Here is a 72,089-nt window from a genome sequence, read left to right as displayed (position 1 = left end):
GTTTTTAATGCACAAAAAGAAACGGTAGTGCGCTCACAAAGGCAGTGAAGAAGAATACTCCCACCCACGATGAAAACAATGCACAATTTGAAATATAACAAATTGTTTTTGCAAATGTTTTATGAGGAATGGTCTTCTTCTAACGTGTGAATGTGAACACCCTTAATTTGTACTTATTTATGAAACAATTACAAAATAAATATTTCTTAGTTAGTATATTGAATAGTTAGGAATACTTATAGAATCAGTTCTCCGGCAATTATTTTTGGAATGTAAGTCAATTTGCAGATAAAGTAGCTTGCGATTGTGTCGCTGCGCAGTGCAGTGGAGCAAGAGACCCGATCAACGTGGCCACCTAGTCTTTAAAGACTGATTAGCAGAAGCCATTCGAGCAACTCTAAACTTTTAATCAAGGCATCATTTGATGATCGATATTCTATCCACCAGATCCTAACATGAGCCTTGAAAATATTGAATAGGGAGCTATGTCTCGCATTAATTCAATCCATCTCAGATTATTGATACGGGCCCGGAGAAAAAAGAAACTTAGAGGAAATTCAAGGAGTGATGGAACGATGGAGGCAAAGCTCTTGGGGAGGGAGAGAGAGAATGAATAAGACAGAAACATAGAGACAAAGAGCCTCTCGAGGTCATCAATAACCCCAGCAGTGCCCGCGGCAGCACTGTCCGAACACTTCAACCCGCCTAAAATATTATCTCCAGGCTGCAACATCTACTCGAAGACATGCCGCCCCCCCCCCCTCCCATCCCCCCAAAGTCGATTAATATTGATTCTGCATTTGAGCAAGCATGTGTGTCACCTCAGGTGGAACCAAATTACTTTGAAACACCCCAGGAGGGCTCTGCTTCTGGTAGAATACTGAAAACCATTAGCTGACTGGACTGGGAAAATAAAACCGCATTAAGGCAAATAAACAATAATAAAAAGCCTGCCGTTACAAGCAGAGAAGGATCAGTCAAGAGTAGCCGGGGCAAAAAAGCCTGCAATAATGTAAAACCTCGTATCAGTGTTAGTGCTGGATTAGAGCCTGCTACTTTCAGCTCTGAAACTCATGCACCACCTATGGAAATGATGAAAGTGTCAGCACCTCATGCACACCCAGATGTTTGTGAATATATTAGTCTGCTTTATCCTGTGCTCCTAAGCTTCTTATCTCCTTGCTGAACCTGTGCATGAAACATCACTTTGGATCTCTCTCTTCCCTGTCCATGTAGCTGTTTGTCACCTTTCTATTCTGATAGCTACAACTGATTATTATCAACTCAATAAATTAGCAAGTAAACATCAACAACGGAGATGACGGTGCGTTGAAGATCTTGCTGTGTTCGGCAAGAGTTGCAACTGTACGGCAGCTGAGGAGGCCGTTCTTTGCGATTTTCGGAGCCTGATGAAATGAGTTTGAATGCGTTTGATACTACAGAATACGCTCAATGTTACAGTTACTGTCCTTTCCTTCCAGAATAACAGAGAACATCCCAAGTGGGTGAAGGTGTATGTGTGGAAACTGTAGTTCCTAATTATAGTGATCAAACATTTACCTCGCATTTCAGGATGTCAAGGCAAACACGTCGCTGCTGATTGGGTAACACCTTTGACTCACCCACCGAAGGACAGAAAACGTACTTCAAAGCCCGTCGCACACCTTCTCACAGAGTTCAAGCAGGAAACTGTAGCGAAAAAGGACGCACACTGTTTTCAGATTGAACGTGCCCGGGCTGTTTCTACTTCATTTCTCACCAGCTATTGTCATCATGATAGTGTCAAGATTGACTAGCCGAGTTAACATTACTGTTAACCGCTTTGAATGCCTAGGAGCCCTACACCTACTCGACACTGGAGGCGTTCAGCAGCATTTTCATTGCGCTCTACAGCTCAACTGTAACTGCAACACCAGACTTTTAGTGTGTTTTAGCCAATTAGTCAATAAAGTCAATTTGTCAATAAATGGATTAGTTGGTCAACAGAACGTTAATTGCCAACACTTTTGATAATTGAGTAATTGCTGTAGTTATTTCTCATGGATTAAATGACAAAAATGTACATGTTAATGCTTCTCAAATGGAAAAGTATCGGCTCTTTTTCATGATAATAAACTAAATATATTTAGTTTTTGGACTGTTGGACCAAACAAGGAATTGAAATGTCAACTCGCATGTTGGCATATTGTGATGGCTGTTTTCCCTATTTTTATGATATTTTAATGACGAATAAATGAATCAAGAAATCAATGATTGATTGCTGATTGATCAATAATTAAAAGAATCACTAATTGCAATGGGTTGACTGCAGGGAAATGTATCAATGCATTTAGTATAGACACTGATGAGGGACTGAAGCTGCTGACTATGGTGTACAGTTGTCAAATGGATTGGGTTTGACTCCACTGACCGCCATGGCTCTCTCTGCATGGCAAACACATGCAAGACTCTAAATTCCCGCTAACTGTGCATGTGAGCATGAATGGTTGTATGTCCAGTTACTATAAATCGGCCCTGTGATAAAGTGGTGGCCTGTTCAGGGTGTACTCCGCTTCTCTCCCTGGGTGAGAAGGGACAGGCTCCAGCTCCTCTCCACCCAGCAGTGGATCTAGGCTGTGGATAAATGGATGAAGTGAAAAAAAAATGTTTCATTTGCTTATTTACCCATATAGAGTACTTCATTGGGCTTATTGGCGCTATGTATGCGGACAAAAATACTTTTTTTACAATTACATAAACAACATAGCACTCTAAAAAGGGTTTATTATCCAAGATGTGCTTCCTGCTTTTTGCTGCTAATAAATACATATATTTACTTGAAGTGATAATTTACCTGGTGGAAGATTTGTTTTCTCTTTATATTTATGCATCAAAGTGTCAAAGTGCCATTACTTTTCTTTACAAAAGAAAATAAACATCTCTTCTAACCATTGAAATACCCCCTCTACAATCTGTCACAAAATCTTTCAAAAGGAACATAATATGACACAAAACATGATGATCATTTTTTTTTTTTTTTGGTTTGGGTCATTTCGGTTTGGGTCTTTTAACTATGAAACCACTGAATATGGAAACAAAACACCACTTAATGTATGTCTTCATGTCACTTAAATGACTCAAACTGCATCACAGTTTTGCACAGACTCCTTCCTGTGGGTGTCGTCATTAGCAGGTCAATTGACAAATCTGATCTAATTCAGGCAGCTCCAAAAGTGGATAATCCGGGTCAAATCTCATTGTCACTTCTCAGAAATTGACTGTCATCACATATGCATTAATGCCAGCCCACGCATATCAAATTGGACATCTTGAGGAACGATTCGACCACTCGGTTCAAGAGGCTGATTATCAGACAGGCATCTTCACCGCGGCAGAATCCAACAGCACTACAGATACATCAGACACACTTTCTCACTTATCGTTAATGCAATCAAAGGGCTCTCTCTCTCTCTCCGAACAGACTCTCAAATCAACATTTGGTGGAAAGGAATCAAATGTGCCTTGGTTAATGTGTTGCCAGCCAAAGGAGACGGTGTGCTGAGACAGGCAGAAAGAGAACCCAAGTCTGAAAGCTTCAACTGATTGGTTATTTCAGCAGAACTCTGCAGCACGACAGGGAGATAATGAGCTCTCTTTGATCAGAGGAGCATTGTTGTATATGATGATCGTCTGTGTGTGTGTGTGTGTGTGTGTGTGTGTGTGTGTGTGTGTGTGCCGGCAACAGTGCCTGATGAATATTCAAGTAAGATTGTCTGTGGTAATATCCCTGAGGAGCAACTGGCTTGTTGTTACACGCACATGGGAGGCGTGCCACGCATCTTGTCACAATCACATGATTGTTTGAAATACCAGTGGTGCTGTGGATCATGAAAAGGCCTTTTTAAAGGTAAGTCTGGGTCACGCAGTGTGAGGAAACCGAAGCAGGATAGGAGAAAAGACATATAGGCGGAGCAAAGAATCTCACGGATATTATAAAGATAACTGCTTATTATCAGTTCGTTTTGGATGGCTGGAACAGAAAATGATGATTGCATGCTAATTACTTTTTAAAGTGTATCAATTAATCATTTAAACATAAACAACAGCCAAAACATCCATCACACTCCAGTTGAAAAATTTGCAGGAGTAATTGTTTCTATTTGCTTTTGCTAATTAAAGTGAAAATATGTGTTACATTGTGTTTTGTTTTATTTACTTACTTACTAAACAATTCTACGCTTTTTTTAAAAGTCATTTTATTTTTCCATGAGACCCTCAGGGAGGGCAACCGTTACAGTAGATTTATCTTCTGAATGCAGCTTCCTCCTCTTTTTTTGGAGGCAGTAATTAATCCCTCATTTATAAAAAATAAAAAAATAAAGCTACATAGAGATAAGGGACTGTGGTCTGGGAGTCATTTGGTATAACCTCTGCATCAGACAGCCCAAAGCCTATTTGTTGTGTCACATGCAGTTGTTCTCACTCAAGCTGGCAGAGCAACACAGGACGGTCACAGCTTTGCACAATCCCCCTCTACAGAGGGTCTGCACACACTCTGGACCACCTTTTATCTGTTAAATCCATTCAAATCACATCCCACAGCTGTAAATATTCCATATTTCCACCCCTGGCAACATTGTAGGTTGTATTTTTCTGTTTATAAATATGGTCGACATTTTGAAAACTGTTGTCGTACAGCTGAGTCCCGTGAGTGTGTGTCCTATCAAAAGTCTCTCCAAAGCACTAACTCCACTCGACCAAGACCATCCATCTCCACTTATAATGTGCATTTAATAAGAATTAAATTGGCGGGTGGATAGATGCGGTTGGAGCCGCGTGATAATGACAGTTTGACTCTTCATGGCTTTGATATGTGGATGACAGCCCCCTGTAAGGCCTAATGGAGCCGTTCCACCAGCATCTGTTAAGAATGCCTCATTGAGTTTACAATTAGTAAAGGCCACGGTTCACTGCCAGGCTGTGTGACCACGGAGAGTGGGCAAATCCAAGAGCTTTTAACACTTTGATCTCAGAGTGGGAGGGAGAGTTGTTTGGATTTTATTCTATGTGCGGTGGAAAACTGTCAGGCGTACTTTTCCAACAGGTCTCATAAAAGTCCTGTTGGACCTGTTGGAAAGTCAAAAATTTGAAGTGTATTATGTTTTCAATTATTTTAAAGACGAAAGTCGACAATGTCTTTTAAAATGTATGTGGCTCAGCCCCGAGCCCATTGGTAATTTCCCAAAACAGTAATTTCCTAAAACAGCTGGGCACTGAATTTTTTTTTTAACAAAGTAAACACAAGTAAACAGTTCATTTTTCGAGGACTTTTTTCAGCTGGGGATTTAAGTCTCAGGGGCTGCGACCACTGTTGGCTAAACTTCCCTTGTTTAGCTACATATTGCCATGTTTTTGAATTGCAGTTAGCTGATTTATTGACTTTCATCTACCTGTGCTACTGTTATACTTCGCATGGCACGAATAGAGTATGTATGGTTTCCTCATAAGAGTTAAATAAGAAGTAAACACTCCAAATAAATGTATGGCTTTGTTTTTTTGTGTTTTGTTGAACTCACTCTCAGTAAGGTTTCTAATGATTATGCATTCAAGGTAACAGCCTTTGGAGATGTTAAATAAAGATAAAGGTAGGGACATTCAGTGTACCATTATTCTATAATTACCAGCGCCGGCAGTGTGTGGCTGGTGTCGACTTCACCTTTTGAGTATGTGAGTCATCAAGGCAAAATATGGTCCTGAAAACACCTAATGTAGCAGGAACTACCACGTGCGCAGTTTTGAGAACTTTGCCCAGTTTTTTTTATATTTACGTCTGTATGCCTGTTGACGAATTTTGTCAACGTGATAGCGTCACAACAATGCAGTCACGAAACTTTACAGGTGTGGTAGTTGAGATCAAAATGAAGGTCAAGTTTTGAAGACTGGTGCGGTTCAAGGGCTGGTTAATATGGCCATAATCTTCTATCACGATACAGGTCATTTCATATCTCAATAACGATATGCATCATGATTTAGCATGTTTACTAGGGATGGCGAGATGAAGCTTCATGAAGCATTGAAGCTTTCCATCCAATTGGTTCACTCATTGGCCGACGCTTCATGGCGCTTCATTTGCTCTACTGTGTCATCAAGTGGACAATAAATGTAAAGCAGGCAGAGTGATTATAATGACACCATGGCTTTAGTGTGTGAAGCTTTGGATTGAATAAATGAATGAATGATGTTTGTGATGCTCGTATGGATTGCAAACAAATGTGCAAAATAATTGTATATAGTTGGTATTATTGTTATCAATTTAGACAATGTATCACAATATCTCTAAGTGTTCACTATATGATTCTATTGAACAACAGAAAATTATTGAATTATCGCCCAGCCCTATAGGTTCAGGCAAGGGTGATAGATAGAATTACCTACTAAATGGCAGCCGGTAACAAACATAATTTCACAGCTAAATGGTACACTGACGCACGTTTCTGAAAACATTTGAGGCGTGAAATAAAGAAAGTAACAGAATATTGATTAATATTTGTTAAACTGCCTATAGTTTTACAGTTAAATTGGAATTCACAAGTAGTGATTGACAGCTGCGTTCGAAATTCATCGACTTAGTTGTTTTTCTACGGGCATGGAATCTTGCAACTGGCAGGAGCACTAAAAGGAAGCAGAGGAATCTGGTTTTTCAGTCTGTCTCTTCCCGTAATGTCAGGATATAGTGACAGTTTGAGCAAATATGCTAAAAAGATGTTTTATAAAAGTTAACTGCTGCTTTAAACTGTTACACAAGACTAACAAAACTGTGTTAATCATAGTGAACTATAGTCTGTGTTCCAAAAAATATGCATTTTTGTTTACATTTTTTACATTATAAGGGCAACATAAGATCTGTTCTATTTCATAACTTAATCTGGCAACATGTCCAGCATTTTGTTTGAGGTTAACAAACTGTTTGAGGATAAAAACTCAAAAAAACATTTGTTTTTGCATAAAAATAAACTCTGTCTTCCATTTATATACTGTTCTCTATCTTTTGTTTCAGCAACTTAGTTTGTAGTTCAGCTTACTTGAGAATTTTAAGGCAATCGGTTTCCTGATAATTTCCTAGTAATGTGAATGCTTGGACTTATAAGGATAACTTGTTCTTATTAATACTGCGGACTTAAATGTAACTCAGATCTTTAAGTTATATTTATAGTCAACCTAATTAATGATTTTGAGTTAACTTTACACAGATATTTAAGTTGTCTGAATTCATTATTTATAGTTAACATAATTAATCATTTTGATTTAACTATACTACACTTCACTGCTATGACGTGAGTTGCCTAAACTCAGTTATTTTAAGCTTTAACAACTTAAAATGAATGAGCTACTTTACTTAGAAATTTTAAGGCAATCGGTTTCCTGACTTATTTTAAGTAAAGTCAACTTCTTACATTTTACAGTGTAGAGGTGTAATGGCCACTGTGTTGGCTCAGTGGTTACCACAAGACAGTTTCAGCTTCAGTCTAATCTGTATGGAGTTTCAGTAGTTGGACTGACATCTGTCCATAGCTGCATCATCTAAATTGCCTGGAGGTGGGAGCTTGGTTTTGCTTGTTTGTCTCATGTTTTAGCACTGGTGGACCATCAACCTGTCCAGGGTGTTTCCATGCCTGATGCCCAATGCATGCTGGGATAGGTTTCAGATCCCTGTGACCCCGAGAGGAAATAATAGATTTTGAAAGTAAATGGATGGATGGGCACTATTACAATCAGTTTGATATCGCACTGTATGAAGTCAAAGTGTGCATGTCTGAGGTGTGGTTGTTATTTGCAGGTTCTCTTATCCAATTACTTTTAATTGCCTAAATTAAACTATTACATTGACCAGTGCTCATTGCCATTATGTCATCATGCCTTTGTCTGATTAACATGAGTCAGAGTATAGTTCTAATAAGTAAGCAAGCATAATTTCCGCAGCACAGTTGGGCTGCTCAATTTATTATTATTATCAATATTAATATTTCTTGTGCGAATAGATCAGCAGACAGAAACCAAAGTGTTTCATTTACAGATAAATCAACATGCAATTTGTTATGAAAGCTAGGAGCTGCTGTGCTCATTTGTTTTGATTTACCATATGTTAACTAGTAGATGAGATTTAAAAATCCTTATATTTTACAACAATCATTGTAACATTTTGAGGTAGAGAACAAGATTTATTAACATACTTAAAATTCATGATAGAGGCATACATCACAAAGAAAGAGTACTTATGATCACTTATGAGATATTTGATTAGTGATTGCAAAAAAACAATCAATCATGAGTTCGGAATTTGTGTGTATGCATTTTTTTTAAGATGTGCAATTTGGATTTTGAAGGATTACATCAATAATGTAAATGAGAAAAGAAAGATGCAGCTTGTTTCCAAACAAAGCTCCCCATTCCTACTCCACCCAAACCCTAAAATAATACAAAATGACACAATAATAAAGCAGGAATTCACCTCTCAAACATATGCCTGCATACATGGTATTTTTGAACGCCTCTGACACAGAATACCATCTACAATCCAACATAGGGCATATTCCCAAACCCAAAACTAACTAAATGAACCTACACAGATACATAGACCTAAAATATAAATGGGCCCTACTCAACAAAATAAAACAAAAAAGTGCTAACTGTTCAGTTGTCCCGTCGTAGTCCTGCTGCTTTCAGCACATAGAGTGAAGCATCAGCGAAGATTGTTTTCAAAGTTTAGTTGGAGAAGAGAATGAGACCAAATACTCACACACATCATCCAAATTCCATCTCCAAATGAATCACTCTGTCCCAGTCATCAAATCTGATAAAGACCTGCCTCAGATCGCCTTGTGATATGGTTCACAAACACATATCACAGCCTCTTGCTCAGGCAGCCATCTCCATCAAACATGTCATGTGACTCCCGTGTGTACATTTTGTTAAACTGAATGCTCTGATAAGTAATCCAATTTCGCAAAATTGATTAAAATGTGTTTATTTTCAAGTTCAATTTATATCAGCTCTCAGTTTTTGTCGTGCAGAAACCATCCATGTACAATGAGTTATAGGGAAATATTGGAAATCATACGGTTGTTTACAGTACATGTAAATATATTTTTGTTTGATGTTTAAAAACCTTATCCCCAAACTCCCAAAATGTCTGTGTATTACTTTGTGCTCTGCTCCCAGCACAGTGAACTTTTTGGTTTGTTCTTTATGATCTTGGTACGTAGTCAAACAGCCTGGCAGGAGTGAGGACCTAATACATAAATCCCTACTCCCCTCCAATCCCAACTAGTGACCCTGTGAGTTGGGAGAAGTGCAGCATATGGAGGCGCCGCCCCCCCCCCCGCTGACACCAAAACCAGTCAAGTGAAACAACACATCTCCATGGCGAAAGCAGAGAGCAACCACTTCATCTCTCACCTCAAAATCATTATTACCTGATTAAGTGTGATTAAGAGAAGATCATTAGCAGCTGCATGTCCTGTCAGTAATGATTACCGTGATGGGTGCGTTATACCCGATAAGCTCATCTGCAGGCTTAGCCACTTTAATGATTAGGGAAGCATTGTTTAGCAGAGCTCTTGGATGAAAGGTTGACTTGCTCTCGTCTGAGCAAAAAGTCAGAGTGAGGTGAACATCCCACAACTGCATTATAATGAACTAAATTGTTCTACAAGGGGGATGACATTGAACAAATTTTAACTCCAATTCTTCTACATTGTATACTTGTGTTACTCGTGTTCAATCTACTTCTGATAATGTTGATTATTCGTGTATTCAGAGGTTTAATACTAAAAAATATCCCATTCACATTCAGATTAGTGTGAAAACTAAATGTAGAAGTTGAAGGGAAATTGGAATTATGTAGTGATTGGGAGTGAGGAAAAGCGCGAGCACATTAACATCTGAACGTGTGTTCAAAGAGACAGAAAACGAAGACATTTCTCATCATATTACTTTTTCAGAAAAAGATGTTGAAATGGTTTCCCACACTTTTTTTTCCTCTAAAACTCTACCTTTCTCAAACTGGCTTATTCAGTGAATTCTGTTGCTGAGGATTGTGCAAAAGTTCATTTGCAAAGCCCAATCAATGATACCGTGTAATCACAGAAAAAAAAAACCACACCTGACTTTCATCGTTAACTTCATCTTGAATGGTTTTTTTTTTGTAATTTGATTTCATATGTCAGCTGAATTATGGAAGGAGAGTAAATAAACCCCCCAAAGTGTAAATGCCTGCAAGTGACTGCATATGAAACGGATTCAGTTGCCTGCACTATAAATATCTGGAATTAATTATCATTAGTGAGGAACTTTGCAATGCAGTGATAAATGCAAATTACTTTTTTTTCTATCCTTCAAAAGCTATCTACGTCAACTTCTCACTAAAAGACACTGGTGATGTCTGACTCATATTAATATTTGTATGTTGGATATTAACATGTGAGTGGCCTAACAAAGAAGTGATGAACTCCCCCTCACTGTCAGCGCTAAAGCATTACTGCAGCATTTTTGTCATATAGGAATTCATTAAACATCGAACAAGTAAGAAAATGTACTTCAACAGTAATGTGCAGAATGTGACATCAGACGCACCACTGAACAGATGAATCAAATGGCCTACAAAAAAGAAAGGTTAAAGGTGAAAGGTGCATCTATTATACTGAAAACTGTGTACTCCATTACTAAAGCCATTTATAAAGGGGGATCCTGGGTCAAATTAAACAATCCATAATCACACTAATGAACGTAAACATGAATAATATGTCTAAAAGTTTATTAGCTAAATGAAAACCTGTGGATAACGAAAAAAGGTAAAGAGCGATCATGAAATTCAAGTAAGTAGCTCAGTAGCTTTTTACAGGTATTTTTTATTTTTTTAAGTTTTAGCTGCCTGTACGCCCAAAGTGAGAGCTGTGTCCGGGTTCTCGGCAGTAAGTCGGACTCGTTTCCGGTGAGGGTTGGCCTCCGCCAGGGCTGCGCTTTGTCACCAATCCTGTTTGTGGTATTCATGGACAGGATATCGAGGCGTAGTCGTGGGGAGGAGTGTTTACAGTTCGGTGGGCTGAGGATTGCATCGCTGCTGTTTGCAGATGATGTGGTCCTGATGTCTTCATCGGGCTGTGACCTCCAGCACTCACTGGATCGGTTCGCAGCCGAGTGTGAAGCGGTTGGGATGAGGATCAGCACCTCTAAATCTGAGGCCATGGTTCTCAGCAGGAAACCGGTGGATTGCCCACTCCGGGTAGGGAATGAGTCCTTACCCCAAGTGAAGGAGTTCAAGTACCTCCGGGTCTTGTTCGCGAGTGACGGAACAATGGAACGTGAGATTGGCCGGAGAATCGGAGCAGCTGGGGCGGTACTGCAGTCGCTCTACCACACCGTTGTGACGAAAAGAGAGCTGAGCCGCAAGGCAAAGCTCTCTATCTACCGGGCAACTTTCGTTCCTACCCTCACCTATGGTCATGTGAACTGGGTCATGACCGAAAGAATTAGATCGTGGGTACAAGCGGCCGAAATGGGTTTCCTCAGGAGGGTGGCTGGCATCTCCCTTAGAGATAGGGTGAGAAGTTCGGTCATCTGTGAGGGACTCGGAGTAGAGCCGCTGTTCCTTTGCGTGGAAAGGAGCCAGTTGAGGTGGTTCGGGCATCTGGTGAGGATGCCACCTGGGCGTCTCCCTAGGGAGGTGTTCCAGGCACGACCAGCTGGGAGGAGACCCCGAGGGAGGCTCAGGACCAGGTGGAGGGACTATATCTCCAAACTGGCCTGGGAGCGCCTCGGGATCCCCCAGTCAGAGCTGGCTGATGTGGCTCGGGAAAGGGAAGTTTGGGGTCCCCTGCCGGAGCTGTTGCCCCCGCGACCCGATCCCGGATAAGTGGTTGAAGATGAGATGAGATGAGATGAGACAAAGAACTATTGAAAATAGTAACTTTTGTTACGAGAGTAAAACTCGTGATTTGGAGACTGCACACTTTCTTGTCTAAACGTCTCCATAAAATTCAACCAATTTGGTTGTACAAACAACTGTGAAAATTGTATGTACCTTGTAAAACTTTTTACACTGAATCATAGGATTTTTTTTTTTTCCCTCTCAAGACTTTTCTTGACTCTTGTCAAACAAGTCCAGCAGGTTGTTTCAATCAAAACTGCCTTTGCATGTGATGATGAGATACCACAGGGAAGACACTACAGTAACTTGGGTCCCTTAGTATTTCTTCTTAATCATAGCTACTTACTATTACGGAAAGATTTAAATTTTGTTGGTAAAATAGTAGTACATTCTTAGCAAAGCCAAGTTAATAAAGGCATGTTCCCGTAATATTAGTTTATGAAATAAAAAACTGTGATTGCATTGAGCTCTTATTATGCAGATGGTAATAGAAAAAAACACAATGTCATATTTTCTATTAGTTATAAAAAAAAATAGACAGAATTCTAATCTCAACCAAAATGTTCATGACAAAAGTTATTTGCATTTTAACTGAGGAAATGCAGCCTAGCACATGTCCTCACATTAGGCAGTCTGAGCAGAGTTAGAGTACAAAAACGAAACCAGAACGCCATTAAATTTGCATCATCGGCTTTGAGTTGAAAATCATTGGAAAGTTCATTTACATGAAAAATCTATTTCACATGCTGATTCTGTTGATCCCCTCTTTGTGGATACAAATAGCCATCAACAGAAAGGCAGGCAAATCATGCCCTGGAGACAAGGCTGTGCTTAGCAAGCAGCTAGGAGTGAAAGGGTCTGCAGTAAAAAACCCACACAATTTCTTTGAAAGACCAGTTTATCGAGCACACCCTTTCGTAGGCCAGAGTGTTCCTGCATCTCTCCAATCTAAAATGCATTATCAGTGAAGTTGATAGTAATATAACCCAAGAAATATAACCCATACTAGCAAAAATAATTATTTAGAAAATAGTTTTTTACATTCGGTTTTAATTATTCAGAGCTTTAACCCATAGAGACTCACATCGACTCATTTTTGTCTTTTTTAGGGGGTGAGGAGGGGGGCAGGTAGTGAGCAGTATATGCCACATAGAAGGGGTATACATCATCTGAAAGCTGGGAAACTGAAGATTATGAGGCAAGTTGTTCTAGTCATGAATCAGAAATATCAACTAATTAATTCAAATAAATTGTGAAAGTGTGAAAGGGCTTAGAACATTATTATGGAAGTATATGGCGGGCATTCCAAAGCTCTATTATGACCATACGTTGATCCATCAATTTTTGGGTTGATACTATTTGTGACACAGATTTGATGCTAATAACACATTTTCACCACTCAGGAATTGATAGAAATGGTCACAAATCCCTTCAAAATACCATATTAAATCACCAAAACATTAAGAAAGTCCTGCTGTGATTACGATCATAAAACTTTTGACATTTGTAGATTTCTGCAACAATTGCATTGTTTCGGCGATTGGATGGATATACCTAGGACAGCCAAACATAGAATTATTCGAAAAGTCACTACAGGTACTTTTATATAGGGATATCAAGTTACAAAAAATGGTCTCAGTATGTGAAATGGCTAATATGGGGACTAACATTATCACACATTCATACAGTTGGAATGATTAGATTCGCAAGAGGCACATTCAATTCATCCAAGGCTGTTTAGGGTCCCCAATATGCAGTAATATTGAAATACACACATTCATGATTATGACAAGCTATCATGGATTGGTTGGTACCAATGGTTTCACTGCATCATGTAGTTTTATATGATACCAGTATCTTCAGTCTAAGTATGCCTGCTGCATGAATTATGGACCTTAATGCAATTCAAGCACATTGTCTGCATCGATCCATTTTCTTTTCACATCCTGGTCATGTTGCGGAAAGCATAAAACTATAGTCTTTTAATTTCCCTTAAAGCTGTGTGCACATATGGACAAATGGAAACATTTAAATGAATTGATTCCCAAAACTGCTGCTGTTAGAATTTCCCAGTTGTTCACAGATCTGCGCCAGCACAACCGTTTGTGGCAAGTGTGATGAGAGAGGGGGATACAGCTCAAGCAAAGAGCATCAGATAAAGATGCCTCCATTGAGGTATCACATGGAATTCTTCCAAAGAGACAGTAAGATTGGTTTCCAATTCCTCCCATCAGACAAATTGAGCCCAGTGGCCAATTATTCCCATTGCCAATTAACCTTGCAACCATCCCACTCTCAGCTCCTGCGTGAGTCAGACTGCCAAATTTGCTTTTGCCTGTCACGTCGACACCACTGATGAAAACGGACAGGAAAATTCTGTGCCGCCGCATAGATGAGCCAGATATATTGTGTAATCCATACCAGCTCCAATAGGGTTTACATACTCAGGGGCACATTGAATGTGTGGCAAAGATGCAACACAGACTTGACTTGGAGAAACCCGAGAGGAAACTGTTTAAATTCAGTTTTTAATATTAAACTTGTCATTTGTTGTTAAAAATTACATGTTTTTATTCATTCCACGCTAAAGGAATTCAGAGAAGTTGTTCCTTATTTTTTTGTTAGGACATTTCCTTTGGAACTCTATTGTCGAATATGAGGATTTGTCTTTGGCTTTATTACTTCTTGCATTAATTAACCAAACAGCTGTGGACAGACATAAAGAACTGGACATGAACAAACACTGTGACTTGAGACAGACAAAGGCTCATAACAGCATGTATGGACAAGCAGCTGTGATGTGAACACCATTATTTACATACTTGTTTACAGTCCCTGGAGAATTTAAAAACTATCCTCTCAGTGGCAGATGAGGGCCAAAGGTTACTATTGTAAATAAAGTCAAAGCATAAAAACAACACGCTTCACTAGTTTCTCTTCATAGAGTTGCGGCATTGGTGTGGGGGTGTCTGCTGCTATTGCACTTTGCATCCTATACAGTACCTTCTCATGTGCTCAATTACATCTTGAAAATGAACGACCACAGGATTGTGGCAACATTGTCTGTTGCCATGATGTGATTCATAGTTAAAGTGGTATTACATAACAGTAAAAAGTAAAGCTGCAGGCTGTACAATTAAAGCAATTATGTATTTGTTTATTTTGCAGGGATAATGCACACCAATCAACAGTCAAACTGTAAGTGAGCCAGAGTTAGCCAGAGAGGCTAGTTTTCGTCTGCTGTCCCCAGCCAGATGTTTGAAGACAGCACAAAATTACAAAATGTGTTGAGTTAATTTTAATGAGTTAAAAGACTCTAAAACACTTCATAGAGCTGATGGGAACTGTAGGGTTGGAAGATAATTTCCCCTCATTGCTACATGTGACACCTTTCACAGTGCACATATTGTCATATTGGTAATGTAAAAATACTGATTCGTGCAGCTTTAAGTATATTAGTGCTCATAAAAGCGATTCTTCATTATTAATTTAGAAAAATTAAAAAGGGCATTAGGAAGATAAACATTATGTATTATATTATATTAAGTATTATAATTTGGTTATAAGACTACTTTACATATAACGCATATCTTTTCCAATTTATGAACACGTCTTGAACACAATTTGAGCACAACATTCATTTACATTTCTCAGTGCAGCATGACATGTATCTCCATCATCATTAAATCTTTTCTCTCTCTCTCTGTAGGAAATCTTTGCACCTTTTGCGTCATGTCTTCCACCTACACACCAGGGACTTTCTATTATTATGCCTCGGCATGGACTAAGTACTCCTGTCCTGATATTCATTGAGTTTATGCTAACTTATAATAACTGAGTAGGTAGGCCTTTGGTGTCTCGCTGAAGGGCATTCCAGCAGCATCCATGGCTGTAAATGGACACATTGTCTGTTGTTATAAAAGGCAACATAAGTGGAAAAACTTGTCAGCCATAAATGCTGATGCATATAAGAGGTGATTATGTTTATTTTACATTACATAACTATAATTCCATGTTCTTATTCCATCATACAGACCCTGTGCACTACTTAAAACTGTAGTATAAGTAACCCTCTGCCACTTGATCGAGCACAGATTCAAATTGTATTTTAACTGGCCGACAGCACGACCAGTACAACAGTATGACCAAGCAGATTTCAGGTTATGCAGCTGGTAAAAGAGAAATAGGCTGTTTTAACATCCCACTATTACCACTATTCATCAGTGCAGTGCATTCATCAGGCAACCTTTTTCTCAACTCCTAACTTTACACACACGTTCAGAAAAATTTAGTAAAATGCAGTAGAAAGCCAGCAAACAAACATTCAATAATGTTCTAAAGATTTACCCACAAAGGCATTATTAGATTTTTCTTCTCAGGAGCCCGGCAGAAGCAGAAACTTAACTTGATGTATGGATTTCATTTAACATTATCTAATATTGCTCTGTGAATCTCATTCGTTCCGGCACTGAACACTGAGGCTTATTACAGTGAAAGACAGTGTATGTGGCGTTACAATTGCACATGGAATGTTTCTTCAGTGAGCTTTTTACAGCATATATTTTTGTTTCCATTTCCCAACTTGTGAAGGCACAACTTGTTGTAAAGTTGGTTTGAAGAAAAAACTAAAGTCATAAATGAAGGGCATGCAACGCTGTAAAGCTTCTCAAGTTGTTAATGATGGATTACTGAACAGGCCTACGAGGGGCCTACGGGCTTCTGTGCAGGAGCCTCTGTTGGACGTTGGTTAACATCTCTGGTTGGAAAGCCAGTCAAACAACAACAACAAAAAGACGCAAAATGATCACAAAGAGACACACAACCACAAAGGGACAAAAAATGACCTAACATATAGTTACAAACAGATGCAAAATGACAACAAAGGGAAACAAAACAAAGATGATCGAAAAGAGACACAGAAGCAAGGACAAAAATACACAAAAGAACTACAAAGAGATGTAAAATGGTCACAAAGACGCACAAAACAACTACAAAGTTGTTTGCGTCATTGGTAGTCCTGTCTCTTTCAATCTGTGGATTTTATGCCGGAGAGATGGAGGACCTTTTACATGTCTGTGCCGCACTCTCATAATCCATCCATGAGTGTCAATACCCATTAACTTGCTATCAATCCCTTTGGGTTGGTGTTGCCTACATGTTTGCAACCATTTTTATCCGAGCAAAAGTAATCCAAAGATACAACTTGTTATTTATGAATAACACAATGTTTATAATTGAATGCTATGAATTAAAAATCTCCCAGCGTGGGATTCAATGAACATTGTACTTAAGTATTTTGTCAGAGTTTTAACCTAAAAATGTGTATTTTCTAATTTGAGAGAATCACCTGCTTATTTTTTTCTCAGTAGAAGACTTCACATTGTACGTTGTTATAGCTATTTCATACTGAAAACTAATAATTCTACTGGACATAGTTGAGGAGAGGCATTAAAGCTTGAGTCATCTAAGTAGAGTATATTCAGACACACATATATATAAAAAAAAAAAAAAAAATATATATATATATATATATATATATATATATATATATATATTTATATATATATATATATATATATATATATATATATATATATATATATATATATATATATATATATATATATATATATATATAGTCTGGTTCCTGAAGGCTCCCCTGAAGACAGCAATTATCTAAGGGTCATGACATCTACTCAGGTCTGTATTGTGACTGACATAATTGTTCATAACCATGAAATGATGATGTTGTGGTGCGTACAAAGCCACTGAATGCCCAGAGCAATGCTGATTTTTATTCATCTCTTTTGGATCAGCTTTGTAGGTGCTTGGGCTTTTGAAAATTGTGCCAAATCTTGCCATACACTTTCTCCTTCCTGTTGGCAAGAACAATGTGGAATCCTCGCCATGAAAGGAAAGCATATTTCACACCCATACACACCTACACATCAAGTGGGATAGATTAGACACAAGAGGCTTAGACCATGAAAGGCACACGTGAGATTTCTTGGAGCGTTCCCATATCGTAGCAGGCGCACAGTTCTCAGGTTCCTTTTTTTTTTACCAGCCTCATACGTTTGCCTGCTGCGCTTTGTGCTTGTAGAGAGTACAATCCAGAAACACTGCAGGGCATTCACAAAGGAAAAAGCATAGCATAGACAACGCTTGTATACTTGAGGGAGGCATTACAGTTTTAACATGTTGATGCAAGCTCTTGTGTTTACTGAGGGGTGATGCAAGAAAAGAGGCCATATTCTTCAAGTGGAGAAGCTTACAGTCTTTTCTAAAACGTCAAAGTTAGTTTTATCGTCACATACATACATACATACATACATGAAATTTCACCTGCAGTAGGAGCAGGGGCTGCTGTAAAGCTCCTGGGGAGCCACCTGGGGAGCCACTTGGGGTTCAGTGACTCATGACCAAATGCCAACCTTGTGATAAAGGATAAGCCACTCTACTCCACTGAGTCACAGCCACCCCTACGTGAGCAGTGGGTTTTGTTCAAGACTCTTGAAAGTCTGCAATCCATCATTAACTTGATGATTTCAATAAATCCAATCTAATCAAGTTAAAGGACTTAAGTGTTAGAAAGGTATTTTCCCTGCAGAGCCCTCATATATTCTGATGGTGCTTTAAGAGTGATTCAATTCATTTGATCACTATTCATTTATAATTTAATTAGCTATTGTGATGCCCACTGTTCAAGATGTAAAAAGTAATTATCAAGTCCAGGAACACTAAAGTCTATACTTGCGTCATTGTGGAGAATGTGCCTCCTACATTGTGGGAGAGAGAACAAACTTCTGAGGAAAGTGAGAACAGAGGAACTCCAGGTGTTGATTTTCAGAAGTTTCATTGGTTTTATAGTGTGGATGCATTGACCCCAGGCTTCAGTCTTACAATGGAAGTTCTTCATCAAGAACTAATATATCCACTCCTTGGATCTATATTTGTATAAGGAACATGCCTTGGCCAATAGATATGGTAGACACAATACACAAAGACACAGGCTTCTAAGGAAGCTGCTTTTCATCAATGTCTCATCTCCCAGAACATCCACCAAGCAGCTTGAGAGACTGCAAGTGGCACAATACACTTTTTTTTTAACCTTTTAAAAACGAGGCCTATTTGCAGGCCTCAGCTCGAATAAAGATAATAAATACCTAATTAAGTGTATAATTAAATAAAAAAAAATAAAAATATATATATATATATATATATATATATATATATATATATATATATATATATATATTTTTTTTTTTTTTTTTATATATATTTTTGAGATGTGAAAAGTCATGGAAATATCAGTATACATGTTACAGGTTAACATAAGATAAGGATGGAACACAGCACAACTTGGAAAATTCTAAAACTCGCCCTGGAAAAACAGCAATTTCAGGATATTGGTTTTTGGAAATTATGGAAATCCAAGATTTAAAATATTCCCAGCTCTTATAACAACTGATAAAGGCTCTCTATACACAGTTATACATAGATACAGTGAAACATTTATAAAATATAGAGCATATAAAATTAAAAAACTGATTAAATATTCCAATATTTGAATAAAAAAGTATTTTTTAAATTCAAAAACACTCTATATAACTTCTATGTATCACTCCTGATGTTCAATGAATCAAAAGACAGAAGATTGGACCTTTTTTGAGTGTTTTAAGCTCTTTCTAAGCCCTTTTTAGTTGTTTAGTTTATGGTCACATACTGCTTCAGATTCAGCCCACTCTCTGTTTAAGGCTGTATCTCAGCCCCCCTTTCTCCGATTTTCACCATTGAGACCTCCTTCGAACCGTAGGAGCCAATAGAATTGCCTGGAATTGAAAGCTAGATGTTTGACAGCACTATTAGCCAATAAAGCTCAAAAACGTCCCATCTCTGAAATCTAATTTGCTGAGCTTCCAACCCTCCCAAGAAGCCGAGGAGTGTCGGAGAGACACGAATCGAACAGATTCACACGGAGCACATGCAGCTGGACATATCAAGCAGTGGAAGTACGGAGATATTTCATTTTTTCGCTGAGATTCGACCAAAAGTGGGTACAATATTCGATGAAAGCTGTGTGACTTTTTGTGTTCGAAGCTGAATATCTCTGCGATGGTTTACCGGAGAGAGAAATGGAAGATATGTCCGTAATCTCCGTCAAGCGGACATGCTTTTTCATGCCGCATGTGTGTAGGTAGCACGTTGCTAACGGAGTGTAGCAGCTGTTTTCTCCGGTCTTTTCCAGTCATATCGAGTATGATTTATGATATTTTGTTATTTGTTTGCTTGGCTGATGGGAGATGTGTTTGTCTCATGTAGAAGTGACCGAGTTCATGTTCCCAGGACGCTGAGGTTTCTGCAGAACTATAACATCACTATATTCGTTCTTCGTGGGTTCTCTGCCAGTTACTTTTAACACAAAACTCTCTAAGTTTTTATGTACTCTGCGTCCAAATGGGTGACCCTCGGGCTTAAAAGGTTTTAAGTCTTCTTCAATACAGCATGATGTTCATTTAGTAAATTATGGTCCATTTAGTGTAAAATTTTGTGTGTGGCCACATTGTGATTGACTGATGGGCTGTTACCAAGGAGTTGGCTGGTCTAGGAGTTGTCTCCGCTTTGTCTCCGCTTGGGTGCGTTTAAGGTCATGAAAGTTCATTTTAACCTTTTTGGTCGTCGAAAAATGTCTTATCCAGTATTTGGTTGTAATTAGCTTCACTTTCTCGTGTCACTTCTGGTTGCAAAAAAGTTGAGATGGTGATGGACAAAATGCCAAACTTATCAATAATTAAAACAATAGTTCTAGCACTAACAATATATAAAAACAGCTGTCCCTGATGCTTATGAATCTCCCAAAATATCTAATGAATCATGAGTATCTTCCTGTGTGGGTCCGGAGAGATGAATAGATAAATAAGTGAAGCTCAGAGGATTGACCGGGCCCATTGCTCCAGCAGGGGGGCGTTCAAAGGGTTGGTGAGTGCAGTAAATCAGTACACTCAGCATCGCAGATGATCAAAGGCTTAAGCAGGTCTCTCTCTCTCTCGCTCTCTCTCTCTTCCCCCCCCTCCCTCAGATCTAAAAACTCCACTGGACCATGAAAATTACAGTTCTCACAGTGAACTATTTAAACCATCTTAATGATCACCCCAGTGATTTACGCAACTCGACACAAAACAATGTGTGTGTGTGTGTGTGTGTGTGTGTGTATATATATATATATATATATATGTAGTGAGCACTGGTGTCTAAACATGAGAATAATATGAACCATGCAGTAAGTGTGAGGAAAATAAACCTCTAACCATCTTAAAAGGTTCAGACAGTACACCTGACTTGTGGGTATCACAACAAAACAAGATGAAAGCAATGCAGTCTTACAAAACCTTGATGTGTCTTTTTACTATAATCTATTAACCTAACTCGAAATAGGATGCATGATTTTCTTGCCGAAATGGCAAATACAAATATTTTAAAAATAAGTTTATACTGCAGCTAAAAAAAATAGTAGAACTACAACACTTCAGTAAATCTTTTTTTAATTTGGGATTTCAGGAGCATTATGTTTCACTCAAATATAACAAACGTACAAAAAATTTAAAATGTAAAAATAAAAAATGCAATTAATCGTTTGTGTGTCGAAATGTGAGGGGTGATCCGTACAGATCACGGATCAATCCGCGATCCGTTACACAACTACAAAACAGAATACATGGACGGTCAACAAATTCCAAAATCACCAATGTATAATCTGTCTCACAATTCTCTCTGACTTCCCTACCCCGTCTCTAGAACTCAGCCCCACTCCATTGGTTCTAATACTGCATTTATAAATCGTTAAAATTTGGTCATAATTTAGTAGAAAAACAATGTCCATTGGTCTCCATAAACAGCTGGACACTATAGATTTCAGCAAATGTTACTCAAACAGGAATAATTAGTGCTTTTGTTCTGGGCTTCAAATTAATACACATTTGGTTTTCTTGTGAGTATTTCTGGAGGCAGGAATATCCTAACGACCCCCTCCCTCCCCTCACCTCTGATGACCACTCAACATTCTTATTTTACTTGACCTCAGTCTCGTCTTTGAAACCATCCCTCCATCCTCCTCGCATGCCCTGAGTCCTCCCTCTGTATCACAGGCACTGCCCTCTGGTTCAAATCATACCTCTCTAACCACTAATGCATCAGTATCAATCAAACCAACTCTTAACACAGCCGCAGTCTCTCAAGGTGTTCCCCAAGGTTCTGTGCTTAGTCCCCACCTTTTCATCTTCTACATGCTTCCCCTTAGTCACATCATATGTCACCATGGCCGCCTTTTCCACTGTTATGCCAAAAACAGCCAGCTCTACATCTTCACTAAATCCATTACTCCAGTTCCACAAATTTGAAAGCTACAAATATGAAATCCTTATCATCAGCCCCAAATCACTTAACAAATCCTGCCACGATTACTCCCTCTTTATCAATGGCTGCTCAGTTCTCACTTTAACCTTGGTGACATCTTTGATCAGACCCTCTCCTTCGAAAATTACATCAGGGACATAACAAGACTTTGGCAACAGCATCCTGCTTGGCACATACACCAAAATCTTCAAGAAATTACAATACATCCAAAACTCTGCTGCCCGTCTGATCACCCATCCAGAGATCACATCACCCATGTCCTTCAAAACCTCCGCTGGCTCCCATTCAACAAGGAATCCAGTTAAAAATGTTCCTCATAGCCTACAGAGCCCCCCACAACCTCGCCCCCTCTTTCTGATCTCCTGCATCGACGTCCTCCCTCAGATCCGCTGACATCAACGATACTCACCCATTCCAAGCACCGAACCTGGGGGTACAGGGCTTTCTTCATTGCTGCCCGTTCCCTCTGGAGCTCTTTCCCCCAAAACATCAAAACATTCTCCCTCACTGCCTTCTTTCAAAACTGCACAAAAATAACAACCTATTTAAATCTGATTTAAATCTGCAATTAATTTTTCTAGTTATTAATGCAATGTAATTGTCTATACTGTCCTAATGTATTTGTTTTGTTTTCATATTTATTTATTTTGTTTATGTTGCTGTTAAGTGCCTTTGAGTCCCTTTTTAAAATCCAACACAAACTGCCAACTTCCTGCATTACTGTAGCACAATTGTCAGGACTGAGGACAGAAACAAGGACTGAGCGACGCGCTGCTCACAATGTGTGTGTGTGTGTGTGTGTGTGTGTGTGTGTGTGTGTGTTGAGAGAGAGAGAAAGAGAGAGAAAGAGAGAGTGGCAGTAAGTGCAGGAAGGTGGACTATTGCACGCAAAGTTTCTGTAAGTTATTAATAACTTACTTGGATATATCTCCTTTTGATCTGCCTGCCCAAGATTTGCGATATGTTTCTAGTAAGCTCACCTGAACCCTGTGGGTCGATTTGGACATCTCTACCGCCCATGGAGTTGTATGTCGATTAAAAACGCAGTTACGTTTCCACTTGTGTTCAAAGTTGTCACAATGCACGTTGGGTGCATTTACACCTGTACTTTCATGTGGTCAAGCACTATCCTATTGCAATCCATCACCCAAAACCGATATGTAAATTCAACCATCAGCAGTCAAGGTTCTACGGCCCACAGTAATATTTAGTATAGTACCTGCATGCCAAAATAATCATGTTATCCATATAATGATGTATGGGGTGTTTGTTCACACCCAGTTTTAGATCACTGAGGGTGGGCAATAGAATCATGCAAATGCTCATTTCTTCATCATGCCTGAGATGTATATTATAGAACTCAGGGGCTTTGAAAAAAAATGACATTTGCATATTTTCTTTAGTCTTGAATATTTACAGTTTTATGCTCCTGGCCCTCCTCTGTTTACCCATCATTTCCTTCCTTTCCTTCTTGTGGCCACTGAAGGCTTAAATTAGCATTAGCCTAAGGTTAATTGTGTAGGAAATAAGGGGATACTTTAATATAAATCAGGTCCTCTTGCATTGTGCAGTAATTGTCATGGCTCTGCACTACAGTTTATCAAAATTACCTGGAATCTACATAAAGTGGTGCATGCTTCAGAGGTTTTGCCAAGTTTTAAAGTATTCTTCAAGAGAATAGTAAATATTTGGTATGCAGTACATAGGACAGCTTCAAGAAAGGGATGAGCCTTTCCAGCTCACTCCGACATTGTCAGACATTTGTGACAACAGTCGTGAATAACTGCTGAGCACGTGACGTTTTCTGTGAGAGTCGTTTGAATTTCAGGTTGAAAAGTTTTCCAACTATGTTCTTGCAGTTTTAAATCAAATGCTTCTTTTAAGTCATTGAATCAACAACTATGATAGGTGGCTGAGAAAGTAGAAAATGGAAATGTTGATTTAATTTCTATCATGTTATTCTCTTTGGGATCCAATTTAAGTTCTGTCAGGCAATAGATGAGATGGAATTGACGTTCGTTTTGAGGACCGGAGATATACAGATAGCCAATCAAAAATGAACAGAGGTTTATTTCTGTCCATTCCATTTATACAGCCTTAGCTTTTCAGAGGACTGGAAGAAAAAATAGTCTCCTAGACTGCTACTTATTTGTCCTTTGTGGAGCTTTAGAGGTATCTTTTGCACTTTAAGACTTCACAAACCATAAATCACACTGACATTATGACCATCAGTCTGCAACTTTGTATTTTTCCTGACATATGTTTCCGATATCCAGCTTGTGTAGTATAACTCGTATAAATATATTTGAGCCTCATAATTTGAGCTTCCATGCAAATCTGAAGCCAGAAGTGTACGTTGATGTGACTTGATCGTCCATCAGCGGGTTAACTTTCAAATCACCAGATTTTAATGAAATGCATTGATGAAATGTGCATACTGAACGAGACCAGGTGTACAAGGCATAGCGAGATGTTAACACGAGTCAATTAAGTTCGCCTCCCACCTGTGATAGAGAGCAGATTCATTTCTATTTAACAAGAGAGGAAATGAAAGTTCATTGGGCAATATTGTTGTGAAGAGCAGCCAGATGGGACAGCTTTCAAAAATAGTAACAGGGGAGGGAAAAGAGAATCAGCGGGGGAAAATTAGTCTATCACTCTGTGACAGTTTCACAGGACTTGTATAATGGAGCGTCCCTCTGGTGAAATGATAATAAGTTTGTTAGATTACTTTTGTTTAACCTTCCTTTAACCTTTATTTATGAAGACAGCCCCATTAAAAGTATAATTTTTGTCTTTTTCAAAGAATTTTAGTGAAATCGAGAACCATGAAGAAGCATCGTGAAAGCAGATTAAACTGACTTAAACCGATTTATGTGGAGATTTAAAGCGAGCTTCATGACAGCTTTCTTTAAACAAACCAGCAGGATTTCTTTGGACCATTTCAGTCTAATGTCTAAACAAAAGCTCACTAGAAGCTTTACAGTCTACAACAACAGAACAGCAGTATTCTGTTAATGTAAATTCATTTTGTGACAATTGAAGGAGTATTTTAGTGTCACTGAAGTTCTTGCTCCATTGTCCCAATTAATGGCTTAGCGTTATGTTTATTTCATTCTTCACCAGACAATTTTGCTCTCTCAGATTGCTTGACTGAGTTCATTATATAAAGAACAGTAGTAGCGTATGTGACAGCAGTTACTGTAAATGGGGATTTTAAATGTGAAATGGATAAAAAACTGGATTAGTTAAAATGTATAGGCGTTATTTTTCCAAATGGGCAAATCATTTTCAGAACAAACTGAATGAGACGCTGAATATAAATGCAGAAATATAAAAGAAAAGAATAGCAAAGGTAGAGAGGAGTTGAGGGCAGCAATGTTTTTTTCATGAGACAATTAACATGATCAGAATTAATTAAAGCTGTAAATTAGAACAGTGGCAGATTCAGTTGAAATCCTTAGAAAAGTTGAAAGGTTGTGAGTGGAGACCTATAAATAATGCCATCATGTTCACTGTCAGTATTGTTTTCGAAAATCATTAGAAATGATTTGATTTCCTCTGCATAATGAGCCGCAGTCATTGCCTGGAGTGATCTAAAGAAGCAGTGGTGCGCTGACTTTCAGTCCTCTTCCTGCTGTGAACAAACAGCAATTAAGAAAGTCAAGATACATAATGTACAAAAGTTATTTATGATGAGCTGTATTACGAGCAACGAAACCTCTCACAGAGGTAAAGATAATTCCACTTAGAAAACAGCCGCGTTTCCAATAATACGTCAACAATTTCAAACAATATTCCCTTGATATCTTGTTGAGGGAAGGTTTGTGTGCTTTAAGCTGAATACCTGAATTCAGTGACTACGTTCCCATTTTACTCTGTTACCATAGCTTACCATCGCTCCTCACAACACATAATTGCAGGGCTTTTAATATAACTGCATAGGAATTATTATAGCAAATTTTGTCATTAGAAAGAGTGTCTAATCATGTGGTGGATGAATAAAATTCATAAATTCATCAGTGAATTTAATGTAACACGTTGACCAATTTTTTTCTTATCAAAAAAAAGTTATTTAATAAAACAAAACATTCCATTATTTCTGCTGTAATTTTAGCTGTTATAGTTGACTAACAGGCAATCCCCCCCTTAAGTTTTCCCTTAACCCATGTCTTGCAGTCTCATTGGTTATTAGCTCCCTAACAGACTCGCGTCTGTGGACCCCAGGAAAACAGCAGAGGTGGTGGTGCGACCGGATCAATAAACTCGCGGTTCAGGTCGAATCAGGGATCAGAGTCACGGATCGGATCAAAAATCGGATCTGCACAAGAGAAAAAAATGGAGCAAATATAACTTTTAGATCCCTGATCATGTTTTTTGTTGCTGCTGATACTAATTGCAGATCATTTATGATCCATATCAGCAGATACAGATCCCTTTGTTGTTTGAATATAGCAGCTGGTCTACGAGGCTCCAGGCTTTTTTGCCATCGTCCCAAACATAATTTCAACTGCTCTGAAGTCAGTAAAGCATAAAAAATTCTAAATGGTATCCTTTTACTTTGTTAAAAAAATATATAGTGTTTTTTCATAAAGGCACACAATTCAATTGATTAGGAAATAAAAGATTGCATTTTCGTTGATTAACCCTTGTCATTAGTAGTTTTAATGATGTATTATAAGCTGCTTAGAGTTAGTGTAAACAGGTCATAGTTCATCTCTAATATCTATTTATGTTGTATCTAATATCTAGTTACATTGTATGTCCTTCAAACTACTGGATTTATTCAACTTTCTCACCAACACTACATTTTAAGAGATCACAAATGAACACATCATGATAACGTTCTAATTTACCTTTGCCCAATACTCATTTTCACCGAACAGAGCCTGAACGCTTCATATTGTAACTGAATGGAACTTCCGTTTGTTGTCCATTAGCCACTTTACCAGCTGTTCTCCAGTCATTTTCAACAGGGATTCATCATTTACAATGTAACATTATCAGAGATTGGCGACTAGAAAAGTATGAATGCCGATGTCCTGATCACATATTTTGCTTAACATTGGAGGATAACGATGTCAGTAAAACTTTATTTCACACTGCGATGGTTAAGGTAAATTGTGTAATTAATCCGCGGTTCACTTGTGTGCAGAACTGTGATCGACAACGATCCGTTACACCACTAGTATACACGTAGTGCTCATTTTTCTCATTTTCTTTTTTGGAGCCCAGAAACACATCCAGTTTTAAAAAGTATTAGTTTCTTTCGTAAGTTATTTTCCCTTGCATTGCCAATAAGGTGAAAACAGGTATAAACATGTTTTTGGAGGAGTATCCTTTTACACTTTTTAATACCATGAAAATATACTGTTGCTAGGAAAGGAACTTTAGGTACTGTCCACGGACCGTCAGTGGTCTGTAACAATGTCGGAAACTCACCTAACCTGTCTTGAAAGACGGACCACTTCTCGCTTACCATACTTTCTTTGTGTGACTTTTTTGGCCATATCATCTCCATTCATATCTATACAACAAATGTGTTTATGATTTTAACTTTGAAATGTGCAACATTTTTTTCAGGGGGAGCACCCCCCCCCCCCCCCCCCCCCGAAACACCCTTAGAGGGTCCAAGGTCGACCCAACACTGTCTTCCATAATCCTGTGGGAAACAATGGGTACAATGAATGCTTCAGAGGGGCATTGGAACAATCAGGCACAAGAAGGGGGCCTACATTTGACAAAATGATTGGTTCTAAAATCCTATTAATTTTGATTTGATGTAAGCTAGAAGTCTGTGCTCTGTTGGCATTTGCCAATCTCTCAACTCTCACAGGGCTTTGTTTCCGCTTGACTTGTCAGATTTTTCTGACATGATTATTGTATGGTGAATTGCCAATGAAACCAGCATGCCTCTTCCAACATAAGTAAACGAAATTAATTAAAATCCTGGCAACATGTTCTTTCATTCCTTCCTTGTGAAGTAATGGTAATCTACAGCTCAGTGGGATGCAGCGTTGGGGTGTCTGTGTCTGCATCAGAGGGGGGGGGGGGGTTTACTAAAAGAACCAGGAAGACATCTGTTTTTCTTTTTTTTTCTTCCTTCAATACTGTCTATAAGGATTTTGTATAGGGGTTGCATTTTCAAGAGTGCACTGTTCAAATTGTATGAAAATTTGGGCAAAAAAAAAAAAAAAAGATTACTTCCTGAACGTGCACACACACTAAACTATCTCATCAGGGTTACATTGTAGATACCCAGCAATCTTCTGCTGTTATAGAAAATGAATTGAGATGGCAGTGCAGCCAGAGTGGGAAATCACACCGGCTTGATGTATCTGACAGTTTGTAAAGAAGCTGCAAATCACAACGATCTCTGAGCCTTGAAGCTCATGAGAGACAAAGACGGGACATGTGATTGCAATCAAGGGGAACAATGTTGGGCGTAATAACTGGTTGGATATCGGCTGTTCCTCACAAGGCCTGTGAGATACTCCTGTCTCTGACAGAACACAGGCCGCAGAGCTTGATTACGAGTGTCCGTGCGATGGGCAGAGGAGGTGGGGAAACATAATTTCACTCTAACTGCATCGTAAGCGGCAATGACTCATGACTGTTGTGCTGTCCTGCCTGTAAACAGAGAAACTTGCGGAGATTGATGGTTGTTGTGGTGCTGGTTGGTGGTAATAGCAGGCTATCTCAGGGCCTGTCCACATTCTATTCAAACAGATCCCTCCCTCAGGCCTCCAGATAAAAATCCCATCATGGGCGAAGGTGAGGACTGATAAAAACAAAGCTCAGGCTTGAGTCTTCAGAGGGACTTTTGTCTGCTCCGCGGGGGTCTATGTAATACATTTTCAGCTTAAAGTATAGCACATTTCTTCATGTAGTGCAAGCGTACATTACGTCTTGCATGGTTCAATTTATTTTGATGATAATGGCTTATATATAATTTCTCTTGCATTCATCCCAGCATAATTAATGTGTGTAATTAAGATTTCCATTACAACAGAGCAGCTGTTGTTAGCTTCATGCTGATAATGGACTTAGATCGGACTAAGATAAATTTGCTTTGTTGATTAGGTTAGGAATTACTCAGCTGTTTAGTTTTTAACTTTGAGCTTCTTGTTTTGTGTCATGTAAGCAACCCATATCCAGATGACAGTTCTTTCTTTTTCGAGTGCTTGGCTGCTGTAGATGAGATTAAGAGAATATAAAGTGGATCAAATATAATTAATACTTTTGTAAAATGATTATATTCCTTGTCAATGATGTACCTCATGTAGTTTTGTTGCCGTGGGCTTTGGCTGCTGGATGATTGGCTGTTATAAGTTCATGGGAAGTTCTCGGCATCGCTTTGACCCGATTGGCTACTTTAATTACTGTAAATAAAATAACGACTGACCATTTTTATTTTTATTTTTATTATTTTGATTTGCAGTACAGAAATGCCAAAATAGGTTTGAAATTTAGTAACGAGATTCAGCTACATAGTTTGCCTATCAGAAAGTACAAATTCTTTAAAAGGGGGATCTGTATCGAGCCTATTTGTTCATGTTGAAAATACATTACTATTGGCTGATACATTGTTTGATACTTTTTAATGGAGAGATGCAGATAAATGACATAAATATATCTATGGGCTGCAGACCCATATGTTGCTTGCCACAATGTACAGGCAGTTTCATATTTCTGTTTTTTGCTGGTCACATTTACACATATGTGTGCATGATTGTTTTATGTTGACACACAGTGGCGCAAACAGTAATGTCACAGCCACACACACACACACACACACACACACACACACACACACACACACACACACACAACAATCAATATTGTCTTGAACGATGAACGTTCATATTGCCCAAGCCTAATATTTGGCAAATGTATTGACCAAATATAAATATCAGTCGGGCAGTTGTGTCAGAGGACTAGTTATTTCCATAGCAGATATGTATGTTGTAGCAGAAGAAAAGAGGCAAACCCAAACGTGCAATGAATGCAAGTTGGATCCTAATCTACATGTAAAGTTTGCTGCATATGCATAAAAGCGTATGCATAAGTAGAATAGAAATATCAGATAGTGTTTTAAATAGCTGTCTAAGTAAACTGCGTTTCAGAAGATAAAGAGCACACTGTCACACAGTATGTGGACTTTTATGTGCTTCCTTGAGCTTGGAAGAGCAGTTTGTGTTAGTGTTGCATGTCTGCCTGCATGCATGTATCTTTTAATGTAGACTGCATTAAGTCATCTTGCTCACATGCCTCTTTCATATTGTAATGAGAAACTGCGGATTGCTAGCTTGCGCATGTATGTTCAGTTTGTAGTATGTGATAGTATTCCTCCTGTCTGCAAAACCTGCTTTTTTCTGCATAGTTCTACTGATCCAGTTTCCACTCTGCATTATTTGTGTATCATATCGGGACTACAGTGCCACGGACATAATTGTTTCTGAGGAGCCAAATAAGATTTATTTGACAACCTAAATTGTGTTTATTCTTACAAGCATTCTTGATGAGTAGAGTTGATGGAGCTGATGGAAAAGCACGCTCGTCATAAGCTTCGGTATGGATCATATCCAAAATATATTTCTGTCAGAATCTGAGCCACTCACACCCTCAAATACATAGGAATCTTATGTTTAGCTGTGACATGCTGTCAGTCCGACTGTCGGAGGGTTTTAGGAGTGTGCGAATACAAAGATAAATATGAAACTGTATGTGTGGGGTGAATAATGAAGGGTTTGCTGTAACTGTCAGACTCTCCCAGATCACAGCATGCATACAGGAGATTATTCCTGGGGAAGTGACATGCCGATGACATGCAAATCTGTACACAATTACTATTATACAGACTTCAAGGGGACAGTGGGAGTCATAAATCTCCAAGTATGCAGTCGCATTCAAGAAAACAGTCGACTGATATTATGCTCAGCAAGAATTTCAAATGTTTTATTCAAAGTTTAATTATTTCAAAAGACAGACAGGAGTTGGTATAAGAATGAGACTAATATTATTCTAATACCAATATTATCCCATTTCAGGGTTGCAGCTATTACTGAATGCGGTGTTATAGCTTCATAACACAACCTACATTGTTGTGTCAATAAAAGCCTATAAATTCTAGGGCTAGACCCAAATATTCAACCATTTGGATTTTGTTTGTTGGGTAGGTATTCAGTTTTCAATTTTCGTACACAGATATTTGTTTGTTATTTATCCCATCAGGATTCAAAACGTGCATAAAACACACCAAGAAAATGCTTCTTAATCAATAACAATACAGACAAAATACTGTAGAGTAACAGAATCCTTTCAAATGAATGCCTAAAGTGGAAGAACTCATGGGCAGTATGACTTCATCTCAGCCGAGAACAGGGGGGGGCTGAGTGGAAGCCTCCGCAGGCTGCATTACATACAGGCTTGCAGCTGGGGACTGCCGAAGAGGCGTAATAGCCGGAGACGGCAGCCTCAAAATGACATTGTTTAGGAGGAGAGGGCCCGCAAACGTGACTTTGAGGTACGTCTTGTCCACACAGAGGGAGGGTTGAGTTGCTCACTCCGGCCGAAGCTCAGAATATTCGCTGTTGATGAAGCTCCGGTGCCCAAAATATAGTATTTAGTTCATCCCTAAAGAAGTTATATCAAAATTCGGGTAAAATTCGACCTCCTGAAAAAAAAGTTTGTACCTTTTTTATTACGTTTAAGTGTACAATTATATCATTACAGTAAATTCATGAACAGTAACTCTCCATTAAAACCCTGGAAAACCGTTTTTCTTTGACCCCTCTGTGAACTAAGTGGTTAGATTGAGGAGGTTTAAACTCATTTGTCAGTCCAAAGTATGTTAAGCTCTTATTCAGTTATACCAATAGTACTAACCCTAGACTGACCTTCTATTTCTATTGAATGTGTAATATGTTAATATTACATCTGGTTATACTCATTATTGTTCACTTCACACTGAAAAAACAACCTGTTCCTCTTGGGATCTGCTCAAATGTTGATGCAAAGCTTCCAGTTTTCTTTTACCAATGCCCTTTCATAAGTCAGTCTGGTTGAACCACTGTAAAGGGTTTTGTACTCCATGTAATTTTTTGCAAACCCTTCATACAAAGTAACATGTATTTGTAAAGAGGAGTTTCTACTACCTAAAAGCATGAAAGAAAATACAATTTAGAGTCGCCATCTGACTGTAACGAATCAAGCTTTTGTGGTAGGTGACCCCAAACCTTTGAACGCAGTGTATATATGTACATTTGAACCAGGGTTGTGTGGTCAGGGGAGCCAGGTGAAGCAGCCTTTTGCTTTCTCATTGTTTGTCACCACTGTAATATTTGTAGACACTTTTATTATATGTCCTTTCTTTACATAGAATAGGTAATGTATTTCACGTATGTGTAGAACATATTTAGTGTCGCTGATCTGACATTAAACCACAGTGAAAAAGCAGAGGGGAGGCAAACACTACCTCTGACTCACTGAAGGGGGCGAGCGAGAGCCCACGGGTCGGGTTCATGCTTGTTCTGTCGTTACTCTTCTTCTACACTTTTCTTCTTCTTATATTTTGCTTTGACCACAAAAATGTAACATTCTATATCCAAGTTTAAAAATGTCTCAAAAAAACAAGGAAATATGAACAAATCAACAGCAATTCAACATCGGACAGGTAAAGTAACCTTTTATGTGTTTGTTGTTCTCTTTATACATCCATGGTTGTTACGCAGATTATCGCTGAATCTCACGATTTTCGCGGGTGGCGCCCGCGAGCGCTCCGCTTCTGAAATGCTCCCGGTGGGGCAGGTCGGTGGGGCAGGTCGCGGCACACACGCTCCCGGTGGAATCAAATATGTACCTTACCTATGTGTGTGTAAATAATGCTGATATGAAAACAACCAGTAGTCAATGTGCAAGCTGCCTATTGAATGGTGATTTAAGCTTCTCTATTGGGTTCATATATTTGTAAATCTGACTTATGTAGTGTCAGTACCTCACCAGTCACGAACCTCACCGCACGTCACTGATTTGAACACATACACTACCTCTTTCTAATAAATAGTTGACAGTTGTCACCCCCTGAGCGTTAATTTATGGTGGGTACACTATCAAAATTAGATGTTCTGCAGGGATGCTTCTATGAAGCTAGGATCCAAAAACTGTTACAGTTTTCAGAGCCCATTAGCTTTTGCGTAATGAATCTTTTAAGAACCTGTCCAATTGAATATGCATAAACTACATTTTCAATTTCCTCAGACTGTTACATGCATTTTTAAAGATCAGTTTATGCAATGATGTGCTTATCATGTCGATGTAACCAACATTTACATTTATTTAAATGTAGGCATCGGTGCAAAGGGATTAAATGTTCACAATAATTTCAATAATGTCAACAGAAATATCTGAAAAGACTGAGCGCTTACTCAGTAAACATGGCAGAGTTATGATGTAAGCATTGAAACTGTTGCAACACTAGATTAAAACAGGTTCCACACAAACTAGTTCTCATGTAGCAGATATTTTTTACACTGATAGATGTAATTCTTATAACTGAAAGGAGACCAACTGACAGAACTATAGCTAATAGAAAATTGAACTAGCACTGATTCAAATAATGTAAAATATTTGTATTTTAAACTGTTAAAATACATGTCATGTATTAATATAATGTACCATTTATGTTTACATTCTATATGACTGTAGATTGTATTTGTATTCTCTACTGTAATTGTATTAAGTTTGTTATTCTACACACACACACACACACACAATCTATTTCATGTCTGTCCCTCCAGGGAGAGGGATCCCTCCTCAGTTGCTCTTCCTGAGGTTTCTTCCTTTTATTTTAATTTTTTTTTCCATGGACAGAGCACCCTCCGTGTGATAGCATGCATGCAAATTTGTGATGATGGTTCATATAATTAGAATTGACTTGGCCAGAAAATAGATAAACTGACAAGCTAACATAGCAAAAACATTTTTTTTTAAAATTAAAAGCATGTATTTTCACAGGTGGTTACCAAATCTCCCCACACCGATTCAGGTACATCACTTGCTCTTGTGTCGGGCCAATCTGAGCCCTCACAACATTGACTAATTTCCCAATGCGTGAGGCAAATCTGCACTCTCCCTCCATTTCGAGCCATTTCCATCATATGTAATTTTGATTGGCACAGCTGTTTAAAAAGGCACAGGATGAACAATCCAACTGGTAATGATTAATCAATACACCCTCCAATTTACATATATTCCACTTCTCTCGTTTGCATCTGAATATGAATGAAAATTACAGCAGTGCTTAGACCTGCTGTCGGTATCCTTGCAAACACTCTGCTTTGTGTTGGTCAGTGTGATTGTTTCGTTGTATAGGAGTATCAGAATTAGATTCAACACATGTCAAGTTGGTTAGAAACATAGGAACACTACCTGCGGCAGTTTTTACCAATAGTATGTTGGTCTTAGTGGCAAGTTTTACTTTGATTACAATATGTCTATCTTAAACTTAGACATTCATTAATTTACAGCTACAAAAAGAGCTATAAAATAGTGAAAAAGAGAACGGATGCCATTGGAAAGCTAACTTATCACTGGTAGACTCTAAAGAATGACCAGCCATGTTGAAAATACACAGAGGCTATGTTCAAAATTACTCACTTCTCACTATGTAGTGGATAAATAGTGTGTTTGCCATTTTGTAGTGCAACTAACTGAGCACTACCATCATGCATTGCTCTGAAGGAAAAATGGCAGATGAGAGGAGAGATAAAGAGTGACAAATCCATGAGTTGTTGTGCACAAATACTATATTTAATGTGAGCAAAGCAGCTCATCCCAACACAAACGGACACAAAGTACTTTGTATTTGTTTATTAATTTGGGAAAATACGCTAATTGCCCCCACATTGACAACAGCATTGTCTACAGCTTTACTCCTTCCATTTTGACATTTCACAATAAAAGCCCTAGACATATATGTAACATCACTGCTTACCAGGTAAACTTAAATCCACTCAGAGCATTTTGATAAAAGAGAACTCAACAAAATAGCTTACAATATGTTTTTATTACAAAAATGAATGGCGGTATTTATTATGAATGATCCACCAGCCAACATTTATTTTTAATTGTGCGACAGCAGTCGCATAACGGCACAGTTTTGTGTCTGAGTAGTGTCCAAAACACACAAGGTTCTGTGCTTGTACCAATTCTATTCACCTTGTACGCTTTCTCGAGGCAGTATTATAGAAAACACTCCATAAACTTTCACTGTTTTGCAGATGATACCCAATTGTATCTATCGATCAAGCCAGATGAAACCAACCAGTTAGCTAAACTTCAAGCATGCCTCAAGGACCATAACAACTTGGATGACCGACGATGGCAGGTCGAAGGCTGCAGCGAAGCGCTCTCTGTGTCTGTCTGGTAGGCTGGTTACTGCAGGAGGTTCAACTGGAGTCTGAGCTAAAGGAGTTTCTGGTGAACCTGCATGATTTCATCTGATTTCACACAGACACAGACGACAAGCATTAGGAATAAGTATATAGAAATCGCCAATCTTCTCGCTGATGGTCTAGTTTACTTATGAAGGTTAGAGTCATCAGTATTAATTTGAGACTGTTTTTTTAATAAATTAAAAATTCTTTACAGTAACTTTTCTGCATGTTACTAACTTGGCTTCTTCCCCGGAGTCTTTGTGCAGTCTTGCCTTGCAGGTTCCTATGGATTGTGGTTACATTTGGACCATAGGTGTGCCAGCTGCTGTGGCCCTGGCCCACACCCACTGGTACTATTATTATTATGAGTTACATTTCTATTACTTTTAATGCTACTATTATGCTTTTATTGTGATTCTAATATATCCGCTGCTGCTGTTATTGTTAGTAGTAATTATTTTTCTATTTTTTTTCTGTTACTATTACTGCTACTTCTGCTATTACTTCTCTCATTGAATGTATAATTTCTGTCATATGGATTGATTATGTTGGAATTGTTCACTCTGTTCATATGTATTGCACTTCACCCTATCTGAGGAGAGGGATCCCTTCTCTGTTGCGCTCCCTTGTTTTTCCCTGTTAACGTTTTTTTCTTTTTTTTTGGGGGGGGGGGGCTTGTCTGATGCGTGGGTCCAAGGTCAAAGGTCTTTGTGTATTGTATAGATAGAAAAACTTTCTGAGGCAAAATTGAGATTTGTGACAGTAGGCTATGGAAATAAAATTGGATTGAATTGAAATGCTTTCAACTATTGTGTCACACAGAATGCTACAGTCTCAAACTAATAAGCCATCACAATAATCAATATCCTGGTAAGCATTGAAGAAACTAACGCGCAAAAAGCTAATCTGTGAGGAAAATCAGCAAACATACAGTTCAACTAACAAAAGACAACAGCCAGCATGCTTCACAGAAACAAATTGCTCAAACCTTTCAATACTCAGGGGAATCACAGTGGCAGCGTGCATGACGCAAGTCTGTGTGCTACCTTCTTCCAAATCCACCAACGGGCTCCCACTGCTGCTTCAAACACTGCCTGTTCTTCAGATGTGGCCTTAAGTTAAAACTATTTTTTTAAAATTCATTGAGGTTTAACTGAGCATTTCAGGCAGCTTTCTACAATCCCAAATCCTGCTACAAAACCTTACATTTTTAGGGTGTACCTGCTAACATTAACATGACATCTATGCCATTCAATTCCTGGCTGGAATGACATATTTCAGTAACATTTTGCACCTTTTTAATGAAAATAAATACTGAGGGAAATAGAAAGGAGAGAGTAAATGCAAAATTGAGACATGCTTGAATGAAAACTAAATGAGACCTGGAACAGTGCTCGAGTGACCTTTTCTAATTGAGTGGTGAAACTTTTGGATAGGGTTATAATGTTATTCTGTCGATGACATTTAAATATATACAAGGCTTTAGATTGGTCTTTGGATTTTAAAATAAATTTATATTAAAAGTAGGCCAAATGCAAAAGGAGCACATGGTTCTTTTAGCACAAAAGCAGGTATTATGGGTGAAATTATGAATGCTCTCATAGTAAATTTGGAAACAAACAAGGCCCTTACATGTGTTGTGATATTGTGAATGTGAAATATGGTTGGGCGAAATTTTCCATTGTCAGCCCAACAACCGGCAATTGTTGTATATTCGTACAGGTGTGTGTGTGCGGCACACACATTACAAGCTATAGGCTATTCTTAAACGCAATACATCATCTTGAGATCTCTGCCAAGCAATAAGCCTTGAAGAAGCTGAACAGCTATCTGACACAATTAGAAAAAGAGTCCGACGGCATCTGATATAGACGTCTCCGCTTGCAGCCTCCAAATGAACAAACAGACACATATTTCATGAGAATAAAACATTTACTCAACCAAAAATTGTAATAATAACAAAATAAATTTGATCTTGTGATCCATGCAGACAGTTTTATCAATAGAATAGCCACTAAAAAGTGCTTTATAATCAGGTAGTCAGCTCTTTCATCTTCAGATGTAAATGAGTACATACTGAAAAATGTAAAATGGTGAACAATGCAGATTATTTTTATTCTATTTATTCCATTCCAGTGAGAGCGCAGCTGTTTCAGCAGACAGCCATCATCAGTGTCACCAGATTTAGGATGGGCTTTTTGATGCAAACAATAACTGTCTGGGAGTGATAACTTAAAAGACATTATTTTCTTTGCATTTGCATGAGCTATCAACCCTGTGAGGAAAAGAGGAACTGTTTTATTGTAGGCAGAGCATCTGGTTTTAGTATTTAAGTATGTGGGTACAATCATAACCCCCCTTAAATATAGCATTGCTTTGTTTTAATCAGAGTGTAGAGGAAGATGTCATGTTTTAATTCACTATTTATTTTCACTCATTACCTCCCTCTTCCCGGCTTCAAATGCAGCAATCTGAGACACCCGCCTCCTCCCACTGTGATCTTTTCATTTTTCCAAACAGCCTTGTAAGTGTGCACACAGTGACATTTTGGGGACAGGATTACAGAGGCAGATTGACGCCTTCAGTGATGGCGTTGAGTAACACTGTCACAAACTGAGAAGTGTCAGACCTGTATAAATGTATCATCAAATTAATATTCTACATAACCCGTCTTTCCATTACTGTGCCTGTGTGTATACACTCTGTAACTGAAAGGGATAAATGAGGCATCTACTCGTTATTGACTTCCCATGACCTTCGACTGCAGTGTGTTGCTTCAGCGCCTTCAGTTGACTGAAATGAATGTGTTCACTGGTGAAGGCTTGTGATTGGTTATGGTACCTTCAGTGCCTTGAGAGGGTGAAAAGCACTATTTGATTTAAAGGATAGAAATAATTTGCACGGTTCCCTACACAGTAAACTCTCTATCAATAAACTGCAGAAGTGCACAATGACTGTATGTTTACCTACCGCTACTTTTTCCTGCAGAAAACACAGAATGAGACAAGTTTTTTGTAGACATACAGTTGTGGTCAAAAGTTTACATACACTTGTAAAGAACATAATGTCATGGCTCTCTTGAGTTTCCAGTTATTTCTACAACTCTGATTTTTCTCTGATAGAGTGATTGGAACAGATACTTCTTTGTCACAAAAAACATTCATGAAGTTTGGTTCTTTCATGACTTTATTATGGGTTAACAGAAAAAGTGACAAAATCTGCTGGGTCAAAAATATACATACAGCAGTGCTAATATTTGGTTACATGTCCCTTGGCCATTTTCACTTCAATTAGGCGCTTTTGGTAGCCATCCACAAGCTTCTGGCAAGCTTCTTGTTGAATCTTTGACCAGTCCTCTTGACAGAATTGGTGCAGTTCAGTTAAATTTGATGGCTTTCTGACATGGACTTGTTTCTTCAGCATTGTCCACATGTTCTCAATGGGATTTTAAGTCAGGACTTTGGGAAGGCCATTCTAAAACCCTAATTCTAGCCTGATTTAGCCATTCCATTACCACTTTTGATGTTGGAACACCCAACTGCGCCCAAGACCCAACCTTCGGGCTGATGATTTTAGGTTATCTTGAAGAATTTGAAGGTAATCCTCCTTCTTCATTATCCCATTTACTCTCTGTAAAGCACCAGTTCCATTGGCAGCAAAACAGCCCCACAGCATAATACTACCACCACCGTGCTTGACGGTAGGCATGGTGTTCTTGGGGTTAAAGGTCTCACCTTTTCTCCTCCAAACATATTGCTGGGCATTGTGGCCAAACAGCTTGATTTTTGTTTCGTCTGACCACAGAACTTTCCTCCAGAAGGTCTTATCTTTGTCCATGTGATCAGCAGCAAACTTCAGTGGAGCCTTAAGGTGCCGCTTTTGGAGCAAGGGCTTCCTTCTTGCACGGCAGCCTCTCAGTCCATGGAGATGCAAAACACGCTTGACTGTGGACACTGACACCTGTGTTCCAGCAGCTTCTAATTCTTGGCAGATCTGCTTTTTGGTGGTTCTCGGTTGACTCTTCACCCTCCTGACCAATTTTCTCTCAGCAGCAGGTGATAGCTTGCGTTTTCTTCCTGATCGTGGCCGTGACAAAACAGTGCCATGCACTTTATACTTACAAACAATTGTTTGCACTGTTGCTCTTGGGACCTGCAGCTGCTTTGAAATGGCTCCAAGTGACTTTCCTGACTTGTTCAAGTCAATGATTCGCTTTTTCAGATCCATGCTGAGCTCCTTTGACTTTCCCATTGTAGCGTTTGTGGGCGTTTGTATCCAATGAGCCCTATTTAAATGGCCTCAGAGAAGTCACCAGTTGTAGTCACTCATAATCACTCACAAGAAGTTAAGAGGCCATGCTATGAAGCTCATTTCATTGACACAACTTTCTAAGTCACCAAAATTGCTAATTCATGTTGCTGTATGTATATTTTTGACCCAGCAGATTTTGTCACTTTTTCTGTTAACCCATAATAAAGTCATGAAAGAACCAAACTTCATGAATGTTTTTTGTGACAAAGAAGTATCTGTTCCAATCACTCTATCAGAGAAAAATCAGAGTTGTAGAAATAACTGGAACTCAAGAGAGCCATGACATTATGTTCTTTACAAGTGTATGTAAACTTTTGACCACAACTGTACATATTCAGGAGACAACAGTGTTCACTATTGAAGGACAATATTAATGTTTTCTTTTCCTACTCTCATTCATGTCATTGAGGTGCCAAAACCTGCATTAACTGAACGTGGAAGGTTTTTGTCTTCTTCAGACCTCATTCAAGTTTAAATTTAAAAGAAATAACTCAATGGTAGGGCTGCAACTGATTACGGTTTTAATTACTGATTCATCAATTAATTTTTTTCTTATAGTTTAGTCTATAAAATGTAACAGTGAACAAAAGAGAAAAATACCGATCACATATTCCCAAAACCCAACATTTTGATGTCTACAAATTGCAGTTTTAGTCTAACCAACAGTTCAGAACTAGAAATTATTCAGTTGACAATAACATATTTGGCATTTCAACTTACATGAAATAAAATCAGCATCATGATGAAAATGTTGTTAATTAACGGATCTGCCAACCAACAAAATAATGATAGTAAACATCAGCAAAATGTTCACTAACATGTTTCTTTTCCTCCAGCATCTCTTCCTGCAATACGATCGTTTCCTTAACCGGAAAGAAACGTTGCCATGGGAACAAAATTAAGGCAGCAGTTTTCCCTCAAAACATAATTGGCTAAACCAATTTAACATACATAAATTCTAGAAGACATGTTATGTTTGCTTGATAAATTACTCAAGCAGTCCATTGATTATTAAAATGTTTGTCAGTTAATTTTCTTTTGATTGTCCTATTGATTATTTTGCACTTTGTAACGTTCATGTCAACATATTACTGATAAAAGTGTGTAAGAGAAGTCAAGTTTGAGTGAAATGTTGGTCACAGGCAGACAAAAGGACAGAGGGAGGTGTTGAATAGAGGTAAAAATGAATGATTACATTCATCAAGTGCAGCAGTGTGTTTGTCTGAGCTTCGGTTTGTTTGGATTTCTGGAAAAAACGGCAGTCAGTGACTTCCAGGGAAGCAAACCAGCAGGAGAAGAAACAGTGGGAGCAGCGGGACTAAACAAGCACATCAACAACAAACAAGTGCACATGTTGCCCCACAAATGATGCAGTGGTAATGGGCCAAGAAGTTGAAAATGTGTTACCTTGTGTTACTCGCGTGCCAGGGGAGGGAGGGAGGAGACATTCAGGACAGGAAACAAATTGTAATGGTGCACTTATTTGTTCAATCAGAGCAATTTGGAATTTAAAAAAAAGTATGTTTAAAAAAGTATGTTTAAAAAAAAATCTGATTGGTGGTGTCCTAGATATTTTGCTTCAGTATATGACAGACAGAGGAGCCAGTGCAGATCCACAGCTCTCACTTGACTTTGTCAGGGGGGACAAAAAAAGACTGCTACTGTCCTGATGCTGCTGTCTATCCATCATGGTGAGCACTGAACAAAAACTGGAGCAGCAAACTAGATGTCCCTCCTTGGCGGACTTATTAAGGGTATTTTTTTGTTGTTTGCTGGAAGTGGATGACAAAGTTTGGGGACGCCCACGTTGGAGGACTGTCTGAAGCACTGACACTGGCGTGCACATATTATTAGCTTCCTACTGATCTCATTTACGAAGTGATTGGTTTCTTGTGACGCCTACATGCCCTGCTGAGATTCACAGACTTCAGCCAACAGTGACTCTTCTTTAGCTCTGTCATATCCAGCAATTCTGTGACCGTGGAAAGCGGAGGTTCGTTTCTCAGTGTCATCTGTGAAGGTGAAAATACAAATTTAGCTCCCATGTCCCCCCAAAAATGGGGGCAAACTCAATGAGAGCACCAAATCCAAAAAACTGGCTACCATGTTGGAAATTACCTTTTCACTGTTTTGGCCTACAATTATAATAAGTATGTGGTCTTTGAGACTTTTTGGGTCAAGGATTTCATAACTAATGTAATTTTCATGATAGTACCCGGAGCTCATCTCAGAATTCAAAAAGGTCAACGTTTGTAATTGTAGTTTTCTCTCCACGATCACGGAATTACAACAGATGACCCGACCAATCTCTGAAAAAAACACTTAAGTCAAAAAAGAGAATCTTAGACGTAAAGAAGTGCAAATTCAAGTATACAGATACAATATGAATATAGATGGAATATAATCTGTCCTTTCCACAAAAATCTCTTTGTGCCACTTGGAATCGGGTTGCTAGTAAACAAGAAAGGACAAAGAAATACTGTATCCGTCTCAATGCTTCCTGAGAACTGTGGAAATGCCTCAGGTAAGAGCAATTTCATTTTACTACTTTAATTATGTGAATTACTGAATTAATAGACAAGGTGAAAGCTATAGCGTTGCAGTGTTGTCAATGTGTCTAACTTCCAGTATTCCAATGCAGTAACAGTAAGTAACTTGACTGTGTTTTTCTGATTTGCAAATCTAGCTTTCTGTTGGCCACATGTCTTGTGATCTGGACATTAAGAGCAAATGAGTACAATCTCTTAAATGCAGACTATAGTTTTGGGAGAGAAATAATAAACTCAGAGGAGCGATACTTTTTGTGGTATATTGTCATAACTGAATAAACAAACTGTCATCAGAGGGAAATATTGGGTCCCTGGAATAGTGTTATAAAATAGAAAGCTACCTGAAAAATGTACGGTTAACAACTTTACTTTCACAACACATTTATTGTTCAAAGACGCTTCTTCAAGGCTTAACTTTGGTTCACGGTGCCTCAAAATGATTCAGTTTTGATATATGATATTAGATAGAATAATTCAAAGAATTACATTTATAGTAATTTGCATAGTGACCTAATTGTATACAGACGTTTAAAGTAGTTATTATATGTCTGAGGTTTGCCATTTCCTCAAGGATACTTGTTCTCCACCGCATATTCTGGACCTCAGATCCTGGAGTGAAAAATCTGAGCTTGCACTCATTCGAACAGCATTTGACCTGAATATCATGGAGTTTGTGTGTTGCCAGGAGCTGTGCCTCCTGAGAGACATGTTGACATACCCCAAGGAATGATCCAAGCTCTTCAGGAGATGCAACAGTGGGATCAGTAATTGGTCTGAGAGGACGTCCTAGGTTTGAAGTTGAGAAACAGCAGTTGGCAGAGATGTTGCAGACAAAACTGTGCCCTGCATTGCAAAACTGCTCTAAGTTTCAATCTTCACAACGAGGGATTTTGGTATATCTGCATCACAACTTTATAGCTTTATAGCTCCATCAGTGGAGATTTGTATATGTGTTGTATATATACATATGTATATATTCGTCTGGTAACCGCAAGGTCGACGGTTCGATCATTGGCTGGGACGTGTCCTGTGTCCCTGCAAGACACTGAACCCCTAATGGCTCCCCGGGCGCTTCTCAGCAGCCCACTGCTCCCAATAAGTTGGTGATGGGTTAAAAGCAGAAGCTAAATTTTGTATATGTGTAAAAATGTATATGATAATACATGTCTGGTAACACTTTATAATAACTACACACTATGAAGCATTAGTTCAGTATGAGTAAACACCTAATTCATCATTTATAAAACATTGTTCCTACATTAACACTCTTTAGTATACAATTCATAACAACAGTTATAAATGTTTTATTCTTGATTAATAAGCTTGTCTATTATTTTTTTATATATATATATATATATATATATATATATATATATATATATATATATATATATATATACTGTAACTGTTGGGCATGCTGTCCGATGGTCGCAGCCACTCTTGGCTGGGTAAGCGGGCGCCCGCTAGTACCCTCGACATGCACAGAGGTGCGAAGGCCCGTTCATCGCTGCTTACAACTTTAATTCCTATTACACTTTGACCAACAACCCTAGGTTAACAGCCAACGGCTTCTTTCTAGAGGCAACTCAAAGACATGAAGTGTCTTAAGGGTGAATTCATAGAAAAAGCATAGTTTTTGGGAAATTAGCTTCTACTATGACACTATATGGATGAGTATGTCTTTGACAGACCTTTGGTCAACTATGTAAATTTCATGGTCAAAGTAGACCAGGGAGTGGAAAATGTACATATAGCGAGATTCGTATTTTCTGTTAGTTGCGCCAACCAGGGAAGCACCATCTGGTAAAAGTGTTCATAATCTGAGGTAAAGTGCAATATTTCCATTAACTCACTTTGTGCCACACCTTGCAGTGCCAGTTCAGTATGGCTGCTGCAGTCTTTAACTGCAAGCGTGCTTAAAAGGGTCAGGTTGATGGGTCTTTCATATGCACACACATACAGGCACTATTTATAAACATCTTTTTTCTGTCCATATGGATTCAGTGCCTCTGGCGTTATCTTCTTCTTTCAAGTCCATAGGGTCTTCTGGGCTACAGCAGGTGGTCCCACCATCACCACATTCCAGCAGGTGAGACATGGTCTCTATTGATCTATAGCTTCATATGATTTCTGTTGTGTAGTTCCAGGCTTTGCACCTCCCTTTCTCCATGCACAGTCTATTTAGAGACTTTTGCGTTTCCAAGTTCATGACCACTGACAAGGCATTCAGTAGGTGTAATCGCTCTGTCCAGCCATTCACAAGCTCAGGTGTGATCATTTTTCCATTTATTGTTCTAAGTGTTGGTCCTTGCTTCTTGTTTGGTCATCTGGAGGAGCAGGACTTTTCAAGAGGCTGGTTCTAGAGCTCAGCATGCGTGGTTGTGCTGCGTGGCCATGCAAGAGGTGCCTAGTGTCGAGCTCTTGCATTCTTTGCTTGTCTTGGGCAATAAGGAATTGTCTGATACGACGATAGTGATGCTGGCTTGAACAGGCATACTCTGTTGGAGAAATTCAGTGCCATGGCAGTATCTGCGCCCCACTAAGATGTGACGTCAGATTCATACTTACCAACAAGTACTATGTTACTGCAATCCCTGGAGGAGGATAGACTGCTGGACATCTCATCAACCGAGGAGCTGTTCCTTGTACAGCTGGGACCATCAACACTGAAGGAAAGGTGGGTCCAGAGCTGATATGGCAAATTGCACACAAACGCTGACCAACCTGAGAATTCAGAGGTATTGATCATATGTTTCAATAATAACTAGCATTGTTAACACCTGAGTTTGTTTTATAGGTTTGTCACTGAAGTTAGTAATTTTTAAAAGATACTATACCTTACTTTTCTGCATCTATTGTCACAAGTATACATCCGATCTTGTGTTTTCCTCATCAAGCGAAACTTGGAACATTCATTTTCTGGGCGATTATATCCAAGTCAACTCGTGTATTTTTACAGTTTGGAGACTTTGCACAGGATGTTTAGAGCATGGCTACCAATCCTTACAGGCTGCCAGATTTGAAAAAAGCAAACAAAGAAAATGCCTTTTCTGTACAGTGGTAGAATAAGAAAAATATTCAGTATATTGATTGATTCTACTGTGACTGGTTCATAGTACCCACTAATAAGAAACTAATTTATTTATTTATTCCATCCTTGAGTGCACATAACAGCTGGTGTCTTCTTCAACATGGAGGAAAAGGGATCATAAAGAACCGGTTCAAAGCCTCTCATGATTTTCAGGAGTCGGTTGTTAAAATTGCTGCTGACCATGACAGAGAAGACAAGGATGCAGGGATTGGTGTTCCTGAAAGTGAGTGCCCTCTGAGAGGACATAACTGAACTTCAGTCAATATTTGAGCCAATTGACCCCAACACTGCAGTTCAGGAACTTTACTCTGCCGCGAGTATGTAGCTGAAAGATGTGACTTTCAACTACATAAGAGAAAAGAGAGAAAAGGCTTGGGACACTAACCTATGACACTCCATATAGGTCTATGTTAAGGTATTAAGCATTCTTGGTTTGTCCTGTGATGCACTGAGGACATAAGTTACAATATAGTAGTCTCTATGATTATATACAATAACTTGTCGATCTTGTGTCTTACAGTAATAATGGAGATAAGCGCTCAGGTAGAATGGGTACATACAGTGAAGGTGATGAAGTTCAAGACCTGAGAGTAGACTACAATCAACTGCAGTATAGGTACATTATTTTCATGTCTGGATAGTAACATTCTTATCTCACCTTCAAGATAGACATGACTTAAGCATGATTTATTTAGTGCCAGGCAACATTTTGAACACACAGAAGGGCTGGACTTTATGTTTTACTGTTTTCCACAATTTAGAATAATAAAGACGTGCAAGCTATGAAATATGGGGGATTTCAAATGTATTATTAATATTATTATTATTGGCAGTAACTAAGCTATTTCTATTTGTCAAAGAAACACATTTTAAGCGTTTAAACATAAGCCTTTAGATCAGGGGTGCCCACACTTTTCCGGCTTGCGAGGTACTTTTAAAATGACCAAGTCAAAATGATCTACCTACATTCAAAATGCAAAATATCTATTTATTTATATATATACTTTATATTTACAATATATGTTGGCGTACCTTGCATAACTGCATGAATCCTTATGGCACAATACAATTCTGTACATTTTTGGTCATACCTTACTCTGATGACTTGCACTGAATGAAATTGGCCAGAGTTGCATAGTCCGGACAGTAGCTGCTGGTAGCCAGCCTCAAGCAGACGTCAAATGAGCATCAGTCATGGTGGAACAGTATTTGGACTTAATATTCTTCTTGTGGAAAAAGGCTGACTCACATAAATAAGTAGAGCCGAATAATGCAGTCAAGAAGGTAGCACATTTCCTCATGTTTGGGTACTTTTCCTCTGTGAGTAAGTTCCAAAACTGACCATGAGCCCTAGACTTCAGGTGAATGTTAGCCTGTAGTGTCAAAATCCTCCACTCCAGACGAGTTCAGGTGAAACAGCGTTGTAATTTTTGAATCACCTCAATATCTTCCCGAAATGTGCAGCACATAAATGTAGCGAATGGCGCGAGTAAAGCAAAGTCTTGAAAGCGTTTGTCAAACTCTGACAGACGCTTGTCAATCTGCTCTGTGTAGCTCGCGCTGACAAGTTGCGCACACGGCTTCCGTTGCGTCTCCAGCTCTGACGCGAGGTTTTGGAAGTTCCCCAAATCATGGCGCTGCAGCTTTAGCTTCTGTAGTAGAAATACATTGGGAGGCTAACTAATTAGCTTGCCGGAGTTTTGCGGTTGACCGCACATACGTGGTGACCCATGTGTTAGAAAAGACGTGATCTCAGACTGGTTGCCATGTACGTCAATCAAGTGGCAAATGCCATGAGGACATCTCATTTTTTTTGAATGACATGCGATCTACCTGCACTACTGATCGACGTATTGGGCACCCCTGCTTTAGATCAAAAGGTCTAGGGTCCAAAAGGTTAAGATAAAAACATGTGTGTCCTTTCTTTTTACATACATACTTTCAACAACAGAACCAATTTAGGTATCCAAGCTTCATGTTATAAAGCCACACTAGAGTAAGACAGTGGGGAATACAGATTTAATTGGTGTCTCATAATCAAACTGGAAAGAGAAGGTTATGACACAAATAGGTTTAATTAAACAAGTTCAGGGCAATAGTATCACCTTCATCTTCAATGCTCTGGATGAAATCTTAGATTGAATCCAGTGTTTTAGCGAGCTTTAGGTTGAGGAAAAAACACAAACTGCTTTATGCTCAAAATCACATGAGATTAAGCTATGAGATTAATACATTTCATGACTTAATACTGGCCTTTCCCTAATGGCCAGGAATGAGCAGCTGCCGGAAGTTGTCTGGTTGCTACAATCATAGTATCACACAACATACACAGCTTCTGCTTGCAGCAAAATTGATGTAAGCAGCAAACACCAAACATATAAATCATGAATAAAAAAAGGAAAAGAGTGACTGCACACAATTCTTAAAAAGTGTTTGAGGAAAAAAAGGAGAAAGGATGACAGTAAAACACAGGGTGTGAAAATAAAAAGGATGAAAATGACATCATTAAAATTAAACTGTTATAGGACCACTGTACCTGCATGCATTTCGGTCAAGGAGGTTGAGCAGAGTTTCATATTCAGCCATCTTAACCTTTGCAAATGGAAGCAGTATCATTAAAAGTGCTCTAGGCAATATTCAGAGCATTAATATAGCAGCATATTACTATTTGCTGTGTAAAGATATAGTGGAGAAATGTCTGCCTGAGCACAGAATGAAGTCACTCTCCTCCTGTGTGTGTTGTAATCCCAGCTTCTCCTTGCTTTGTTGACATAGCTTGAGCCAGCCGCTCATGCCTTCTAGTGCATGGGAGCGTGCCCCACTGGCTTGCTCATGGCCGTCGCTCTGCACTGCGCTCATACAGCGGTTACAGCTGATACCCGCTCTCTGCCTCCCCCTCAGGTGAACACTGTTAGCTCTGCCAGAACTTTTGCTGTCGTTTGCACTGTAAGCTGTCCGCACCACTAATGCTGTCGCCATATTGAGAGTCGTTTAGAGGACATACAAATGCTCAGAGTCTTGTAGATACCACCTTTAATGAGGTCATAGGGAACATGAGAATTTATAAATAAATTTCACACTACAGAGAGTTGTCTGTCAACTAGTGGTGTAAATGCATTTTCAATATGATACCATATATGGATTCTTTTGAAAAGGATACCATATTTGTTGATATCACAAAGTATGCCACGATTTCCATTCAGGGGCCTGCGATTGATGTGAGTCAATACCATATGCCCATTTTACACAATCGGTTTCATTTATATCAACTCACAAAAAAAGATGACACAAAAATATGATTTGACAGTTTTCTCACTGGACTCTGCAGGAAGGACTTGCGCTTGGATGTAATTTGATGACAGATGTGCCCTAGGAATTTCAAATAAAGACGTTAAAGATGATATGTATCATGTTTTCACTTTGCATTGATGGTATTGGAACATTGATTATTGAATCAATATATCAATCCAGATCCATCTATCATTATAGCACTACTGTCAACCAAATTGCATGAAACCAACTTCATGCAAAATGAAGGAGCCTCTGAGCAAGAGGAAAGTCTTCCACAAGCTGTCTGAGCTCTGGATCAGTCACATTATTTTTGGAAATCGTCTCTCTGTCAATCTCCCCAGTGGTGATGTAGCCATAGCACCGCTCTTAGAAAAAGTTAGGACCACCTTGCGGAATGCTGACAGCGATCCTGCAGTAACACAGTGTAATCGATGCATAGACAATAAATAACGTCCACATGAATGTGACATTGCAGAACACAATTCTACATAGTCAAAAGCCTCTCTATGGTAGTCTGTGATTGAACTCTACAGGGTTTTCCCTGTTCTCCTCTCTTAAAGAACTTTGCCTCTCAACACCTGCCATCATTTCTATAATTGAAAGAAGTGGATCAATATATGAAGAATCTCAAAAATAAGCCACTGTATATCTTAATGTACAGCACACGTCGTGCAAAAGCCTGTGATCTATTTGAGCACGGGGATTGCATGCAATTAGTGAATGGCCATGTACCAAACGGCATTTTTCATTAAATATGAGTAAGTGGTAAACATACCAATTAAGAATTTCCTGAGAGCCCTGTTGTCAATTCCAATGAACAGACAATTGGCCCCATCCACTGCCCCATATAAACATATCCCCTCATTTCACACAGATTTTGAAGAACGCTGTGGTGTCCACTAAGCGTGTGGTTGGTTTTGGCAAGACTTTAAGGAAAAAAAAAAAAAAAAAATAGAAGGTTATTAACTGTATCTGTTAAACAAATTTGACTCCTCATCCAAATATATGATGTGTGTGTCTTGCAATGATTGGAATGGAAGTAAAGATTTAAGGCCACATGCCGTCCCAAGTGGAATCGCTAATTATGGTCAACAATGTTCAACACTATGCAAGAATAAAGTAAGTGAATAACTAATGTGTCAGATGTGCGTAATAGAATTAAAACCTGTCCCGCAAGATGCTGGCATGTACTTCAACAAAATACTCAACTCGGAACAACCAAGGACAGACATGAAGTGGTCGCACGCAAAATGTCCGTTATCTGTGGTAATGTCATTGACCAGCTTTCATTGCTTTTACCTTAACGTCTGTTTTTTGAGATGAGGTTGTGAATGAGATTGTGATAATAAAATGTAAATAAAAGTAAATTAATCACACATTCAATACAAATATTTCAAACTAGCAGCTACAAATGAGTGAGTTTGCCATATTGTTATTTCCCACGCAACTATAGTTGCTGTCATCAGCTCTGACTGTCGTGTTTGTCGACGCTGCGTTGAGGCTTTCGTCATGCGGAAATGGTTTCATCTCTCAGCCACTTGGTCACTTTTTTGCTTTTTTGGAAATTATAGAGTGGGTGGACTTGGGTTTAGATCTGGGGCTGAAGTTACACTTTAATCCAAGTGGCTTGTTCATTGTTCTTGTGTAATACCAACAAAGCTGTACAAATCAGTAACTCCCCACTGTTAGCGTTGCCATTCCGACATCAATCAAGTATCTTATTTATTTTATTTTGTTTATATTCTTGCAGCTCCCCTTAAATGACAGGCAGTTTGTCAGTTTATGACTGTTATGCATAATCCCTGACCCTTCAATAAGACAAAATTGATACTTCAGTCACTTTCTGAATTGTTATGACAGAAATGAAAAGACTACATGGTGCTCATTTGTGTGTTTAGTTCTTTCACAGTTAGCTTATTTATCAGAGTGGATTGGCTTTTTCTCTCATATCAATCTACTGGGAATAAAAAGTTTAAACAGAGGTAGCACTGCTACCATGCAATTCACTGTGTATCATCTGAGTGCCGGTTCTTATCTGTGACCTTTTCTCAAGGCCCGTGCTCTGAGATTCTATCTGCTTCATGAAAAAGGGACAAGTGGGCAGTTTAAATTTGATCTGAAATTGCCTTGATATTGTCTTAGCCTGTGAATGGGTTATGCAGTCAGGCAGTGGGGTTGTTTTCTCTTCATCTATTTCTCTTGGATACATATATATATATTTATATCTATATATCTATATATATATATATCTATATATCTATATATATATCTATATATATATCTATATATCTATATCTATCTATCTATCTATCTATCTATCTATCTATCTATCTATCTATCTATCTATCTATCTATCTATCTATATATATATATATATATATATATATATATATATATATATTGTTTTTTTGGAGGCAATCTTTCATTTTGCTATCACCGCTTCTAAAAACGTTTTGACATTCCTTTGTACCAAAGTGACTTTGTATTTCACACGCTAGTTTGTAGTAAATTCACAGTAATCAGTGACAGACAGCGTAAATACTGGAAACCTCATCCATTTGCACAACCAGTATTTAGTGCAATGGTTTTCTCTCACTGGATCAGATATTATTTGTATGTGTTCATTAATAACGAAAAAAGAGCTGAGTGAGAGCAAGAGAAACAAAGACGCAGAGGGATGAAGTGCTGTGGAGAGTAAACAGGAAAAATGGCAGATGAAAGCTTGAAGATGTTGAGGGATTTTCTGGAAGTGATTGGCTGTCTTTGTGGTCTCAGGTTTTTATAATCCCTTCCTGTGATGCTCTAATCTTCGTTTTCTTTTGTACGAAGTAAATACCCTCATTACATGGGGCAAAGCTGATGACTTGTTATAAAAATGGAAATGAAGAGCCAAGAGAAATCCTTTATTAAATACTTGCCTTCCTATACATTCCCTGTCATGCCGCTGGCACCCACACGATTACCATAAAAGATAATCTTACCACAACACTTGGGACGTAAAGACACATTGAGATACTTTAAGGCTCTTGTGAAACAGCAAAGCAAACAATAGTGGCTCTGGATTTTCTCATCCCAGCTTCCTGTCAAGATGCTTTTTGTGGGCTATAATTAAATGGGAGAATTAACAGTGATTGTAAATTTCATCCGTTCTGGAATTCAGGTCGGTGATTTTTTATTTTTTTTTGGGAGGGGGGGGTTGCCATCTGCTCCATTTTTCATATTTCCAGTTTTTTCTTTAAAAAAAAATCTTCATAATAAACCATTTCCTGATCAAATTGAAGCACGAGTGTGAGCGGCTTTGTGGGATGAAGGTCACAGGGCCTTGCTGAGGGGAAAGACGAGCTCATTTGCATGTTTCATCTCTCAGCATTTAACATGAATTGTGGGTGTTAAAGCTCAGCACCTGTGGCCACAAATGCAGATGAGAGCGTATATTGTAACATTAGCATGATTATTGATTTTCTCTCCTTCCATTGTTATTAGATGGTTGAACTGGAGCACATTTGTTTGAGGTCAGAAGCTGTTCATAAATATCTATATATAGATGTATATCTATATATCTCTCTCTATATATATACTGTATATCTTTCCATTAATCATTATGAAGTCAAACTGAGAAATATACATTTATATAATCATACCAAAATATATGATTCAGTATCATCTGGATTTTGGTGAGCATAATATCCGTATAGACTCCGCTGTGACAGTAGTGTATTAGGTACCTCTTAGTAAAACTAATGCAGTGCAATACAGCATTCCTCTAATTAATACTACATTCATTTTTATTGATGTTTAGCTGTTTGTTTGTTTGTTTGTTAAACTGTCCTGCCCAGAACTCTCACCGATCTCATAGCGTCGTTTTCAGCTGCAGCAGGCTTCATTTTTCTCGTGGAAAAGCTCTTAATAAAACCACTGCTCACATCTCTACGTTTTACTGGAGGGCGGAGCTTTGAACATATAGACTCTCCGTGTGTGCGAAGCCGAGAGACGGCATTCAAACACTCGGCAGTCCTCTAACTTGTTGCTGTCGCTACCAATTTTAGCTGCTCTGAGTAAGGAAGAACTAACTAACTAAAGTACACAAGCCGCTTGGCTCATTCATGCAGTGTAAAAGGTCATAGGCATTCAGGAAGAGCCCCATCTTACAGCTGCAAGGTGAAAAGCTCATTTTTGTTTAACCACACACTTGTAATGCACTGCAGAATGATTTTTTTAGTAATGATTAGGCACTGAGCTGATACGTTCATCTTGAAGCTTTTGAAACTTGGGAGGTATGTGTTTTTTAGTTTTTTGAAAGATTCATTCATTTGTTGAGAAAATGCACTTGGGGTGGCATTATAATGATCTCAAAATCAAAATATTAGTATATAAACATAAAGTATGATACGGGGTTGGGTCATTTTCCCTGTCTCAGTTGTATTTCAGAGAAAATGTACTGCAACATATTGTAATTCCGTATATCGCTATCACAATATATAATGCAGTAGAAGATTTTATTCATATTACACGCTTCTATGGCCTTTATTAGTTTTGCCTAACATACACATGTAATAGACAGCACATTTTCTGAATGTGACTGTGATTGCGGTTCCTAAAACCTCTCCAGCAACAATATTCTGCCTGGGGTTTTTGATATACAGCTGTTGCATATTAGCCCTCTATATTCCATTTGTATTCATCATCTGAATGGCAAAATGTATTCATGGTGAATCTGCTCCCCAAGAGAAAAAAAAAGGTTTTACAGCTCCATAGTCCATTACTGTGGTAGAAACGGAAGGTCTGACTCCTCCAGAGGTGTTATCATTTTCGTGCAGGAGGTATAATGATTTACACAAACTCATCAAGTGGGTTTTGTCTTACATTGCACTATACTGTACAGACACATCATTTGTGCATTACATTGATTATGAGTAGAATTTCAGTAAGCTGTTTAAATGCTTTGCAGTTGAACTGATAGAGGACATATCATGAAAAACTCACCTTTTCAATGCTTGTGCAAATACATTTTAGGTAGTGTGCCTACCAAGCCACAAACTGTGAAGTAAGACAACCCAGTCTGTTTATTGAGGGCTGCCTAGATCTGATAACATGTGATTCAACAAGTCATTCAGATTTTACTCCCCTTATGTCACATGCAGGCTCATTAGAATATACCGACCCCCATCTGAGTACCACTGCTTGAGACCTACCTTTGCCAAGGTGCACCATGGTTTTCTCACAAGCCAATCAGAGCAGACTGGGCTTTTTTTTTGGAGCAGGGGCACTACAGCAGAGTTTAAGATGGACAGTATCAGAAAAATAATGTGTTTTCGACCATTAAAGCCCGTTAAACATGTTCTAGTAGAAACCCAGAATAAAAGTATGAACCTGAAAATAAGCACGATATGTCCCCTTTAATATTTCCGCTCAATCATTCACACTGCGGTTTTTGATTCAATAGATTTGTCATATAATTACTGCATAGCCCTCGGGCCATGTCAACCCTGCAAGTTCTCCTGAAATGATTCAGTCTCTAGGCTTGAGGAAAGAAGAATGGATGTAAATACAGATAGGAGCTGTAAGAACTAACGGACTGGTGGACGTTGGGCGAGTGTCACCACTTGTGGAGAACGACATGATCGGTGTGACTCAGAATAGAGCATCAACCCACTTTCATCTGTACCCACTGCTCAATAATCTGCAGCTCTTGACGTCTTAATGCTGGCGTTATTACTTTGAATACGTCCCTAATTGAAGCAACATAATTAGATTAACATGTTCACGTGACGTACAGCGGCTCTACCTCACTATTCTCATAATCACATTAACATCAAAGCATGAGTGTGCGTGTAGAAAATGTACAGATTTATGTTGAATCGGATATCTTCAAATGCCAAGCTTTACCTCCCACAGCCAGGTTTTCCCTCCGGCAAGTTATTATGCAACAGTAAGTGGACCGGCTCTGTGAGGCAGAGTGTGCTCCTTTTTCTTCTTTATTTTTTTATTTTTTTAAGAGAGCTAAGAGTAATCGTGTACACCAATTTGAGGCTTTGGAGACTGGTAGAGAAAGACAAGGCCACTTAAAGACCCTTTCACCCTCCTCTGACAGTGTTCTTGTTTTCTCTCCATTACACGGAGCAGTGTAACCAGAGGCTGCAGTGACCCGCTCACACTCTGTAAAGTGTCGTTTGTTACATACAGAAAAAAAAAAAGATAAAAGTTTCTTCCTCCCTCCACAAGGAGTATTTCTATAGTTTGTGTTCAGTCACTTTGTTCAGTTAGCAGGTTAAACTTCTCGTCCCCCATGGAATGAAAAAAAGTAGTGTCCATGGCAATGACGAGCACGCTACTTTCCACAAACAATCCCACAATGCAATGTCCAGTCATGTGACACTACATCTGTCAGTGATGGCATAAAATTACTATTCATAAATTTCTGAAATCTCAATTTACTGATCAATGCAGCATAAATATATGTAGTTAATTATATAGGTAGTCGTGAATGAGTCAATCGGGGTGATTCCAGAATCAATTCTATTTTAACGTATTTTATTCTATTCAAGACTAGTCCAGTTTTGTTTTGTCTGTTCTGTCCCACCCTCCTGTCTTCTGCTCTCTTCTGCGGTTAGGTCTGATAAAGGCTTTAATATTGGCTGCTGCAGCTCATTTGCCTTCACTTATGTTTGTGTGTGTGGGTGTTTTGTCAGTGACACAAGAAGACGATATAACAGAAGTGGACATTGTTCACTTTGTTGTCCCAAACAGAGAGGGTGTTAATCATGCATATTTTGCCAGCATCTGCTGCGATTCACCATATATATGTTTTGCTCATTATTCTGTGAGGCTGGTCCTGGCCTTCATTGTAAGCGCACCCATCACTTGGATGGCGACTCACGAACAGCTCGTTTATTTGCTGATCCTGTTAGAATATGTTCCTGTCATGTTCTTTGGTGACTTTTAATTAAAATCTCTTTTTTTTTTGGTGCACACATTGGGATTCAACTTTTGATCTACCGGGAGCCACTTAAAGCAGTTATCATAGCTATGCAATTAGCTCCTCGCTCTACAATAAATTCAGTTAGTTTGCCAAATCCTCAGCCTGTAAGCACTTTTTGAGTCCCGGTAGCGATATCTTGGCTTTGATAATCGGCTGATACAGAGTATAGATGCAATATCAGTGTTTAATTAATAAAGTTGTGTGCCTCAATGTGTGAAAGTGACTGAGGTCATTCTTTTATGTGTAAGGCAACATCGGGCTTGACTAAAACATTGCTTTCCTAACTTTGTAAAACAAAATATTAAATAAATACATAGATATAAATGTACTGAATTATTATTCATATATTTGTATTATTATTAATAAAGAAAACGTACACCAGCAACTTGATATCTCCATAATAACAGGAATTACAAAATACAAGTGTAAACTTTTTAAATGCAGCAACAAATTGGTCACAACTAAAACAAGTATTAAGATTTCAGTATATAATGTACATGGTACAGAATTGCTTTGAATAAATTTGCCCCATTGTCACTGATTCCCAGTCCAGCTATTTGAGTCAGTATTGACGGGATATCCAATGTCAGTATCAGTTTGGAAACTATTGGCAACTATGGGTGAAATCAACAACACATTTTTCTGATATCAATACATATCGGTTTCTGACAAATGAATGTGAAGTAAAAATAATCAAACTGATGCCCAGTGCCATGGGCTGTGTTCTTCTCATTTATTTTAGCGCTATTTAGGGGGCTTGAGGTGATGGGGATTGAGTGATGGGAGAAGAAGAGTGTGGTTTTACTTTGTCTGGTTCCGTGTGGAATCGTCACTAAAGTTATGAGGAAAACCCAGAACGTGTTGGACTGATTCATTCCGTATCATACACCCACGACGCTTACACTAACCCAAAACATTTCATTCATGCTTTAAAACCTAGTTATTGTGTCGGTAAATTGGCCAACATCACTAAAATGAAAAGCAGTTTTAAGATGTTTTTTTTCACCAAGGCAGTTAACCCTGGAAATGTTTCTTATATATAAATCTTTGGTCTACCTTTTTCTTCACACTGACTGCTTACTGCTGTCTAGCTGACTGTGTATCGCACTGAGCTTTTCAGAGAACAGTAGGCAAAAGTTTCCTGAGAAACCATGGAAGGATGTTTCAAAGTTGTGAAGAGTGTGACAGTTGCGCTGAGAATCAACTCATCAGTTTTTGATCAGCAAGACACAAGCGGTTATTGTGCAACTTGTTTGCGATTGTACTCTTTTGCACACATTGTGTCAAAACATGTGCAATTTGCTTGAATGGATGACAAATTTAAATCGTTTGTGAACCACAAAGTAATTGTTCAGAGATTTGAAGTCATTGTTTAAAAAAAATATTATTCTTAGTCATAAATTGAGCCAAAACCAAAGAAAAAGATATATAACTTATGGATCTTACGGCCTTCATCTGTGATTGGAACTGGCTCAGTTGTCATTCCATGACCTATTCAAGGGGCGTTGGTCACATGATAAGAAGCTGTTATAAATGGGGGGAGATCGTAACCTCTGTCTTGGTTCAAGGATAATATTAGCTTATTGCAGATAAATTGGTATCAGCATATTGTATATTTTGGTCAATAACGACTCAAAGACTGGCACTTTTCAGGTTCAAGGTTTCAAGGTTTTGTAACGGGTGGTGTATGGACCCAATTGCAGTACAAAGGACTCAGAAGACAGAGGTAAAAAGTTCAACGTTTTACTTAGACTCCAGCAGACAGGCAAACGGTTTAGAAACCGGCAAACAGGAATCAGGAGAGGAGAGGCAAAGTTCTTGGTCAGGGACGGAAGGCTAGGTCGAATAACCAGGAGGCAGATGAAGCAGGGAATCAGGGACAGGCGAGGTCGGTACCGGGAAGACAGGCAGGAGAACGCTGGAAAGACTCGCATGGCAAAGAACAATCTGGCAAAGGAGTGAGTGTGGAGCTGGTGACTATATGCTGGGCTGATTGCATGTGATGAGAGGCAGCTGTGTGCACAGGTGAGTGGAGTGAACTGACGAGGTGGGCGTGGCTGACAGGTTGAGTGGGGCAGAGGCAGGATCAATGGAAAATTACTGATGGCTGGATGACTGAACTGTGACAGATTTCATTTATTGTTATTGTACAACACGTTGGTTTAAGATTTGAGCATGGACGTTCATTCCTGGCTTTGGACACTGTATGTGTCCAATGTCAAAGGCTACTAGCTTTTTCAGTGCTTTTAGCCGCATCTCATAGTTTAATTGTTTTATGTATTTGAAATCTCATAAAAAGCTAGTAAGTGGATCTTTGAGATTCATGGCACACTCGTTCCATGGTCAATAATTAACTTCCATGCTCACAAATGCTTTCATGCTAAACACATTTTGTATCACAATAATGTGAAACTAAATGATGAACAATTAAGTTGTAAGTACTCTTAGAGTAGGTGAATTATTGCCAATCCTTACAGAACATGTTTGACTGTTCAGAAACAGACAAATAAGACAAATCCCAGATCCAGATCTGCAACAAAAACTCACCCTGGCCAGTGGGCAACATTTAGAGAAATGCCATTTCTGTAAGAGGTCCTAAAATTCAAAGAAACAGGACCCAAGACATCCCCTCTTTTGAGGAGGCTATTGATGAAATGATGGAGCAATGGATGGATAGATGCGTCCGTCATGGCCAAAGAATACCGTGGCCAAATCTCGTCCCTGGTCTGGTGTTATTAGTGGCGGCAGAGTGTTACAGGGCTCTTTCTTAATGCCACACTGTTTCTGCTTTCTCTGTCTGGTTCCCCTCCAGTTCACTCTGTGTGTGCGGGGCTCCTGCTCCCCGTTTGGCAGTGCTGTAAATTGTTTCTGTCAGCTTAGATAAACGGACCCCTGGGTTTGTCCATCTCCCATCCACACACACACACACACACACACACACACACACACACACACACACACCTTTACACACACACATGCAAGCACACACATGCACACACAGCCACCCCCTGGCCCTGCCACACACACGCACACACACACACACACACACACACACACACACATTCAAAGATTATGCTGTAATCAACCAGTAAAGGTGTACTCTTTCCTCCCCTTGTAATAATATAATAATATTCCGCCCTTCTTTGAGGTATCAAAAGGTTCCCTTCCTGAAGCAGATGAAGATGAGTTTTATTTATTTATGTTTTGCCAGTGATGTGCGACTGTAAGTGATTGTACAGTCACCTCCAAAAATATCTGAAAGAAGGCAAAAAGGATGTAGTGTCGATATTTGTCCCTCCTGCATGAAAGGAAGCGTCCTCAGTGCAAATTGAGGCAGATCAAGAAGGAGAAAAGACATAACACTTAAAAAAAAATCATGGCAACTGACGGAGAGAGAGATTGAAACGGAAAGCATGTGGGATGGAGAATCATCTTGCTTCATGGTGTTTTGCCATAAACCGTTGTGCAAACTGATTCACCTCGCCTCTGATGCAGTGTGATGGCACTTTTTTTTTTCTTCTTCATATTTGTTTTGGGACGTTTTTATGTCGATTCTTCATTTCTGCTGAGATGTAATTTAGTCAGACAGTTTTGTTCCCTGTTGATTTGATATAATGAGACGAGGCAGCGTTTCTGATGTTTGTTGAAGCATTTTGCTTTTATTCCAGATGTCTCCAAACCCCCAAAAAAAGGAAAGAAGAGATAAAGAATAAAAGCACTGATGCAAATTAAATCTATTATGGAGTAAAGGAAAGAACACAATTTAAGGACTGACACACCATTAAGAATGGATAGATAAATCATGAATATTTAAACTTGGTGTTATTATTGTTTTATCACTTGGTCCTGCTTCACATAAAACACCTTTTCCCATTCTGCTGTTGATGTTTTCACTTGAATATCTTTCCTACAGAATGTCTGCACATATGTAAAAGTGAATGAATGGATGAAAATGAAGGAGAGAGGGATGAATAAATGAACACACGACTGTGGGAGCAGTATTGTGCATTACCCTGCTTTTCTGGGAACAACGGGAAGCAGGAGCCTCAGTACACAAATGACAGGGTTACAGTTCATTATCTCGCAAATAGCTTCTCCCATAATTTTATGGCTATATTTTATTCCCTTTTTCTTCAACATGTCTCGGCTTTCACAGAATGAATGCAGCATATTAATTAAAGCGGAGTTTGAAAGCATTGCCTCGAGTAGAAAAGGGTCAGCCATAACATAATGAGAGCCGTAGGCCACAAGTTTTCTTAATCATCAGGTCCCTCGTCAGCGCTGGTCATAGGAAGGAAATCCTTCATTAAGCTGGAGCTTCTCGCAGAGGTGGCATATTAACACTTGTTTACCACAAGCCTCAAAGCACTCAGTAGCAGAGGTGTTCTGCAAACAGGAAGTGCTGCTAGAATAGCCGGGCACTCTGTTTCTGAGGGACTGAATTTGAAAGATGAAAGTGCTGTTTGGTGTCTTTTTTATACAATCCAGCTCGGTCTCTGTGGTTCGTTGTCTCTCTTTGTCTTTGTGCCACTGCCTTTGTTTCTCTCTCATACATACTTAGCCACACAAATGCAGACACTTTGATCTACTGCATAGTATACACACATGGAGGCTCATTTGCGCAAACGCGCAGCCTCGAGGTACACTGAAGATGAGGCACAACGAGGGACTGGTTTCTCCTGGAAAGCTTAGCAGGGCTAAGTGTAATTGCATAGGTGGATAGGAGTCTAATAACGTTCTTATGGAACCAAATTATCGTTGCTTTGCCCGCAGAGATATTCCAGTGCAGTCTTTTTCATGTAGTTGTTAGGTTTGTCTCGAGGGGGTAGAGCTCAACATTTTCTGTCTATCTCTGTCTGCTTGCCACATTCTCTGCTGTGCCATCCTCCACCCCCTGAAACACAGACTCTGTTAGAGCTGAGATGAGGTACGAATTGGAAAAGGTCTGAATATTATAGCCCATGGCGAGGGATCATTACAGCGAGCACTTCAAGGTTTTCTGCCATATTTTCCTTCCATCTTTTTATTATGACCTGTCCTATTACAGAAACCTTTTCTTTGTTTTTTTTTTCCATTTGTTTAGCTTAATCACTGGCAACTAATCATCTTGCATTGCTTCCAGAGGCTGACACCGCTTCTTGCAGGTCAGTACAGCTCCTGTCCTGATTGTTTAGGTTTTAAGAGACTCTTTATTAAGAGACTGCTATGGTTCTACCCTTTGTACTGTATCTCTGACAAAATATGTTACAGTCCTCTTCTGGTCCTTCTCTTCAAAGCCTCTGGTTAGGTTTTCTTATCTCTTCCAATCAAATATCCTGTCCAAATATCTTGATGCCCAGATGATATCAGAATTTTCAATGATTTTCATAAACTGTACTGGCAACATTAAAGTATAGCTACATGTTTTGTTATAAACAAATATAATTAAGATGGTCAGCTTACCCATGACAGACAATAAGCTGAAAAATTGCATTGATTGATTGATTCCTCAACTAAATGAAAAATGATTAAAACAATGAACTATTTTCATTATCAAATAATTATTCAAGTTATCAATCAAGAAAAAAAGCCAAATGTTATCTTCTTAGTTGTGAAGATGTGTTGCTTTTCTCTGACTCATGTGATCGTGAATAGAATGCTTTTGGTTCTGGATTGTTGGTCGGACAAAACATGCAATTTTATGACATGATTATGTATTTTTAATGCTCATCTAGGGACAAGGATTGTAAATTAGCTTAGCCTATAAATGTTCTGGTTTTCTGGCATTGGTTCAGGCTATATACTTGACCCTATCAAAAAAATACGATAAATTCAATATACAAAACACTGTCCCCATGGGCCATATTTCCCCTTTTAGACATTTCATAAGCTCCTCCCGCACGGCCTATTCATTGCTGGAATGTTGCGCAGTTATTCCGCCTCGCTGTTTTGTAACAAACATACAAACACCAAATGGGGGGACAGAGATGTTCAACCACTAAGCCGACAGTGGAGGTAGTTACAAAGCAGGTAGTAACAGAGCCGAAGCACCGTCAACCAACATGGCGGGACTACACACAAACAGACACACTAGACGGTCACCCTGCTGTGTTACTCGTCACGCCAGCATGCGTCATTACGCCGACGTTGTTTGGTTCAGTGAAAAATAAAAAGCAAAGTCGGTGTAAAAGGGGCTATAGACAAATCTATAATTAGATTTATCTAGAAAATAATTGTCAGATTGAAAATGAAAATAATCATTAGCAGTGCTAACACTGTCACAAAGTAGCAGCTTCAGAAAGCTGAATAATATCAGGTTTTTCATTGGTCTAATCCGCAATGCAACACTTCTGTATCTATAACAATAAATAGTAGCCTGACCGATGTTTAGGCTGACACTGTTGTTGAGATTTGTGAGTTTAACACTTTATCAGTTGATAGTGATTTTTAAAACATATAAGTAAGTCTTGATACTGAATTTGTTTTTCATTTCAAATTGTGATACGTTCTAAGTGGGACATTTTAAAGTTGAAATATCCAGTGCTTTCTTGTGGACAAACTATGACACAGTCTCTAATTTACCTTTAAACTTGTTAAGCATGTCTATTCTGCAATTTCTTGTGACTTACAGGCCGACATATATACCCATATCAATGTTATATTAGCTAATATCAATTGATTTTAGATGTAATGCCAAGTATTAAACCAACATGAGCCCCACAGAGCATTTATCATGTGACACATATAGTTATCCACTACTATTCTAACAGATAACACTAGTATAGTAGATAAATGAAGGTATATTTTGTTCTGTGTTCTCCCAAACATGTATGATGATAGACTTCAACAAATTGCAATGGGGACGGACAAAAAATGCATCAAATGAGGTCAAGTTTCAAATGGGGAGACACGTGTGGTTTTTTCAGGGGAGTGCAATGAGTCGGAGGTATTGACTGGTTACTGGGAGAGTGGAGGAGACCTAGGGGGGGCACTTCTAATCCACGCTGACCTACCCTTATCATGCACAACCAAGGTCAAGAGTCTAATGAGGATGGGACACCATTAGAGCAATTAGACGGAACTACCTTGTTTCTGGGGCATGCAGAGCCATGGGAGAGAGAGGGAGAGGGCGAGAGAGGAGGAGGACAACGACTACAGTGAGAGACAGACTGCTGATCTGCCCAGCAGCTCTTTCTCTCTCTGTCTGTCTGTCAGTGTGTCTCTCTCCACCCCCTTCTCTCCTCAAACAAAGACAGATGGAGCACTCAGAGGCAGCAGCACAGTGTTACAACAGTGACACTTGGTGGCAAAGACGCTCCCTGACAGAAATACGGCTGCAGGCATTTTTCTCATAGACACAGCACTGGTTAGTTCAGGAGAGATTACAGCTAAGTGGAATGTATTACAGGTACATTTTGGGGAATATCATTCGGAGTATCAGAGCATTTACTTTCACTACCACGAACTGGCTCAATGTGAATTTAAGGAAATTAATAATTGTCTCCAAATAACTAATATAAAACATTAGATTTGTATTTTGTATTACAATTTCAAACTGTAATTTTAATAATAAATATATCATTCAGGTCAGTTATCAAGCAAAGATGCTATTTGTTCCAGTCTGTCAAATATGAGGATTTGCTGCTCTTGTCTGTTTTATGTTACTCCAAATTGAATGTCTTTTGGGTTTTGTATTGTTGATCAAAAAAAGCCAATTAGAAGATGTCACACTGTGCTCTGGGAACATGTTGCAGGCCTTTACAAATATTTTCTTCTGTTCTATAGACTAAATTATTTAATCAACAAATGAATCCCTAATGCAAACAATTATGAATTACAGCTGTAAACAACTCTTTAAACCTTAAAAACACATACACACACACACACACACACACACAGCAAAAAGCATAATCTCTAGAAGTTTCCCTGATAATGAATGAGAGACCAGCTAATGACTATTACTACCATATATTTATTCATTAATCTAACTTAATTGTGAGTTACTTTATTATAAGAGATTGCTATTTTGGTTGAGTAACTTGGCCTCAAATAAACCCAGTAAAAATATCTGTTAAGAGCTGTTTTTTTGGCATCAAATAAACAGAAAGATGGAAGCACTTTTCCTGCTTCTGTCCAGAGGAAGACAGAAGCTGCTTATCAATGCAAACAAAACTGTCTTGGGGGGCAGGCGAATACATTTGCAAGCTTGAACCGGCTAGAACACAGTCATTTTCACCTTTGGTGGTAAATTTCTGATGGCACCATGTGGAGGAAGTCCAATCCTCTGAGCATTTGTGGAGCCACTTTGATAGAAAACTGGATTACTGATACGTAGTGCATGAAATGACTGAGCAGACTATTCTTTTTGAGGTGGCTGGGCTTCACAGAGGCAGATCTGTTATTGGGGCAGAAATAATACATGTGGTTGTGTTAAAGCTTTTTCAGTACAGTCACTTTTCTATATTTTTTCATATTATACCAGATGGGAAACTTGATTTGTAAATATTAGTGGGCAGAGCCAAATACATGTATGAAGAGTATGATTATTATGACTATTACTACATTTAGTTCTAATGCCTACGATCTGAAAAGTACAATTTAGTAAGTCATGATTGACTTCTATTTTCAAACTACAATACATTCAGAAGCTAATAATGAGGTTAGCAGGTAATAAAATTGTTGAAAAAAAGAAAAAAAAATATGTTATGAATAAAGCTAATAAATAATATTGCTGTGTATTAGTCTTTTCCATTCGGGTTTTTCCAGTTTAATAACTTGGATTTACTCTTTGGTTCCACCCACTGAGGTTTTCACCAACCAATGAGATTATTTATGATGTCAGAGCAGCTCTGAAATGATTGTGCTGATTGTGTTATTCATCAGGCTCAGCTTTGACCATGTAAGCATGCTGAGATTAGCATTTAGCTTTTAGCTTTTAGCATTGCTGCACATATGAGTACATGCTCACAAAGCTTCTGGTGCGGCCATAGACTTTTAGAATGTGTTGGTTGCAAAATTACTTAGAGGATTAATCAATTCATTTTCTTTTTAAGTCGATTAACGTTCTGTTGATCGATTACTAAAGCAATTGGTTCAGCACTAATCTCGTGCCTGGCTGTCAGACTTGAGTCCATAAGCTTCTCTGACAGGATTGAGGGTTTTTGTTGTAGGGGTGCCGTATCATTTCAAGGGACACACATTTTTGAACAAGTTGGTGAGAATTGAGAAAAGCCAGTGCTGCCGGAGGGATGAACCAGACTCACTCAGGGTAGTGGGGGAGAAAACGATGTTTGCAGTCTGCTATTATGGACAATGTCCTCCACCCTCTCGATGACAAAATGTCAATGCAATGGAGCACTTTCAGTCAGTGGCTCTTTCCACTGAGGCGTGCCAAAGAAGCACTTCAGGAGTCCGTCTGACTGCCCTCCACTACAATGCCCCCTCCCTCGACAGCATCAGCCCAAGCCCTTCGTCTCCCTTTATCTACTTGCCTGCAGTCTGTCATTTACTTATTTCTCCAGTGGGCTGCAATGTGATTTCATCCCCTCACACACACAAACACAAATCTTCTCCAACCCCCGAACACAAGCTTTGGCCTCGTCTGTTGGCTCTTGTTCTTGTTTGTCCCTCTATTTATCGTTTGTTTTTTGATGCAGAGCCCCTTATGATTCACTTACATAATCATATATTTGTTCACTCATTCACAACACGCACATATGATTAGTCAATTTGCCCCCTAGTGCCCATTAGGAGGCATATGGTATATCTGCACACTGAACCTGCATCATTCACTCCCTGCCTCTCATCTGTGACACTGTGTCCTTGTTTCGTTTTTGTCTTTGTCTGTGAAGCTCTTTGTCACAGATATGTTTTTTTTTCTTTCTGGAAATTGATTTAGAAAGAAACTTGACTTGACCTGATCAGTCCCACCCTTTATCCTATCCTAATCCTATCATCTTATCCAGCTGGGAGGTTGTTAAGAGCTGTTTTGTCATGTACACATAGCCCATCTCTGTCTCTCTCCTCCTCCCTCCCTTCACATCTGGCAAGGAGGAGCTCACAACATCCCCCTGCAACTCTAATCAGCTGTTAATCTGTGCATAGAAAGAAAATGAGAAAGAGGAATAGACCAATATGTCAGTTATTAGTTATGAATTATAGATAGATTCTTCTGCCTATTGCTGTTTATCTATCTATCCGTCTATTCTGTTATTCTCTCAAGTCTTTGACATGTTTTATAATATAATTACTCCCGCAAGGCATCATCACACTTTCAATAAGGTCACTAGCTATTCTATAATGATGACAATGCATTAACAAAAACAGAACAAAGTCAGATGAAAAAATAACAGAATTAGCATAACAAAATTACATCTTTATGACATTAAATCATAGGTTAAACATTACTAACAGTGCACAGCCATTAGGCACAGTGGTACTAAATGACAACATCAGAATACTAACATGCTCAAAATGACAATGGTAACATGCTGATGTTGAGCAGGTATAATGTTTACCCTGTTCACCATCTTACTTATGTATATTAATTAATAAACACAAAGTACAGCTGATGCTGATGGAAACAGCATTTGTTGTGCAGGTATTTGGTCATAAACCAAATAAGACAAATTAGAATTTTTTTTAAGACTGACTGACTGACTGACTGACTGACTGACATTGCCATCCCAGGAACCACGCTGCTAGTGTGACTAATAAAGAGACATCACAGGCAAAAGCAACTTTATTTCAAATGTAAAACAATTTTTTAGTTATTAAGTCTTTATCAGTACTATTTCAGTACATCTAGCTATCTGTCTATGTTCATCTTTTTGTTTAATGTAGTAAATATCAGAGAACTGGATTTTTGTTCATCTTTTCCAGCCTGTTGCGTGTCAAATCAGTCACCACCAGTTTCACACAGTTGGAGAATGAGATATGCAGCTGATCTGCATTAGCAATTTATGTTCAGTGGCAACATTTACTGCCAATGCATGAAGCAGTGGGGGAAAAGAGAAACAGTCTTTAACATTAGTGGCTCAGGGTTCAGTACTTACTTAATGTTCTACCAATAGTCACTGTTGACATTTGTATTATTAACTATGACAGGGATCATCATCATTTTGATCAGCTTGTACATTTCATTTGTCCTGTAGTTTTTAAAAGTTTCATCAGCCCAGGGATCATGGAATTGACTCATCTTAAGAACAGAAGATGGAGAAATAAAATAAGATAAAAACTGACTCATAACATAATATATATATATATATATATATATATATATATATATATATATATATATATATATATATATATATATATATATATATATATATATATATCTAGATAAAAAGGTTCAAGCTTATAATATTGTAATGCTTTTGGGTATGTTGTAATAACTTTTAAAGTTGATAACAAAGCTTCTTACCCTTCAAACATACCTTACGGTCACACATTTTTGTCTATGCATAGCTATATGTTTGCATATTACCTCCTTTATTTATTGCACATACCTCCACACAGGTTCATGCATGGTCAACCATAGAAACTGTCTCCTCAGTGGACCTGTAATCAGCACTTTTCTTTCTCCTGATGATTTTGAAATCCTCCCTCTAACACATTTGCATGGGGAAGAATCCAGATCATGGGTGGTGCCAGATGTTCCCAGGGGCAACCAGTGCTGAAGCTAGACAGCCTCACAACATCTGTGTGGGTGTGCCGACTGAAAAGGGAAAATGTTTCACGAAGATGTAACATCAGCATCATGTTAGCTGTTCCTCCATCTGAGACTGTTTAGCCATGAGTGAAGAGAGTAAGTCTAGGTTACTTTTGTTCCCAGCGGCAGACTGAGGTTATGGCAAGAGCCCCAGTGCCCAGGGAGGGCATGCAGGTTCAGAGACATGCCTGACAACACGTTGAAGAATTCAGTCCTGTGAAGAAATTAGAGTCGCTGCCTGTCTGTCAAAGTGCTTGAGAAAATATTAATTGTGTGGCCAGCTGTCCACAGGCAGTTAAACTAGCAGCGGTGTATCGCTCCAGTTCATTGGTATTGGCCTTTGCCTTCCTCAGTCCTGGCCCTGCATGTTTTGGCAGCAATTCAGCCCTCGTCCCACAATGTTACACATCTCAAATTAACATTTTGTACGGTGGCAACATAGTGGGGGTGTGTGATAAAGCTTGCCAGCACAGCAATGAAGCAAGCTGGCACCGAATGTACTGCTAGCTCTCTCGCTCGTTCCCTCTCTCGTTTCGTCCCACTGCAACAACCTTGAACCAGTTTGTTAGCATCCCAAATGAACAGCAATGGTGTTGAGATCTGAATAGCATAAATAAATGAACGAGCAAACAAACCAGCACACGGCCGACGCCGCTCTAGTGGCAATCTAGGGCTTGCGCTCCCTGTGTAATGATCTGCAAATAGCTGGCTGCTGAGATAAAATTCAATTGAAACTACAAACTGCCACTGTCGGCCACATGGCAAATAGGCTGTTATAATTTTCACCAAGAGATTTTTCCATGCACCTGGTAAAATACAAACACTTCAAGTCAATAGGACTTCTGGGTAGCATCATAACAAGGCCACATGTTGCTTCCCTTTTTGCCTCTCTGCTACAGTCTCATTAGTCAGGGAGCAGTCTTACAAAAACTAAGTCTTTCCAGAGATATATACGGTGTGTATGAAGAGAAATAGGATTGATGTAGTGATAGTTATGGTGTGGGAATTTCAATACGAGCTTCTTACCCATATTAAATGTAGATGACATGCAACCTTTTAATTGCCTTGACTGATTCATTTACCTCTTTGAACCCTGGGCTGTTTGTATTTAGTTGTATCTCTTTATTTACAGGCTTGTTGTAATCATGAGGCAAGATCTTAAGTGCATTCCAGCAAATTAGGGTCGTGCTTTCATCATTGCAGTTTAAAGTTTGCTCAGTTGTCAAGGAGATGGATCTGTTGACATCCGAGCTCAGTACCTTAAGGACAAAATATGAAAAAGTATTTTGAGAAAACAATCCAAACTAAATATCCAATTGCTATGTTTTTCTGGAGCGTTCAACTGTATCACATCAATTTACCATATTGGATTCATGGATGTTTATTGACAATAAACATTGAAGCGACCACTATCACTGGAAAGAGTAATGCTTAGTTTATACTAGAGCTACAGTCCGCCACGGCAATATATAAGCGGGTATTGGCTGATTGCAGATATATTGGTATCGGCATATGCCAGTCTATAAATGACAAGTTTGGAATGTCACCATTCAATAATTCGACCACCAATGACTATCAACAAGTTCATTTTTAAATTGTAAAATGTCCTTCCCAGTGCATTTCTTGGTTGCAATTGTTTAATTAAAAAACAACCATTCAAGGGTTGTGTGAAGAAAATTCATATTGGCAAATACATCATTAGATTTTTCAACCATCAAATATCAATGTCAATATACTAACTAAATGTAAATATGTCGCCACATCATAGGCTAAAGTTACCTAAGCTTGCTGGTAGAGATTGTTGAAAGTGAAGATAGCATGAAGCAAGTGGAAAACAACATTGTTATCTTCTTGTATTCCCTAACACATCCAGCAAAGCTGTTTTCAATACAAACCTTCTTTTCACAGTGATTCCTGCTGATTAGTCTTGTGTTCAGTAATGAATCAAGGGGAAGCTTCTCACCACCGAGTGTGCCACAAACTAAATAAAAGAATGTCGAGTCAGTGTGATATTAGCAGCAATTGGGATCAAAGGGTTAATATTGTATTGATATCAGAGTGTATGTGAACCAAAAATGACCCTTAAACACGCAGGTTTCATTTATTTTGAATACCAGCCATTATTACATTATGCGAGTGACCCCTCATGACACTGTCTGCTTAACTGGTCATTATTTCCTCCGACTGCCTCTTTAAACTACGCAGGTTTGTCCAACCTTGTGTTTCATTTGGAGAACAACCTGTGATCAAGAGTCTGAATGCATGTCTTCCCCATGAGCAATAAAGGAGAGGGGCTTCTCTGAGGCGGATGCTGAAAGCAGCTAGCTAAAATGTTTTATAAAGAAGATTGATGGTAGATGTGTGTTGCCCTGAAAGAAACAGCTTGTTCCTCTGTTTCCAAATCACCGTATAGAAGTTTTTGAAGCTTTACTTTTTCCTTATACATGAAAAAAGTATGGCACATAGCAGTGCACTACTCTTTTCAGTGTACTGTATTTGTGTGATAGTTGTTTTTGCTTTTGTACTTAAATATATTTTCTTGCTGATTCTGTTTTGTTTTTGTTGCTTTTCTTGTGCCATTCAGTCCATTTATTAGTTGAATAACTTTTTTTGTCATCTTATTTGTGTTAACACCGCGGCAGAGATGATATCTATAATTTAATTTCCGTCAAAGTGAAAAACAAAAGGACACACAGTACAAATTGGTTATGAATAATTGGGAAAGGAAATCTCACTATAACTATAAATCTGTGAACTTCAGCCTCTCTGTCTCTCTCCAATGACAGATTTTGAAATTATCCACAAAAATGGGCTCAGTCATTATCTGCTGGTTGTGACTCATCACTTTCCCAATGACAGAGCGCTGCTGTGAAAGGATTTCCCTTTCACAGCTGAGCGCTCAGAAGATGAGTTATGGAGGAAGGAATACCGTCCACAGTTTTAGATTGACATTCATACAATTTTTGGAGCGCATAATGGTCTCTGAATGGGTTTCATGGTTTCATGGTATGGGAAGATTCCATCTTATTTATTCGAGGGCAAACCTTTGGAGCAAGAATCATGCATATATACACATATATATATATATATATATATATATATATATATATATATATATATATATATATATATATATATATGTGTATATATATATATATATATACACATATATATATATAATTAGTGGTGCAACTGATCATAAAACTCATAGTTTGGATCATATCATAGATCAGAGTCTCAGATCAGCACAAAAGAAGAAAGGGAGCAAATATGATCACGTTTTTTTTTGTGCTGCTGATACTAATTACTGACTATTGATGATCCATATTGGCAGATACAGATCTCTTTGTTGTTAGATTATAGCAACTGGTCTACAAGGCTCCAGTCTATTTTTTTTGTCACCATCCCAAAACTGCTCTGTTAACCATCAAAAATTCTGAATGTTATCCTTTTACATATATATATATATATATATATATATATATATATATATATATATATATATATATACAGTATATGCCTTTCCTGACATTTATATTAAATTAGAGGTGAAGCATATGTTTGCAAAAGTCTGTATCTACATTTAGTGAAGTGTAACAGTTTTGAGGCAGGCTTCTGTCTAATAAGGCAGATGATTCATTCAACCTTTGAGGTAAGCCTCGATGTGATAATCACTTCAGGCTGACCTTACATCCCGTAGAGACCCTGATAGGAAGAGATGCTTTTAATAGAAGATGATTTATGTCAAAACTGCAAGAAATTCTGAACCTAATCCAATTATTATGATGAAAAAAAGAAGTATTGTCTCAACAACTTAATTAGTGGAACGTCTTGCTGGATCCTGTGTACTCTCCTAAATTACCTCTGTGGGCACTAAGTGGACTGTGAGATTAAATCGTAATAAGACAGGATAAGATTACATTTTATTGATCTCTACGGGGAAGTTTGGCCATTGCAGCAAAAGTGAGAGGATTCAGGATTATAACACCCCAAATATAAATGAATGAAGAAAAACAAATAATGTGTGCATGTTCATTGAGTTTAAAGAATAATGCTGATATAACACAACCTGGGATATGGCCATTATTCCGATGTAGTACTAACCTCGAGAAATCGGTCAGATAATCACACAGGTTGTAAATGAACCGCCAGGTTAGCTAAACTTATTTGTCAAAGAGGAACAAACAGTAAAGCTTTGTTTATAAAAATATAAATTCAAGAGATGCTTTAAGAAGTAGGAGACAGCAATGCTAAGTTGTCTGAAAATATAGGATATACTGTATGTATGGACTGTTAACATGCAGGTACGTGTGGAAACTTCAATGTTGCCAGCAGTCACAACTACATACTTATAGTTCTTTGTTACAAATGTTTGAGCAATATAGAACACATTAAACCATAAAATATATCTGGCTAGTTTTT

This window comes from Cebidichthys violaceus, unplaced genomic scaffold, assembly GCF_023349555.1.
Source record: "Cebidichthys violaceus isolate CVI_PGR_0920_01 unplaced genomic scaffold, fCebVio1.0.p SCAF_1, whole genome shotgun sequence".
NCBI classification, from domain to species: Eukaryota; Metazoa; Chordata; class Actinopteri; order Perciformes; family Stichaeidae; genus Cebidichthys; species Cebidichthys violaceus.
Note: the sequence above shows the minus strand (reverse complement) of the source record.